General features: G+C 47.9%; 1 long non-coding RNA gene across 1 annotated transcript; it reads left to right on the top strand.

Annotated features, from left to right (window-relative positions):
* Positions 1-36959: 36959 nt before the first annotated feature.
* Positions 36960-69267, top strand: LOC129384943 (uncharacterized). The gene is made up of 2 exons (XR_008612491.1): positions 36960-37286; positions 69094-69267. It is a non-coding gene; the product is annotated as an uncharacterized lncRNA (long non-coding RNA).
* The last annotated feature ends 1071 nt before the right edge of the window (positions 69268-70338 follow it).

Here is a 70338-nt window from a genome sequence, read left to right as displayed (position 1 = left end):
TGTTTCTACATATTTACCACACACAGTACATGTGTCTTCTTCTTCGTTAAATTTCTTCTTATAGCTCCGCGTTCTAAGACATCCTGACCTAGCTTCAAAGTGTAGGGCACTGCCTCTTGAGTTATCATAAAAACGCTTCCTTCCTGATCTGCTGTTTGCAGTATCGATATAGTTCCACACTATGCTTCTTTTCCATTGAATTTATCCAATTTTTACCTTCCGCGTTTTTAACCTGTCGTTTAATGCTCTGTCTTTCTTCGTCCTCGTGTCTGGCATACTTGCTGGTTAGCTTCCTAGTTCTTTTCCGCCATTGTGAGTCAACGCTCTTTCTGTATAGGTATTTAAATACCTTAGCGGCCCACCTGTTATCGTACAATTTCCTCAGACGTTTTCCGTATAGGATTTTACTCTGAGCTTCCCGTGCTTCGAACGATGCCCAGCCCATGTCCCCCTGTACTGCTTCGTTTGTGGTTTTCCCATGGCCACCTAGTGCTAATCTTCCCGCAGCTCTCTGATTTACTTCTAGTCTCGACTGAACCTCTGCCCTTAAATACAGGACCGCATTCCCGAAAGTAAGCCTCAGCACCATTACTCCCTTCCAAATACCTCTCACTAACTCATACCTGTTGTACCCCCACAATGCCGTATGTTTCATTATCCCGGCATCTCTTCGCCCTTTTGCTATGAGAGACTGTTCGTGCTTTTCCGTGTACATCTGCCCTTTGTTTATCCATACCCCGAGATATTTGTACTCGGCCACTCGGGGTATTTCATGGCCTTGTATTGTAATCTCCTGATCAGTTGTATCGTTGAAAAAACATCCCACCGGACTTAGCTGCACTAAACCTAAACTGTCTCCTTCGTCTCCACAGTAATTAACCAGAGTTTGCAAATCTTCCTGGCTATCTGGTAACAGTACAATATCGTCCGCATACATTAAACTCGGTAGTCATTGCTCAACAACCTTTCTGCCTAATCTGTACGACAGATTATACCCTATATTGTTTCGTTGTAACCTTCTTTCCATACTTATCATATATAGCATAACAGCAGCGGTGATAGAGGACAACCTTGCCTTAATCGTTTGTGTACCTCGACAGTTGTCGTACTCTTAATTCCTTCCCATGTTATTTCAACATTGTTTTCTCGATATATTTCCTGTAGAAAATCAATTACCTCATGACTGATACCTTCACCTTTTAATATGTTCCACAGGAGTTCCTTGTTCACGTTGTTGTATGCACCGCTTATGTCCAGGAAGACTAAATACAGAGGTCCATTTTCCGCTTCAGCTATTTCTATGCACTGGGTAAGCACGAACAAGCTATCATCTAAGCGCCTACCACTTCTGAACCCGTTCTGAAGTTCTCCGAGTATTCTATTACTTTCTGCCCATGACTGCATCTTTAATTTCACCGCCTGCATCGCCAGCCTATATATAACTGATGTTATCGTAATTGGTCGGAAGGATTTTATGTTCTTTTTATCACCTTTCCCTTTATAAATCAAATTCATTTTACTCTGTTTCCAGCTGTGCGGAATTTGCTTATTTGTTATGACTGCCTCCAATGCTTTTATCGGCGTTTCCTTGCTTCTTGGACCAAGTTAATTAATTAACTTGATTGGAATTTCGTCTATCCCCGCGGATGTGTATTTTGGAACATTTGCTTCCGCCTTTTTCCAGTTAAGATTGGTCAGTTCTAAGCTGTTTTCTATTATGCTATCCTGTGTTGCTCCCTCATTTTGGGCGATTACCCTATCGTCTTTCCTAAATGACTCTGCTATAACTGAACCAATGTAGTTCACAGCGTCATCTCCCTCTAAACAATTTCCTTCGGCATCGTGAATCTGTTCCTGCTTTCTGTGATTCGCTTTACCCAGCCAGCTTATATGGTTCCAGAATTTTCTAGACCCCCCTTTAGTTGCGTCGCGAACTTCAACCAGCCAGCGATCAGAGGACTACTTTATTTTAGGCTGGACGAGGACCTGCACTTGTTTCTTTTGTCGATAAGATTCCTATTTTTGGCCTATTTCTTCTTCAAGCATAAACTTATGTCGCCACCTGCCGTCATCTGCAGAAAGCAGCGTTTCAGGGAGGGCTGCTGCGTGTTGCCCGCTCCTAAAACAGGCGACTTCCCTTCCTGAAACGCTGCTTTCTGCATATGACGAAAGGCGGTGATACAAGTTTATGTTGGCGCCGTCGCGGCAGCAGCTCGCATCCTCTTAATCGCAGGCAAATTTGAAATTTTTTTTTTTTAAGAACCAGGCAGTTAACTGTTCCAAGTGTTATACTATACGAAGTCGACGGCAAAATGCTATCGCTCTGCAAAATTTGAACAAGACCACTGCAGCGTGGAGCGCAAAACCTTTTTTTCGAACACGTGCAGCGAAATATTCAGGGCCCTGTATTTCTGGATTGTTGGGAATAATTATGCTATTAAAATCAATTCGCGGTTTTATGTGCCCAAACCACGATGTGATTATGAGGCACACCGTTGCGGGGGATTCCGGTTTATTTTCGACCACGTGTGGTTCGAAAAATAACGTGCACCCAATGCACGGCAAAGGGGCGTTCTTGCGTGTCGCCTCCACCGAAATGCGGCCGGAATTTTATTCCGTGCCTCCGGGCTTAGCAACGCAACGCCGAAGCCACTAATCCACCATGACCGGTCATTTTTCTTTCCGGATATCTTACAAAGTCCTCTTAAAAAGACTTATGTCTTGACGCTTTTGGCATAAGAGTTTTGCCAGTTGGAAATGAAGGGGGTCTTCCCTTTGACTTGATTACACTCTTGGGCCTTCATAGCCCTCGGCGATCTAGCATGGCATTTCTGAACACTGACGTAGACGTGAAACCGACGAGGAAAGCATCAGCACAATTGTAGCGGTGTACCAGTTTTAAACCCCGAAGTGGAGTTCAGCGTTGTTCGTGCGGGCGGCATGCATGTAAGAGTCACGCGGGGCGGGGGGGGGGGGGGTCAAAAGAGACGCGTGGTTCGACACAAAGACGGCGGCGGAGAGTTAAAGCCAGCCATCGGGGGTGGGGGAGCCGCGGTTTACGGAGAGCCCGTAAGCGCGTCGACTGTGAGCCGGGGCTTCCGCCAGTCGGTTCGCAGAAGCAGTGCCGTGGCTTTGAAGTCAACCCCTCGCCGCTGAACCGCACCGTGCCGAGACATTCCGCGAACGGACCAGAGGCCCCAATGTGCATGGAAGTGGTTCGGGGAAGTATGTCTTGCGAGGTTGTGAGACCAGAGACTCGTTGCACTGCAAAGGATGCGTGGCAATGGCCTTGACGCATTGGAACTTCGGATAGCGTCAGGTCACCCTAGAGCGCCGTTGTGTGCACAATGCGCGCACTGCAGTGTGATTGGAGGAACGATGGGGCGAGGGGGATGTTGTGGGTACATTTAGTTACGTGCAGGACCATTGGAAGAGGATTAGGTGGAGATTCGGCTAAGAGAAAGAAAACCAAAATTGTAACATGATTGTAACTTTTGACTCGTAGTGTGATGTCTGTGTAAATAGTTTACATTCTATCGCTTGCCTATTATATATTAATAAACAGTTAACCCCTTGCAATCAGCGTCACAGTCTTGCCTACTGTAATGTGACTTCGCGACATCCACAACAACTTCAAGTTGTCGCTCGCCGACATCGAGGCGATCAGTAACTCGCGGGGTCTTGAAAATCCGGTTCATAGAGGCTGGTGCCTCAATGTACTTTTTGCTGTATTGTATTGATCAATGTGGTAATGAAAAAAAATGCGATTGTGGCCTATGGTTAGAGCATCGGGCTCCTGTGGGGAGGAGGTGGGGGCTAAAGGTCAATGTTCGATTTCAGCATAGGGAATATATCTTCTTTTTTTTTTTTTAACGTGAACTTTTCGATACGAGACCAGCACAGCAGCCACGGTCAAGACAGTCCGGGATAGTTCGCAAAGAAAGCTTCGCTTTAAAAGGCTAGTCGCACGCTTCTGGGGGTCATTTTTATTACTCCGTGTACAGTTAGCCACCAAAAAGGAGCGATTAAAGATGCAAAAAAGTGAGTGCGATTTGCGCTGAGGATAAATGTCTTACAGATGCTAGAACCACGCAGTGCGAGCTCTACACGCGGTTGGCAAAGTAGAATACTGAAAAAACATGAAGGACAAACGAAACTGGCTATACACAACAAAATAAATGGGAGACATCAACATCACAGGACGAAACGCTGCGTGGTATTGAAACCAAATTATTGTAATATTATCGTACAATAGGGGCTTACGCAAACAAGTAAATACATTTGCAAGCGTCAGGTATACGTGACAAGGAATTCGCAGCCTATATATATATATATATATATATATATATATGGAGATACTGTATACGTTCAAGTTTAGGAAGGACCAACAAGATGGTCGAGGAAACTGAACTTTGCGGGCTTTTACAGAAACAAAGTCTTTCAGTCTCAGGAAAGTCTATCTCAGCTAGAAGCTCTTCTTCTATTGACAGTATTGCAAGGCCTAGTCATATATCTTGCAACTTCGTGAATTGGAGGTGTTCTGTGAATTTCAACTGTTCTTAGCTTCTTTCTCTATATGCGAGTGTGATTGGTAAAGTTAAAAAATGCGGATTGCCACGGCGACATTGGGAGCAAAGTCACATTGCGGGAGGTACTCAAGTATATACTTCCGTCACGGGCGGACCATGTTTAAGGATTATAGAAAGAGCTCTGAGGTCGTCGCAAAGTTCCGACCCATTGACATCACTTCCGATGAGCCTACAGGCTCATCGTGTTCTTCAAACGCAAACAGCATCCGCCTTTTTCATAAGATGAACTGAGAATGCGTTAGGAAAAACAAGTTCAACTTCCAGCTTTCATGCCAGTTCGTTCGCTTCTGACAGCGCATCCTGGGACCCTATAACATAAAAACTATTCCGATCTGTTTTTACTCCAATCTCCTGACGTCGAAATTACGTAACCGCCTACGAAAGCATCGGGCGGTGGCCCCTAGCGTTTGAAGAGGCCACTGAAACACTCTCCTCGTGTAGAGGAAGTCACTTTCCTTTGCTTTCAAAGCAAACAGCATTGCCTACCCTGACAAGCGGACACCGACCACTTTCCGCTTTCAACTGTTGGCATACTTATCTAGTTGGCTGACCAGAGGCCAGGAGCACGCAGAAGGGAAAACGGTTTCAGAGGCGCCGAGTTAGCGCAGTGAAAGCACGTAACCAGGCGAGGAGGGCAGTGGCAGCCATTGGCCAGCTTCCCCTTAGCTTTCGGTGTCTGATCTGTAGAGAACCGATGATGATGATGAAAAACGTTTATTTGCTCTATTTTGCAGTGATTTTTGCGGCTTCAGATGGAGTCTTCCATCTTCTCTCCAGGGTCGGTTCCCCTAGTCCAGGGCTCCGCTGAGGGTAGCTGCCCTGCGTGCACGCCTTACTAGTCCTTGTTGGAGTTTCAGGATGTCGCTGGATAGCATCCTCTCCCACTGTTCCGCACTCGGGTTTTTTATTATGGCTAGCCCATCTATTTTCTGGCAAGCCCATGTGGTATGGTATAGGGTTGGTTTGTCTCCACACCATGGGCACTTGCTCTCGTACTGCGTGGGGTAGATCTTGCTTAGCATGTTTAGGCACGGGAATGTTCCCGTTTGTAGCTGCCGCCATGCTACGGCGTCTTCTCTATTTAGTTGTTTGTGAGGGGGCGGGTATTTTCGTCTGATGCCTCTGTAGTAGTTTAGTATCTCTGAATAGCTTTGGGCTACCGGCTCGGGTTCCTCAGCGGGGTCGGGATTGTTGGATGCTCGGTTTGTTGCGTGCCCTCGAGCTATCCTATCCGCCTCCTGATTTCCCGTAATGTCGGTATGTCCCGGCACCCAAACTATCGTGTGTTTGGCCTGGTTGTTGACGGTGTTGCCACTTGAGCGGAGGATGCGGAGCGCGCTGTGGCTGATTCTGCCGTTTAGGTAGTTGCGGCATGCTGCTTGGGAGTCTGTGAGTATGGTTAAGGACCTGTTGGATCGGTAGCCCTCCGCTGCCGCTAGAGCCACGGCTGCCTCTTCGGCCTCAACTACCGTACAGTTCCGAATTGATGCGCTGGTGATTTCTTTTAGGTCCGAGTTGATCACCGTTGCGACTTTGCTTTTCTTGTGGTTTCTGTTCTGAGTGTAGGTAGCGGCGTCTACGTACACTGTGTCGTGTCTAGTTGCCAGTGTTCTTTGTACATACTCTGCTCTTGCTTGTCTTCGTGCCATGTGTAGGTTCGGGTCCATATTGCTGGGTATCGGTGCTACTTTGATGGTGTTTCTGTATTCGTCCGGTATCGTCTCCGTGCTTTGTGTCTCCTTTATGGTAGCTTCACCGCCGTATCTGCTCAGGAGTCTTCTGCCCGTTGTCGATAGCTTTAGTCTTTGCATTTGCGCGATTATCTGCGCTTCTTGGAGCTCCTCGAGACTGTTGTGTAGCCCCAGGGCCAGGAGTTTGTTGGTCGATGTTGACTGCGGTAGGTGGAGCGCCGTCTTGAGGGCTTTCCTCAGGATTGCGTCCGCTTGTTGCATTTCGTGCTTCGTACAGTGGTAGTACGGGAGGCTGTACGTCACTCTACTGACCACCAGGCTTCTGACCAGTTTGAGTGTGTCTGCTTCCTTCATGCCGTGTCTTTTCCGCGAGACCCGCGTTATCATGCGGGCCACTTGGTTGGCTGCAGTTTTAAGTAGTGTTAGGGTGTGGGTACATCGTTGGTTCGATTGTACATTCCTAATATCCTGATGAGCGTCTTCTCCGGGATTGGCTGTCCCTCGAGGTGGATGTTCAATTTCATGTTTACTTCCTCTGGGACGGTGCGATTCCTCTTGCCTCGCCATACTCTTAGGAGCTCGGACTTCTCCGTTGAGCAGGCTAGACCTCTTGCCTTGACATATTCCTCTACGCATGTCGCAGCTTCTTGTAATATTTCTTCCTTTTCCCTGAGTGAGCCTTTGGTGACCCATACAGTGATATCGTCGGCGTACATGGCGTGGCGTACGCCGTCGATTTGGTCCAGCTGTTGGGCCAGTCCAATCATGGCAACATTGAACAGGATGGGTGAGATGACCGATCCCTGCGGTGTGCCTTTGTTTGGGGTGTTGAACTTTTCGGATCTCAGCTCGCCCAGGCCGATTGTTGCTGTTCTGTTGGACAAAAATGCCTTGACGTAGCTGTGTATTTTCATGCCGCAATTTAGGTTGTCTAGTCCTGTCAGGATGGCTTCGTGGCTTACGTTGTCAAAGGCGCCTTTGACGTCCAGTGCCATGATGATGTGCTCTCCGTTGAGCGGGATATTGCTCAGTACCTCTTCTCTGATTTGCAGGAGTACATCTTGGGTCGAGAGCCTGGCTCTGAAACCAAACATGCTGTGGGGGTACAGCTCGTTTTCTTCCATATGATTTTGTAGCCTCCTCATAACCACTCTCTCATAGATCTTGCCTAGGCATGATGTAAGGGAGATTGGCCTGAGGTTTTCCACTTCAAGTTTCTTGTCTGGTTTCGGGATCATGATGACTTCCGCGTGTTTCCATGCTTCTGGTACTGTTCCCGCTTGCCAGTGTCCATTGAGGTATTCGGTTAGCTTTGCGACTAGCTCGTCTCCGAGGTTGCGGATGAGCGCGTTTTTGATCTTGTCCGCACCTGCGGCTGTGTTCTTTGTTGCGCTTCTTATCGCCGCGTACACCTCTTCCCGGGTGACGGGTCTATCCAGCCTTCCATTTTCTTCTCCTTTGTAGCGCTCTGTGTAGGCTGCTGGGTCGCCGTCGCCGTAGCACTTTTTGCGTACTTTGTCCAATAGTTCCGAGTCTGTTCCCTCGTACTGGTGCACCACTCGGTATATGACTTTGTTGTTTTCAGTCTTTGATTTTGCCGGATCTAGGAGTGCCTTGAGTAGGCGCCATGTTTTTGCAGTGCTCAAGGTTCCGTTTAGAGAGTCACTAAATTGTTGCCAATTTTGCTTCGATAGCTGCGCCGCGTACTCTTCTGCCTTTTTCGTGATTTCCGCGATCTTTAGCTTGAGCTTTCTGTTGTATTTCTGTCTTTTCCACCTTTTTGTGAGCCCCCTTCTGGCTTCCCATAGTCTGAGAAGTCTAGAGTCCACGTCCGGCGTCGGCGGCGTACGCTCAATTTGTTTGGTGAATTTGCGTTGTGTTTCTTTGAGCATGTTCCCCCAGTCTGTTATAGATTCGATGCTTTTTATTGTATCACCACATGCTTCTCTGAACGCTTTCCAATCCGTTATGTTTGCTTTCCCTATCTGTCGTCTAATTTTGTCTGCTATTGTGATTTGCGTCTTTAGGATATAGTGGTCGCTACTTAGGTTTTCCATTAGGTTGTCCCACTCCGCTTGCCTTGTTCTTTTGACGAACGTCAGATCGGGGCAGGTGTCCTTGTTCACGCTGTTCCCGATTCTCGTAGGGGTATCGGCTTCCGTGATGAGTTCACACTCGATATTGTCAGCTGCCTCGGTTACCGCTCTTCCCTTTTGATCCGTTCTCGTGTATGCCCAGCTCTCCTCTCTGGCGTTGAAATCTCCCAGTATGACTAGTGCATTTCCTTTAGCCAGCTTGTCTGCTCCTTTGAACAGCGCGTCGAATTTCGCCCTGCTTTGTCTTGGGGGGCTGCATATATGTACGATGAATATGCTTCCTCCCTTCCTTTTCTTTTTTTGTATGATCTCGACTATTACGTGCTCTACGTCTGTGTCGGCTATCCTGTCATGGCTTATGGCGATGAGGGTTTTGTTGACTAGGATTGCCGTTCTTCTCCCTTCCTCCGGATTCTCGTAGCACGTGTAGCCCTGTAGTGTTGGGGTAATCCCTGTTTCTTGTAGAGCTATTACGTCGGGTGGAGTTAGTTGTGTGCTGATGTACTGTTGTAGTAAGGCTTGTTTTCTTCTATATCCTCTGCAGTTCCACTGCCATATTTCTAGTTTTTCTTCATTTTTAGTTCTTTTGGCTGTACTGTCCATGTTTAAATTTCGGGGTCGTCGTCTCTAGTACTGTAGTTTTCTAACGCCGGGCGTCTCTGGTTGAACTTGTCTTTGACGCCTTCGGTAATTTTCTGTTTTCGTAGGGTGCGGATTTCTGTTCCCTGCATGGTTATCTGCTGTTCCATTCTTTGCATAGCTTGCTGTATTTCTGCTATAAACTTGGTGAGGTTGGCCTGAGTCAGGCCTGAGGCGGCGTTCAACGGAAGAATACACATGCCGTTAAAACAGATCCTCAACGAAGAAAATTTGGCAGAGTGATGTCGCGTACGTGCTAAATAGTCTCGACAACGTTATCTGCCACCCAAATATGTTTATTATACGGTGCTTTTCCGGCAGCCAGTGCCAGAGCCATCGCCGGACAGCCATCATCTATTCATTGCGGAACGGGGTAGTCGGCATTCTGAAAAAAAGAAAGAGAAAAACATAGTGCTCTTCAGTCTGTGAAGAAGGATAACCAGCGAAGCTGTATTGGGATGACCATATATTGACAACTATAATTATTGCTACGTTGTTGTGCTATAGTTATTGCTATGTTGATTAAATAAAGACACATACACGTAACTTCGTAATTGTTATCGTGTTCACTTTGTTTCATTCGTTCAGTGACCATATCTTTGTGGTCGATGTGGTACACCGCGGTCGGTTATACTGCTATGCTATACACGCTCTTGCCCAAGATTATATCTACACACCACCGGTGACGTGTGGTCGGCACATTGACGTCCGTGTAGCACTCAATTCCGAAGCATTCCAACAGGAAAGATACAATCCACTTGCCGTGGGGGCGCACTAGGTTGACGACGAAGTCGGCGATTGGTGGGTACACTATTGCGTTTTATTGTACTTTTCGACCCTCCTCCAATGGGGCGAAGGAGCTCCGCCACCCCGTGTTTTATATATGGCCATGAAGGTCATGCGTCATAACATGGACGATAAGATGACAACATTCAGAGCGGCCGCAGCGACTGATAACATCACGCGGAAACAGTTGGACGCATTTTTTTCCCATCCTACATGGCTCTTGGCCACGGACACATTTTACAGCGAAGCTGTATACACGTACCCTCCGGCGGTGGTGGATGTATATCCGTCTACGCGCCGCGTCTGCACGAAAAAATGTTCGTCTCCAGTTTCTCGCGAATGCTCCGTATCTCTCAACCTAATGTAGGTATCTTGGAAAAAATCCTACTGAAATTGACCGCTAAGACGACTCTATCATTACGCTGAGTTTCACTTACTTGTCCTAATTGGTTCGTAGCAGTGTTGCGGAATGGGCGCCCCTATTACATTCTAATTCCATTCAGGTGAATTGGAACTTGCCGGAATTCCATTCCTTCCAATTCCTCGCACTCCGGGAATGGCCGGGCAGTTAAGTTCCATTCCTGTAATTCTTCAACGTAGGAAAGGCATCCTGGTAGTTTTATCGAGTTACCGATGAACGCACCATCACGCTAATGTCATCAAACGCGCCAAAATCTGCAAAAATACGCAATATACGTTACCAAGGTCTACGCATAGTAGCTTGGAGACATATCTCGTGCAGTCCAACCATCCTACCTATTCCCATAGGGGCAGTTCCCCCGCTTATAGTATTTGCATGGTCAGCATGTTTTAACGGCTTGTAATGTTTTAATATTATTTAAGCTTAAATGAGTTAATGCTAAAATGACGACATAGCGTGTTTTCGCTTAGTTGTCATCGTGATGTTTATATGCGGCAATAAAGGTCGCAAGCAGCAAGAAGGTTTATTGTGGTTTTATTTATCGAAATTTTGCAACAAAATGTCATGAACTAAATGGGCGCTTCGCTGTTTAGTTTTGAAAACCCGAAGTGTAAATGACGGCTGCTTCAACGGTTAGTTCTAAAAACAAACAAAAAAGATAGTGAGGTAAAACAACAGCCTTCTACCTAAGTATCTGTTGAGCTTCACGTACGTGAGGTGCCTGAAAGAGGTGCTTGACAGCCGATTTTGATTCGCTGTCATCAAGGATGCTGTAGAAAACACGTGTTCCACGTCAGCTGACGTCGCATTCGCAGTGAAAACTGCCCTTGCGAGGCGGGAAAGCAAGGGGAAAGCGACATATTTTCATGACGTTTATTTTTAAGAAATAGCAGCAATGTACTGCACCGTACCTTGAACTTAAGCTTATCCTGTTTCCCCGCAACCGCTGTCGTATAGTGGGGTCGTTGCCTTGCCTTCTCACGTCACCGCGCCCCCTCTCTTGTATGGGAACTGCCTCTTCTCTTCTCCTCTCTACAGTTCTATCTGCGTCCCCTGTGGCCTCGCACGTTAGTATAAAGGGAAGCGCTGTAGTTTCTGCAATGCTTCTGAGGGGAGTCACGGATAATTACAGCTATCAAGCGGCTAATGTGGTGACGTCCAGGGAGCTCCAGAGGGCATTGTGCACATTCGACGCGGTGGGGTGAAAATGAGTTTCTCCCGTCGCCTCTCCTCTCTTACTCACGCCTGTCATCTGAACCACCCTTCGACGCGGTGTGCGCGACAGCAGCAGCCCACAGCAGCAGCAGCAGTGGGAAAGTCGAAGGAAGAGCCAAAGAAAGCTTCACTTTGAAAATCACCGCCCAAGCACTCCGTATATAGATGGTTAACCAGCGAAGCTGAAACGTGCGGCCCCGGTGTTTATCACTGGGTTAATCCCGACGGTTCATTAATCGACGGCGTGGTAGGCTGCCGGATCTTCGGTACGCAGTTGCTGCTTGCGCTCGGTTGCACGAGCCTGTTCTTGTGCCCGGGCTGCGGCAGCGGCACGGCGTATACGACCTCGAAAGCTGCCTGCTCCTCAGGAGCACGTATGACGCGTGGCCTACTCATTTCAGAGCCGGAGAGAAGCTGCTGCGCGCACGCTCGGCTGCGACGGAGATCAAGGACGTCACTACTGTCGCAGCTAATCATGCACCACCTAGATAGCACAAGGCCTTTTCATTCCGATCCATGGCGTCATGTCATCTGGTCCGACTGCCACAGAATTTAATGGGATGCTCCCAAGTGGGCAACAGTGATTTTGACGTCGCCGCTTTCATCACACCAGTTTTGTCAATAAGAATTTCGGGCCAGGTAGTCTGACGTCATGGATCGGAGTAAACATGCTTTGTGCTATCTAGGTGGTGTTGGCTAATCGCGCGCCTCTCTCTCTCTCTTTCTTTTAGCGTATCCGCATGAAGTTGCGCCGGAGGAGTTTTCGGAGTACAGGTGACCGAAAGACGGACGAACGAATGGGCTAGCCATTTACAGCTTCGCTGTAAAGGTTTATCAGCCCTTCCACTCTGTGAAGAAGGACGAGCAGCGAAGTTGTGTGTTTTACCTCAATCGACGCATCTTATATATAGGTATTACGCTCAACACGCGTCCGGCCCATACCAGGACTCCGTGAAAACTACCGATAAGGTCGCCTAGGCGACTATGACGTAATCACAACACACAACTCCCACTGGTAGTAACAGCCTGTATAGGACGCACGTGGCCGTTAAAGGGCCCCTCACCAGGCCCCATAGCAAATTTTGGTTATACGCTGAAATTTGTGACATGTCCTCTAGGGAGCGTTCTGCCGCAAAAATTTTTCAAATCAGCTCATTAATAACCGAGATAGAAATATTTCAGTGCTACGAACCCATGATTTCAGGAGGCGAGCCCCACTGCATAGCGAGACACTCCCTCCACTCGCCCCGTCTATTGGGGGCGAGCTCCACCACTGGGAAAGCTGGCGCCACTCTCGGCATGACGTGGCATGAAGGATCAGGTGGGCGCAGCGGCCGCCTCGGAAGCGCCGAAGTGAGATGAAAACGAAAGTTTAAAGTCCCACCTGCGCTGCGGTTCTGATTAAGTGGCGAGGCTTTCCTGCCTTGGGGGGGGGGGGGGGGACGTTGTCTGCTTGACAACATTTGAAATCACTATAATAGGTAGTGGCTGCCTTTGGAGGCGTGCAGCATGGTAGGCTTCTGCTCAGTGCCTCAATGCCGGACGTACGCAACGGAGCCCGGTGTCAGCCTTATTCACACGCCGCCGCAGGGCAAGGAGCTGCGTGAAGGTTGGCCCGCGAAACTTAGAACCGGTAAACAGCCATCGGCTACAACTCGGGTATTCAGCTAGCACAGACGCGAGGAAGATTTCTGCTACGGCGCTGGGACTGCGATGTTCGGTGACTAGCACAAAACGCGCACTGAGACGCTCGCCCGCGCTCGCTGCCCGGCTAATGCCGCGAAGCTCTGGTCTATGAACTTGTTGATGCTAGGTACTGGCAAGTTCACTAGAATGGAAAGGGAGCGGTAAGTACCACATTTAAAAAAAGGCATGGCATATGATCACGTTTGTGTTATGAATTAATCTACTGGATTACGAAAACGAAGCAGCGGGAAATCGCACGCTAAGGCGGATAAACATACACTGCGACGCAACTTGAGAAATAATATTGAAACGTCCAAGAACTTAGAAGAAACAGAAAGATTGAATCGTCGCGACGGCACATCACAGTCGCCTTAGGCGCCGAAGTCCCTGTATGGTATTATGGTGTAAAGAACTTTATTGGGTCCTGAAGGTCAACCCTAGGTTGACGCGGGCCGCTCCCACGTTGGGACTGTCAGGCCGAGCCCTTCAGACACATCGCGGGCCTTCTGGACTGCCCGTAATTGGTCAGAGAGTGATTCACTGTGTAGCATTTGCCGCCACCATTCTTGTTCTTTGTCACAGTCTGTGAAGACCGCGGGGCACTGCCAAAGCATGTGGTCAAGAGTAATGATGTCATTGCACTTATTACAATTGGTTTGAGTTTCCCTCTCCGGATAGATCCTGTTAAATGGAAGCTGAAACACTTTTCGAAAAAAATGAGTTCTCTGCGGCATTCTACAGTTTTGAGTCCCCTGAACACGAATATCTGGTTCAAAAAGGGCGGAAACAAACGCAAGCGGCTGTTTTTCCAAGAAAACGCGCACCAGCGCCTCAGGGCATCGCACGAACGCCGCTGTTGCCCGTGATTGGTCGGGGCCGCTGTGACGTCATTCGCGGCAGTCGCCGGTCGGCGCTGCCGTTTCAGAGCGTAGCACGTTGTTCTGTTCTGGCTTCGTAGCTGAGTTGTAAGCATTATGGAACGTTCTCGCTGTCTCGGACAGCTTGTGTTTTCGCCGTACATGTTCGAACCGACAGCCGATACGGAAAACGATGGCGGCAACGACGATGTTGAGTGTGCCAACAGCGAGAGCGATGTGTGCACCTTCTCGCGCGTTGGAAATCTTAGCTGGTACGTATGTTTTTTTTTTTTTTCATGTAGCTGCACGTTCCAATGACGGCAGAAAAAATGCGCTAAAGTGTCACTGGGAACTTGCTGCTGGAAGAATGCCGAAGCACTAACTTCTCATTAGATTGTAAACACGGGTGCAATTACGCGATGTCAAGCACCTTGCCGCTGCTTGTCAAAGTTCTGTGGTTTATTGCTTGTTGATACACGATCGCGAACATAAGTGCCGCGTTTGGCTACTTCAAGCTCTTCAACATTATCTGTCTGTGTCACACTGGCTGCTTCAAACTCTTCGATTGGTGATGGTAGTGGAACAGGTTCATCAAGGGCTCGGTTCTCTAGGTGCTCTGCTAGAACCTGAAAGAGTGCAAGGCATGGATGTGATGAATTTCAGCATATCATGCATATCAGCAAACATGACAGCAGTTGGATTACTTCCAGTAATTGAAATACTCTTTCAGTAATTTATGTGATGGATTAGTTGTCTAGTGATTTAGCAATGTGAATTATTTGGTGTTTGTAATTTCATGGCTGAAGTAATTTATTAATTGCGTTAAATATGCACCAGTAAGTTGTGTACGGTGCCAGAACATTGGTAGTGTCGTGAGGTGTCGTGGAGGAACATGGGGGGGAGGGCATGAAATGTTGGCAAGTGTATGTTACCTTGAAGAAAGGTTGGCGTCCCTTTAAACTTTGCTTTTTGCTTCTTGTATGCATGAAAAGTTTTTGGAAGCAATCGTAAAGTAATACCATTTTTGAAAGCGGTAATCGGTAATGTAATTCAAATCGATGATTGTATTAAGAAAGTAATGACTAATGTAATATAATTACTTTCAAATAATAATTTTGTCATGCCTGATACATAGCTAGTTCTCTAGGTAAAGAGGCAAGATATTATTTTTTGTGCAGCAGCGATGCCTGTATTGGGCTAGACGACGTCGAACGCTGACAAGTTCAATACCTCACAACGTTACTTCATTCTTTGAGCCCGTTCGCCTTGCCACGGGCGCGGCTGTGGCGACGCTTGTTTTTGCGGCATTTCGCTGCTGGTAGCAAGTTGTGAGTGCGAAATCTACGGAACGAAGTTTTTAGACGCCGAATTCAACTACTGTATCGCGAGGATGAAAATATTACCGTAACGCCTCATGTCGTGCGATTTGAACACGAATGCTGAACAGCTAAACCTGCGGGCACCGCGTGGTAGGACGAATAGCAAATATGACGTAATGCACAAGCGTACCCCCGGTCAGTTATTTCGCCGTATCAAAACAGCACCGAACAAACAGCCGTAGTACAGTGTTCCGTGACACAGCGGAGGGGAAAACCAGGATGAAAACGGCAAGCTGTTTGCACGCATGTGCGTATTCCCGGCTGTGCCTCCACCTCGCTTCGTCAAAGGCCGCTGTAAGGCCGTTTGTTCGACACTCAGGTAATCATCTGTTTAAAACATTGCCCGTGTGCACATTAAAGCCCTTACCTCACCCTTTCTCCGCCTGGCGAAGACCGCTCTTGGAGGTGGCGAGGTGTTTGTCTTGTGGGAGAATATAGACGGAACAACGCCGGGCTTCAGTCGCGCCGATTTAATTGGAATACCGATTGCCCGCATCGTTGTCAAGCTCCGATGATAACCACTGTCGCGGAAATGCTCCGAGCACAGCACAGTTGATTTCGTCGGCACGAAATTATCTCTCCTCACCGCACGGACCCACTGCGCTGCAAGTTTCTTGTCCTTCGGGAAGATGTGAAACACCACATCGTCTCGGCCGCCTGTGTTCGCACAGCCGAATGTGCGCAGAACGAGGGTGGTTAGGCGCCCTTGGCTGTAGGCACTCGCGCAGCACAGAAAGGAAGCACAGCTCACGAAAATCGCAAAAGAAAACAAACGTCAGCGGCGGCATATCTCTCGTAGCGTCGTTTAGTAAAGCGCAGGACGGGAAGAAACATGCCAGCACATGCCAGCACGGCGGTCAGGCAGTACGGTCCCCTCGAGTGACGTCACTCTCGCCGGTTCTCTCCTCTGGCAACCACCTAACCCGGCGCTCCGGGAAGCGACGGGGATGTGTCCGCGGGGGGGATTTAGAAAGCTATTTCTGCCCCTTATATTAACAAAACAAAGAAAAAATTTTCACAACCGTAAATGAATAGGTCTGTTCTTCCCAACCCCAGCAATTCATGGAAATTGAAAACCGCTTCATCTTCCCTTTAAAGGGCCCCTGAAACGGTTCGGACAAATTTTGTAGACTCGTAGGGTACAGCTTAAGTAGAACATTCGCACCACAATTTAAGTGAAGCATTACGTATTAATGGAGCTACAAGGGATTACAAGTTACCCTCCTTCCTAGCCATGCTTTTCCTCCTCAACTCGTTCACCGAGATATCGGGGCTAAGCTCCGCCTTCACTGGTTCTTCGTGACGATGTGACGTCGCATCGTCCATTTCCGGTTGTTTTGGAGCCCGCCCCTGCCCGCGAGATACCTCTCCGCTAGCCGCTTGGCCGTCGACCCCAAGCGAGAGCTATCGAAGCAGCGTGCGTTGCGAGCATTGTGTCGTAGCGCCGAACGTGTCTGGTATTCCGGTAATCACACACTAGCTGAATATTTCGACGGAACGATGGAGGCATAAACTCAAGTTGATGAAGGAACTTTAGCGTAGACGTACGTGAGCTGCCTGATCGGTCTCCACGGTCCAGCCACCCGTAGGCGCAGAGCTTAACCAGCCAAAGAAAGAGCTAATATTGGTCTAACCAAGTGTAAAACATTCTAAACATTTATAAAAACGACATGTTAACGATTACACTCCTGCGAAAAATTTACACCAGCAGCAAAGAAGATTACATTTTGTTACTGCTACTGTGTCTGGTTGAGCTCTATGCCACCAGGTGGCTGCACCGTGCAGACCATTCACATTTGCGCTTCTATTCATCCCCTGAAACCACACGCAAGGGGACACGGCCAGGCCCTGTCCCCTTGCACCTGCGTTTACCCTAATACCGGACTCGCGAAAGCTATTGCGTTAGTAATCTTCCGGTGTAAAGTGACGGCCGCAATCGCACAAATCCTGGCGCCGATCGGATAGCGGCAGTCCGATCTGCTCGTCTACTGGCTGCGACACGATGTCGCTGCGACACGATGTCGCTGCGACACGATGTCGCAGCTTGACATATTGCCAGTCGCTACGTTCACAGTCCACAACGCAACAAAGTCGAATCATAGCGCTCGCGAAAAGACAAACCGACACTGCCGGCAGAGCTCTCGTCAAAGACGGAGCACGTTGTAACACAAGCAGACGACACTTGCTGTGTGCCGGAAATGCTTAAGTGTACTGAAAAATCGTCCTTGTGCATTCTTTTTATGTGTTACTTTCTTTTTATAATAACAAATTAACTAACATACCAACTATTACAAACATCATTTGTTTACCATAAAGTTGGAAAATTTATCGATCACGCGTCCTGGTCAGCCAATCGGATAGCTCGCCCCACTGACGTCATATGGGTGATTGCGATCATATGGGTAGGGGCGGCTTAAAATTCCGCCGAGCAGTGTGCTGCGATCGGCAGCGATGTGCATTTTTAAAGCCTTATAATAAATTACACGCTTTACGCGGAGCACTTAGATGCATCAATTAATGATCAGAAGGACCTACTGTAACGACTCGGTACATTTGTAGAAAATCGCCAAAATCGTTTCAGGGTCCCTTTAATAAAATCTGGACTTGGGTATGTCCTTGTCTGTAGCAAATGTAATGTGACCGCTTGGGCTTTGCAAAGCTTACCGTGTGGCAATGTGTATTCCCTTCTGCTTAAATAATAGTGCTTTGTGATTTCATTATATGTTAATAATCGATCCCTGTGTCTCCGGGTGACGCGTAAGTTGCTCGGTCTTGAAGAGTACGGATAGAAAACCCTCATGCTGCTTCATTTGCCCCCTCATTGAGGTTTCTCCGAGTTCCGTACACCACCCCCAGATGTGCAGGAAACCAGTGGATTTCGATTCTCACTGTTGACCTTCTCTAGTAACCTTGTTGCTATCCGTGTCACATATCCGTTAGTAAAGGTGCGTATGGCTGTTCTAGAGTCGCTGTAAATATATGTTTCCACCGATTAGCCCGGATGGCTAAGGCGATTGCTACTTGTTCTGCTACTGTTGCGTCCTTGGTATAGACGGTGATGACATCCCGTATGTTACCTTGAGTGTCTACAACAGCGGGGATATACGCATCCTTATTTTTAACCCATGCAGCATCAACGAACACCGCCTGCTGCTTATGTTCTATGTCTTGAAGGAGTGCCTTGGCCCTTGCCTTCCGTCTCTCGAGGTTGTGTGTCGCGTGCATGTTCCTAGGGAACGGGGTCGTCTTAATTGTTTCTCGTAGTCACGCTTGCAATTCTCTGAATAATTCCCCTTTGTTGGTGTGGTTGCTAATTTCTACGCCTATTTCTTTAAGTAGCGCCCTCCCAGGTCGTGTCCCCATTAGTCTCTCCTGGTGGGCCACCTGTTGAGCCTCCATTATCTCTTCTAGTGTGTTATGCAGCCCTAGGTGCAATAAGCTATCATTGGTCGTGCTGGTGGGAAGTCCTAGTGCAGTATTTATAAGTCGTCTGATTAAAACGTTTAGTTTGTTCTTATCAGCCTGTGTCCATTGTAGCATGCCTGCCACGTACGAGAAGTGGCAAAAGGCGAATGCATGTACCAATCTTATGACACTGTCTTCTCCTAGCCCCTTATGCTTGTTGGTAATTCTACGCAGAAGCCTAATGACTTCTTCTGACTTGTTAGAGATATGTTGTGTCATCCTGCAATTAGATCCATTCGCTTGCAGGAGAAGTCCTAACACTCTAATAGTCTCCACCTGCCTGATTGGTTTTCCATTCTTGGCGTATATGTCAATGCGGGGTTCTTCCTCTGGGATATATCCGTTCGGCCTGCGCCCACGCTTACTGCTCCGTAATACCAATAGTTCTGATTTTTTAGCAGAGCAGTTCAGTCCCATACCCTCAGGTGTTGTTTCTACCACATAAATGCTTTCCTGTAGTTTGATCTCTGTTTGTCCCATATTACCTTCGGCACTCCAGATTGTTACATCATCTGCATATATAGCAAAGTGGATACCCTCAATCTGCGCGAGACCTCGAGCCACTTTTGACATTGCCAAATTAAATAACATGGGAGATAGGACAGACCCTTGTGGTGTCCCACGATTCCCAAGTTCCAGGGTTGTCGATTGGAGTTCGCCTAACCTGAGACAAGCAGAACGGCCACCGAGAAAGGCTTTGACTATATTGTGCGATCGCTTACCCAATCCCATCTCCGAGAGGATATCCAATATGGCCCTGTGCTTGATGCGATCAAAGGCCTTTCCTACATGTAGGCCTAGGAGAGTTCTCGTATGTAGCGGGCTAGCAAGAATAAGGCGATGTTTGACTAAAAGCATTGCATCTTGAGTCGAAAGTCCAGGACGGAAACCGATCAAGTTATGTGGAAGAACATCTGTGTTTTCTACATACTTAGTCAGTCTATTAAGTATGACATGCTCCATGGTCTTGCCCAGACATGATGTTAACGATATGGGCCTTAGGCTACCTAGATTGAGTTTCTTGCCTGGTTTGGGAATAAGAACTGTGTTAGCAATTCTCCATTCCTTCGGATAATCACCGTTTCCCAGAGTTCGTTGAAATACTCCGTTAAATATTTGATAGAATCATCGTCCAGATTTTTCAACAGCCTATTGGAAATACCATCTGGACCGGCAGCGGATCTACTGTTGAGGTCGTAAAGGGCTGCGCGAACTTCGCTTTCTGTGAAGTCTTGATTCATAGGTCTTCCCCTGTATATTCAGGCTGGTCTGTACTCTCATTGCTATCCTTAACCCTTTGAGGGTCGAATTATTTTGAAGAAAACTTTCCCGGGTGGTCAAATTATTTTATTGCGGATATTGAATGTACAAGATGTATAAAGTCGGGAATAAATAGTAAAAAAAATTAGGGAACAGTATTTTGGTGTCGGCATCACTCAGAACTGCAATATGTTCAATAGTATTTTAGAGTGTGGTACTCCTTGAAACACGAGTCTCCGCGCAGCCGCAGAGAGCGAGAATACCTCATGAGCGGCGGTGATAAACGAGCTAAGAGCCGTGCCAATCAAGATAGAAATCAACTTCCGCCGCCCCCGCGATAGCGTGCCGACAAAGATAAAAATCACGTTTCGCGCGCCTCCGTTGCGGCGGAACCGAAACCGCGAAAGCGCGTTGCCGCTGAGAGCGAGAATACCTCGCGAGCGGCGGTTATAAACAAGCTAAGAGCAGCGCCAATCAAGATAGAAATCAACTTCCACAGCATTTGCAAGAGAGTGCCGACAAAGAGAAAAATTACGTTTCGCGCGCCTCCGTTGCGATCACGCGGCGAAACCGAAACCGCGAAAGGGGTGTGGCCGCAGTCTGCGCGACGCGCTGAAGCTTGAAGTCAGTTCTGTTTATCTCCCCAAGAAGGTAGCACAAATTTCAAACGCTTCTTGTAAGACCTAAGAGGTGGCAGCACCTCCCAGTAAGCGTGCATCGTCATTATGGCGCGAAATTTCAAACGGAGGGTCGAAACCGTACCCGTACGGCAAAGACCTTGCGGGACAGAAAACCGCCGCCGTACATGTACGGCGAAAACCGTCAAAGGGTTAAGTCGTAAATACTTAGCTTCGAGCCGATCCAGAATGGCCTCCTCCGTTGTGTCCTGACTCTCGCGATGGACGAGTCGTGCTACTGCTGTTCTCCTGTTAGATTTCGTGTCGTTCTCATGAAGCAAATGTCTAAGTAAGTTCCAATTTCCACCACGTTTGATTCGACCATCTATGAAATTACAAAGCTCATCCCATTGTTGTTTCCGTAAATTTCTGGAGTGTTCTTCAATCTCCCTATTCAACAATGCTATGCGCTTCCTGAGTCTCCTGTTCAGCCGTTGCGTTTTCCATCTTTTTAACATAGATTGTTTGGCTTCAATCAAGTGCACCAGCCCACTGTCCATGATTTCGATATCCTCCTCTGTGGCAATATCCTTCGTTGCCTCCTTTACATATTCCCTCAGCTGAGTGGTCTGTAGTGGTCTGTAGTGTTTTTTTTGTCCTGTCTCCGTCTCAGCTCTGCTTTTGCTTGCTTTCCGAAAAAGATCCCAGTCAATGTAGGTAAATTGCTTTATCTCATTACTGGGTGTTTCCAATAGTATTTGTAATATGTAATGATCACTATCCAGGTCAATATTGGAGTTATTCCAGCCAGCGTTCGCTAAATTTGATACAAAAGTAAGGTCTGGGGTGGAGACCCTGCATGTAAATGTACACCTAGTGGGATAAGCTGGGTCAGTGATGAGGGAGAGGTTAAGATCTGTAGCTAGGTGCCAGAGTCCATCCCCTTTCTTAGTATTCCAGCGATATCCCCAGGTTCGATGCGGGGCGTTGAAATCCCCTCCAATAATGAGTGGAGCGTGCTTAGTAAGAGCCATATTCTTATTAAGAAGTGCCCTGAAACTCTGTTTCATGTCGTTAGGGCTGCTATAAACATTGAGACAAAAGAGGCTTTGCGGTTTGCTTCTATTCCTTTTCAAAATGATTTCCACAAGTGAGTATTCTAATTTGTTTAGTCCAAGGCGCAAATCATGTTCTATGTGTGGTATTTTCTTATCTACGAGCGTTGCTAGCCCCCTACCCGTCTCTTTGCCCCTGCATGTCGCTTTGTATCCGGATAGGTTGATCTCATCCGCCAAGGTTTCCGGCAGCATAATTATTTTCGATTTATCTGGAGATGTTTTTATTAACTGCATGAGAGGTGCTTTTTTGTGATAAAATCCTCGACAGTTCCATTGCCACATGGTAAAGCTCCACCTGCTAGCCATTGCTTATAGAACCCGCCTTACTGCTACCCGCTAGAGTACGCTTCGTAGAACTCCCCGACGCGCCAGGGAGCGATCTGACGCTTTCTGCTTCTGAGGGTAGGTATTGGTCGTCCTCGCCTTGCGCTTCTACTTTGGTAAGCTTCTTTTCAGTCGTCAGTCTCCATTTCCATAACTTATAAACTGTGAAGCTAGTTTTATCTGTGGCACCTCTAAGTTGTTTAACCGCCTCCTTGATCTCTTCCAAAGCAGAGCGCACTGTCGTTTCTACTGGGCTTATTGCCCGCTTCTTCGGAGCTGGTGTGTTTTCTTCTTCCTGACTGTTGCCATCATTCACCGGTTTGGCTATTGCTACTTTTGTAGAGCTAGTCTGCGAGTTCTTGGGAAGTTCTACAACCTGCTTAGTAAGTTCTTCATTTGCCTTTCTCAGATACGTCACCTCTTTACGTTACTAAATACGTTAATGCGTTTAATACGTTAATTCTTTAAGTCCATGTAACGAAATTATTTTTGAACAGCTCTGATAGCGTCCATGCGGCAATGGTTGCTTGTGTACTGTCAAGTAGTCGTATTCCGCGGCATAAAGCTCACGGCACGGTGCGACAACGCACTTGCAGCGACAGCGAAACATTGTGCGCGTACATGCATGCAGATGCACAGTCGGTCGCCGCGAACCCGTGCGATCGCTGATGTGAGGCTTCATTCTGTTATGCTACATTCGGTTATACAGACAGCCCACTATAAGGACATATTTAACGTAGTTTACGCTCAGTGATTGCCTGCCTTTCACGCAAGAAGCCGGTTCGGGAGACTCCATCGCGGCGACCGCGTGCAGTGGCTTTCACTGTACGTATTCGGTAAAGAGATAGCGTCTGTAAGCAATTCTGTGCTTTCAGTTTGCCCGAGATTATTATTTCGACAGTAAGAAAGGTAGGCCGTTTTGAGAGTACTTACAAAAATGTCCATGAGGGCTGCCGTGTGTTGTTTGTCTTGAACGCCGTAAGCCAAACGTATGAGGCGCGCGTCGCGTGATCGCTCATACTACGCAAGGGAGCCTCTTCCGACAGATGGCGACTCCGTAAGTCCTCGCCCCCATATATACAACTTTAGAAAAAAGGGTCGTTTACTCATCGAAGTCGGATGCATAGGAGCCTCCACCAATGGGGGCGCACTCCAGACTGACGTCAGGAGCCGGACGAACGGTAACCCCGCCGATGGAGAAGATGGCCGCCCCTGCTTCGAACTGGGCCGAGTCGCGACAGTCGTTTGCGTCTTCCCCTCGTCAGAGTAAATTCCCAAACTGTTTGTAGTGGCCTACCACGCCGGAAATATTATTGCGAGCTTATGATGCACCATTTGTGCTACATGCGTTTTTCCTGAGCCGTGATCCGGCGACAAAAGATTGCAGCGAGCATCGCTCACGCTGCGCTACGCTTCGTCTGAAAACGGGATCTGAACACACCGCCACAAACAAACATCCTCCGTGTTTGTTCCATGCTGTTTTGTTTTGCTCCAAAGTCAAGTTACGACGGGGAAAGTTTGCCAAAGTCTGGTACCTACTGCTAGCGGCGGGCGTGTTCGTGTCCTGTGTCGCGGTACAAAAAAATAAATGAAATAACGTGAAAAGGAAAGAAAGAAAACCTAACACATCCTTGGAAATAAGTGTGTGAAACCACAAGAACAAAAGGAAATATAAATGTTATCCTATTTAAAAACTAGAGTATTTATTTAAGTATGCTCCATGACTCACCTCATAGGGATGTTCAGTCCGGTGTTCCACAAGGCTCCGTCCTGAGACCTCTATTATTCCTTATTTATATTAATTACTTACCTTAAGCAATAACTTCTGACGTACATTTATTTGCAGACGACTGTGTAATCCTCATAGAAATGACTAACGAACACATCAGCCTGCTTGAGGCCGATGTTAATAACCTTAGCAAATGGTGTCGATTGCGGTGAATGTAACTTAACAATAACAAGTGCAAATTTCTAAGGGTATCCCGATCTAACGATAACCTGCCTGTGTACTACTTGAGTAACGTTGCTTTAGAATCAACAAGTTCATATAAGTACTTAGGCCTGCATATAATATCTAAATTAACGTGGAATCAGCACGTCGGATATATAATTAACCAAGCCAACCTCTTGCTGGGATACTTACGCCGTAACTTTTCTCGTGCTCCCTTTCCTTTAAAATTACTATATAAAACTCTACTACGGCCAAAATTAGAATACGCTGCAGCTATATGGGACCCTTTCCACGAAAACCTAATACGTGCCCTTGAACTAATCCAAAGCAACGCCACTCGTTTTATTCTTTGGAACTACAACCGTGGTGCGAGCGTATCTTCAGTGAAATCGAATCTGGGTCTTCAACCGCTAGCAACACGGCGAAGAATTTCCCGCCTTTCATTCTTTCATAAGCTCTATCACCACCCTACACTTCATGCAAAATTCATGTCGCGACCATATTACTTATCTCACCGTACTGATCACCAGCATAAAGTTAGAATTGGTGCATGTAACACGGCATATTTTTACACTCATTTTCGCCACATACGTCGAAACATTGGAATGAACTTTCTTCTGACATTGTTTCCATTAATAACAATGATAATTTTCTAAAAGCACTAGCTACATTGTATAGTAGTGAACATTTGTACGAACTACTGTTGGCGTTTTCTTTTTTTTTCTTTTGTCTAATGTTCCTTTTATATGTCATGCTCTATTACTGTATCTATCATACTTTCAGCTAAAATTGCATAATTAGCAAATATTGTGTATAAGCTCGTAATCTATTTCCTTCTTATTTGCTGTATAACCCACTCCCCTCTCTAATTGCGGAAGGCCCTGAGGGTAAATAAATAAATAAATAAAATAAAAATAAATATAAATAAAACGATGAATGAAGCATTTTTTACACCTTTCCTCGCCCCAGGTTTCTAATGGTCTCGATAAATGCATTTTTTAATGTACTTGTTAAATAGTAACTGATTCATTTTAAGTTCGGTAAACGAGTAGTGAATGTGCCGTGTACATGTAAACCAGCGCGAAAGCCACGCGGAGCAGCTCTTACTATTTTTTGTCCCTTGCAATGAAGCTAAAAAGCAGACGACGCGCAGCGCTGTAGAATGCAGGGGGTTATTTTCCTCTCGCGCTCCGGCATGCACGCTGTAGCATTCCAATCACGAGAGCTCTACCAAACCAGTCATCAGATTACAAAAATATTTCTACCGAGAATTACGCGTTTCAGAAACGGTTTTTTGAACGGGACTATTTTAGTTGCGGAGGCTATCGGCTGCCGCGCTTCGGTCATCTGGGCGGGGCCTCCCCTTTTTTCTAAAGTTGTACCTGACTATAGAGCTTAAGTTTATCCACTTTCCCTTCAACCGCTGTCGTGTCTTCTCACATCACATTTTCCCTATACCCCACCCCATTGTATGCGAAGAGTGGCAAAGCTGTTATTCAGTCGTTTCGCCACTGCATTGGTTCTAGCCATTCTCTGCCTCCTCTCCCCCATCCTCTCTACCATTCTATCTAGCTTTCCTCTGGACATAGTAGAAAGGTAAGCGCTATTTTAAGAGGGATCACGGATAATTACTGCTGTCAAGAGGCTAATGCGGCGATCGATGCTCAGGGATCTCCAGAGGGCATTGTGCATATTCGACGCGGTGCGGAGGTCCAAACGAGTTTCTAGCGTCTTACCACTGTGCCACGCTCCTTCCATGTATATTCGAGTGACTACGTTTCACCGCCTAACAAATGCTATCGCACAGCGCAGGACCGTCGCCACCGAGATTAACTCAAGGCCTCCGCGCGCCGCCGTGACGTCATGCGCGCGCGATGGGCCGTCAGACGGGCCTGGATGTCAGCTTCACCTCGCGTGGTGTTCCTCGACGGATCTTCAGCGCGCTCCTTATCCCGAGGTCGTCGGTACTACCGTTTCGGTCGTGTAAGGACCAGTATTAATAAGAGCTACCATTACAAAATACTTTCCCGAAAGAGACAGGGATACTTCTAGTTCTGTGGTTTTATTTAGCGCATGCGCAATTGATGATGCCTTGCGCTGAATGTTGGGATATTACTTAGGCAACTAAATTTCGCTGTGGTGTCCGCATGAAAATCTGGTCAGATCATTTATCACAGAATGCGAATTCAGTCGCCAAAGAAGCCATACACGGCATTTAAAGCAATGTAAATACACAACTATGTGACAGCGCATAAGGAAATATCAGCTAGGAATGAATGGCTACAGTTTTTTAAGAAACGAGTGGTTTATTACATTAAACAACACAAAATTCAGGAAAAGAATTGTAATGCAACATAATCGCAGCATGATGAAACAATACAGTTGTCATACATTTTTAACAGCATGACAGAAATAAATTTACAAAATCGGAATGGTTTCAAACTATAGAAAAGCATAATGACGGTATTTTTGCATACACTCACTTCATTTCTGCACAGTTTGCAGCTTTCGCTTTCCTTTCAGAATAGCGAGTTTGTCATTTACTGTTGTGCACAGATTGTTGAGCAGTGTATTGGCTGCCGCACTCAGAATGTGATGCAGTAGTCAGGCACCTCGAAACTATTAAGAGCTCGAGATACAAGTGCCACAAGTGCCTCCTTTTGATTAGCCAGAGCAAGAAACTGCGAAGCATACTGCTGACTTCTCAGCTTGTCAAGGACAATCTCAGTGAACAGCACTGCATTAACGACCACTGGTTGGGGAAATTTCAATCCCCCCTTGCCATACCTGCAATGAGTACGTTTTCATCTTTGTCCAAATCTGTGTTTTCTAAAACAAGCATTTTTTTACAAGATGCACACTGTGGGGGTTCCACTCTGCGTGCGGCTAGGGCTGAAGGCGAGCTCCGGATCTAGCCCCACGCAGTCGCTTCGTGGTACTCCCAACCCGTAGCGCGGGAATCGCGGCTACGCCGGGTTCGGACGAATAAGGCAACCAGCGGTGTCAACGGTAACAACGTTTATTGCTATTAGCAATAGCGAACACTCGCAGAGGGACGTCCTCTCCGTAATAGTAATAAATAGTCTGGCCTCGTTGCCCGGGATAGTCAGGCAACGTGGTCACTCACGGGTAGCAGCAGGTACTCCAGTCCGGCAGGTTATGGGTCCGGCCTCAGAGAGAGAGGGTCTCCCCCGGTCGCGCTGTTTTGTACCTTTTTAGCTGGGCGAGGGGAATGTCCTCCTCGCCCGTCAGCTGCCTGCCCGCGAGTCGCGGAGGAAGGGCGCGTGCGCGTCGCGAGAGCGAGGGAGAATCGGGAGAGGGCATAGTGCGCCTCTCCCCCGTCTATGCCGGCTCTCGACGATCCGGCGCGGGGGAAGATGGGCGCGTGTGCTCCCCACAACACATGAGCTTCTTAAGCGCAACGCGTGCACAATACCCAGCAATGTAGGTCACAGCTGGCTTCCTTAAGTTTTTTTCTCCATGCCTCCGGTGGAAACTTCCACTCGAAACTGCTCGTGAATTGAACTGACAGATGTGTTCGATACTGGTTGTGCTATGACATCTAAGTCGGGAAGATCTAGGACTTTTTGGAGCCGCAGTTTGGTCTCGGACTCATAAATCTGCTGAACCGAGACATGGTACTGAGAACCACTCAGCTGGCGAGATTTTCCAAACCTCTCTTCTAGAGAGTCTGTCTAGAACTTTCCAAGTAGGGAATATTTCAATCCTAGCTTCTGCAAACAATACATTGAAACTTCATGCAAAGCATGGCTTGTGTGTCCGAGAGCCATATGTGTTTCTGGCGTGAAACGCCCTGCATCATGTCTAAGGCTGGCCCAATAATCAAGCCACTCGGGTATCCTCTTCGAGAATTCCAGTGGAGGGCGTGATATAGAACTCACTGGGTACTGCATCTCATCCCGCAGGTGCTTACCTTTTCATGGGGTTTTTACATTTACTATCCGCCACCAAGTTAGAATAGTGGCATTGAACTCTGCGGTTCTTTTTGCATGCTGTATGCTGGTAGATTTTAGTGCAGCCACTGTAGGCTCATTGAAAATTCAAATTTTGCCGCTCCATATTGGATGGGTACAGTGCCTGTAACCACAGGGTTGGTGCAATATTTAACAGCTCATTTTGCTCTGCGTCGTGCAGCTCGCGCAAAGCTTTAGATGACGCTGTCAGAATAGGTGGATTTGGTTCAGCGCTGTTCAAGTCGGGAAAATGCATACATTTACCAGTGTTACGCTGGTCCAGCCAATGATCTCGCACCGACTTTAACACATGAACTGGGTCTAAAATGAAAAACAATGGCCGAGAAGAATCAGCTGGATGTTGATAAACAATGCTGGCCTTTGGCGGATTTGCGAAAAATTTCATAGGCTTTCGATTTATTGAGTTGTTATCTGAGACAACTGCTATAATCTTCAGTCCAAGTGATCCAAGATCAGTAATTCGTTTCCGTAAGAATTCATGCAGAATGTTCGCATCAATCGTAGCTACGGGGAGAATGTGAACATTTTTGTGGGTTTAAAGAAGGCTTTGAATCATAAAAACATGAGCGGTTTCGGCTAGACTTGAGCTGTTGACTGCAGCACCTGTGATAAAGCCATCTTTGTAATCAAAGTAGGCTTGGATATAAATCTCATCCATCATCAGAGTAACAGTCCGCTCATGTTCTTTCATCACGCTCAACACTGTCTTCGTATAGCTAAGGAAGGAAGAGTCGTGCTGCTCTAGGGCAAGGTTTACTAGATATGAAGAGCAGATACCCCTTATGGTTAAAGGGCGGAGCAGCTTTACTTTCATAGAACTTCGGATAAACTTATATGCATGCGGCGATATTGTGTACAGCAATCCTGCGAAAGCAAGCACGTCTGAAGAATAACGTAAAGCACTTTTCAAAACAAGCTCTACCTGATTTCTTACAAATTTGAGTGCTTCCAAGTGCCATGCCTGAAATTATTGTTGCTGGTATTCATCGCACGTATCACGAAGCAGCACCAACACAGTTTCCAGAAGACGGTGAGCCTTTTGTTTTCCATCCGCAGAGCTGCTACTTTCTAGCTGCTCAACGGACTGCAATACATTATTCAGCTGCCTGAGGTTTCGCAACTGTGAAGGTTCTCGATGCGGGATTCTCCTATAAACACTTCAACGCACAGTTCTGCTGACACTGTCACCGAACTACGCACAGCGGGAGCATGTTGCAGCGCCAGGTCCAAGAATATGACCTTTGACTCTTTGACAAACACGGTCCAGAAGTCGGAAACTGAGAAGTTTGAAAGAGCATCGCAAAATTCCCCGAAACTGCCCACTTAGTTCTTCCAGTTTTCTTCTGCTTGTGCGGCGACAGAAAGCTCAATAGCTTTTCGCAACGATGCAGCTTCTAAACGAGCCTTCTTTTCTTCTCGTGCCTCCCGGAGGGACGCTGTTGGGCGAGATATATACTTCGGACGGTCGGTGAACATACTGAGCACTGCTGTTTGCTTTAGGCGAACCCGCTACACAGGCACTTCAATCACCTTGCCGGTCTGCGCATCCAAGAACGTTGCCGTTCGGACGAAGTCTGTCGGAACAAACTGTTTCTCGCACATCTGAAAAAAAAAGGAATATATAGTTCTATGGACGCATACGTGGAACGGTCGAAGAGAACATGAACACAGACTGTACACAAATACCTACAGGAGAAAGAGCTAATGTGCCGCAGTAAACGCAACAAACATAACGAAAAGCGCTTATTTTAAAAAGCGATGCTTACCACAGTGTGCTTAGTTAGCGTGAAATTTTAACGAGAAACGGCCTTTGTCCACTCAGCTCGCTGCTGCGGGTCACTCGGAAACCTGTAGACGCGGACACTTGAGCACTTCACATCGTAGTTAGACTTGCACTTCGGGGCGCAACATGAGCCAGGCATTCTGATGTGTGCCTGCACACGGCTCCTATTTCCAAGAGCACCGTTTCACCACCATTGACAACCAACACGAAGAAATTCGATGACAAGTTTGCACCAACACAGCCACCTCCAGAGGGAATGCGGGAACGGCGTCGCCACACCACCCGGCCGTCACCCTCCATCCCGTGGTCGTGACGTAGGCGGCTGGGAGAGGAGGTGGCGCGCCGGCCTTGCAAAGTTCTCGGTGGTGACGGCTGGACGTGCCTACATGTATCGGAAGTTTCTCTAATGTTATCGATGGTTTCATCCGCTGTCTGTTGTCACCGAACCTGGTGTAATCTGATTTCATGTATGCGAATGGTGTAGAACTTCCTGGAATACACGCGGACACCAGCGATTACTCTGGAACCTTCCATTACTGATGTATAAAAGGCGACGCGCTTTACCCGCTGATCAGATTTTCGACGATCGCCGACTTTGTCCGCCGCTGTCACCGTTCTTTGAGTGTAGCCTGTTTTTGAGGGCACAAGTTCGCCCAATAAAACGATAGTTTGGTCTTTCCCAGTTTGGCTGCTTTCTTCACCGTCACTACAACGTGAAATCTGGTGGAGGTGCTAGTGCGTTCATGTACCGAACGCCCCCTCAAAGCCGCGATCCAAGCCCGAAGCCCGAAGACAAAACTAACATCGCCCAAGACCAGTGTGCTAGCCGCAGACTGCAAGGACTGCCCCCAGAGCACCGACTTCTGCCTGATACGACCAGGAAGACCGTGGCCAGCTCAAAAACCACAATGGCTGCCCCAGTGTCACCCATCGTGCTTCAACAACCCAGAGAGCCCCCTAATTTCCGTGGAGCTACGTCGGAGGATCCGGAAACCTGGCTCCAAACCTTTGAAAGGATCTCCACCTTCAATAAACGGATCTCTGAGGATAAGCTACGCCATGTGTACTTCTCCTTGGAAGATGTCGCGAGGACTTGGTTCGAGAACCGGGAGTCCACCCTTACAACGTGGGACCTGTTCCGCAGTAACTTCTTGAGGACGTTCATGAGCGTTGTCCGTAAAGAAAGGGCCGAAGTTCTGCTGAACACCCGAGGGCAACCACCCAATGAGAGCATCGCCATCTTCACGGAAGAGATGACCCGTCTCTTCCGGCACGCCGACCCTGAAATGCCCGAAGAGAAAAAAAGTGCGTTTCTTAATGCGATGCGTAAAGCAATAACTTTTCACCGGACAGATCCGCAACCCACCGAAGACCGTAGCTGAGTTCTTGACAGAGGCAACGACGATTGAGAAAACTCTATAAATGCGCACTAGGCAATATAAGCACCAAGTGCTCACACCGCAGTGCGTCATCCAAGCACTGGGCTCCGGTGATCTCCAAGAGACCATCAGGGCCATTGTGCGCGAAGAGCTGCGCAAGATGTTTCCGTCGTCGTAACCTCAGGTGTCCTCAGTCACTGACATCGTCAAGGACGAAATTCGACGGCCATTGGGCGTTTACGAAGTGCAGGCCGAATCGCCGCTTCCCGTGTCGTAAGCGATGACCTACACCGCCGTCGCCCATCGTCAAGGTCCCCCTACCCGACCGCGCCAGAGCCCTGTAATGCCGCAATTCCGTCGTCCACCGCCGCCGCCGCCGGCACGCCCGCCCGTCGCCCAGCGCAGCCACACTGGGAAGACGGACATTTGGCGCGCCTCCGACCACCGCCCGCTCTATCACTGTGGGGAAGCCGGACATGTCTACCGCCGATGCCCATACCGCGAAATGGGACTACGAGGGTTCGCCGTCAACGCTCTGCGCCCGCATCAAGGTGAACGTCCTCGCGATATCTCCGACTACCTCGCCGCTACTCAGTGGAGCTCTCGACGACCGTCGCGTTCACCATCACCAGGGCGCTACCAGTCGCCGCAGCGCCGTCCATGCAGTGGCCCAGCTCAGCGCCGCTCTGCAAGCCCATATCCGGAAAACTAAAAGCAGAAAACGATGGAGGTGGGGTTGCTGTTCGTCGAACTGACGAAGATCCTCCGCCGCCGACGAAGACGCCGAAAATTCTGTCTAGACGACATGTCAACGAGACGTCGCCATCGCGAGGAAGTCTGGAAGCAAAGAATCCGCTGACGAAAGACCAGCTGATGACGCCACGTACCAGCCACAGGAGAACGCGACGCAGCCGCGATCCCACGCCAATACCTAGCTGTAACACAAGACAAAGAACCACCGTCCTCGACGAGCTTCTCTACGCAGTCACCGCCTTAGTGGACAAAGGTGCCGATTATTCCGTCATGAATGAACGGATAGCCGCCCAGTTGAAAGTTAAAAGTGCATGGGAAGGCCCTCAAATTTGGACCGCAGGAGGACACCTCATTACGCGTGGTGGAATCTGCACGGCAAGAATTACCGTTCATGACTGGACTTACCCTGCCACTTTCGTTATCCTCCAACAGTGTTCACGAGACGTCATTCTCGGCATGGACTTCATGAACCAACACGGCGCAACCATCGACCTGCATTTGAAGTCGATAACGCTGTCGGAAGATCAAGCGATACCCCCAGAGAGCTCTCGTGGGCACCGCGCCTTGAGTGGGCTCGAATATCAAGTCAGCATACCGCCCCGCTCCAGCACTGTCATTACTGTCGGCACCGGAACACCTGCCGACGTAGAAGGCGTCATCAATGGTGACCAACGCCTACTGCTCGACTGTGAAATTTGCGTTGCAAGAGGGATCGCTCGACTCCACGAAGGGAAAGCGGAAGTGATGTTAACCAACTTCAGCCAGGAGTTCAAGCACATCAACAAAGGCACGTCAATCGCGTACACCGAGGGTAATGTGGAAACCAGCAATGCGTTTGTCCTCTCGAATTCTGCCGCATCTACCTCGACGATCATAGTTCCCGAACCAGACTTCGATATAGATCCAGGTCTCTCCATGAGTAAGCAGCAACAGCTCAGAACTCTTCTCCGCCGATACAAAGACTGCTTTTCACGTCATCGAGGATTCGACAAACACCAGTCGCAAAGCATCGCATAATAACCGAAGAGTGCGCTCGACCACTCCGCCAGAGTCCTTACCGAATTTCGACGCGAGCACGTGAAGCTAAGGCAACAAGTCGGCGAAATGCTGCGCGACAACATCATCCAGCCGTCGAAAAGCCCGTGGGCATCTCCTGTAGTCTTGGTGAAGAAAAAGGACGGAACATTACGTTTCTGCGTCGATTATCGTCGACTGAAGAAGATCACGAAGAAGGACGTATACCCTCCCACGGATAGACGACGCATTGGATCGGCTCTGCAACGTTAAATACTTCTCGTCGATGAACCTCAAGTCTGGCTACTGGCAAATAGAAATCGACGAGAGAGATCGCCAAAAAACCGCCTTCATCACGCCAGACGGCCTCTACGAGTTCAAGGTCATGCCATTCGGGCTGTACTCGGCGCCAGCAACGCCAGTACGTCATGGACACAGTTTTGGCAGGATAGAAGTGTCAGACTTGTCTTGTTTACTTGGATGACGTCGTCGTCTTCGCCAGAAATTTTGACGATCACCTTAGGCGGCTTGCGACAGTACTAGAGGTCATCAAGTCATCAGGGCTCACTCTGAAGCCGGAAAAGTGCCGCTTTGCTTACAACGAGCTCCTGTTCCTAGGCCAAGTCATCAGCAAATCTGGACTCCCGCCTGACCTGCAGAAGACAGCTGCAATCGCAAAGTTCCCGCAGCCCATCGACAAGAAGGCAGTGCGTAGATTCCTTGGCATGCGTGCCTACTACAGACGCTTTGCAAGAACTTATCACGCATCGCTAAGCCGCTGACACATCTAACAAAATGTGACGTCGAGTTCAAATGGGAAACGCCGCAGGGCGACGCATTTCAAGAACTGAAACGACGCATGCAGTCGCCGCTGGTACTTGTGCACTTCGACGAGGGCGCCGATACCGAAATCCGCACTGACGCCAGCAGCCTCGGTGCCGTCCTAGTCCAGAGGAAAGACGGACTGAAACGGGGGATAGCTTACGCTAGCCGGTCACTGTCAAAAGCGGAAGACAATTATTCTACGGCCGAAAAGGAATGCCCCGCCGTCATTTGGGCTACATCATAATTCTGCCCTTAGCTATATGGCAGGCCATTCAAAGTCATCAGCGACCATCACGTGTTGTGTTGGCTAGCTAATTTAATGGACCCATTAGGACGGCTAGCGCGGCGGCGCCTCAGACTGGAAGAATATGACATCACTGTAATCTACAAGTCCGACAAAAACACTCTGATGCCGATTGCCTATCACGCGCCCCCATTGACCCGTCGTCGCAAGACGACGATGATGATGACGCGTTCCTTGGAATAATAAGCGCGGAAGACTTCGTTGAACAGCAACGAGCAGACCCGGAGCTATAAGGCCTTGTCGAGTATTTAGAAGGGAATACCGACGTTATCCCTAGGTCATTTAGGAGCGGATTGTCTTTGTTCACGCTTCGAAACAACGGACTCGTAAAGAAGAACTTCTCATCAGTCCGCGCCAGCTACCTTCTTATTGTTCCGTCAGCGCCGCGTCCAGAAGTACTGCACGACCTTCATGACAATCCGACCACTGGGCACCTCGAATTCTCCCGGACGCTATCGAGGATATAAGAAAGGTATTAGTGGCCGCGCCTGATCGCCGACGTCACCTGTTACGTCAAGACATGCCGAAACTGTCAGCGACGCAAGACACCTTCGACAAGGCCACCGGGATTGTTACAGCTGATCAAGCCTCTTTGCCGATCTTTTCAGCAGATCGGCATGGATTTGTTGGGACCGTTTCCGACGTCAACATCCGGAAATAAGTGGATCGTCGTGGCGACGGATTACCTCACCAGCTTCGCTGAAACTAAAGCTCTGCAGAAACGAAGCGCAGACGAAGTGGCGAAATTTTTCGTCGAGAACACCCTGCTGCGACATGGCGCCCCAGAAGTCCTCACCAGCGACAGAGGAACGGCCTTTACAGCGGAGCTCACCCAAGCCATTCTGCAGTACAGTCAGACAAGCGACAGGACGACAACTGCCTACCACCCACAGACGAATGGTCTTACGGAGCTACTGAACAAGACCCTCGCCGGCATGCTAGCAATGTACGTACGTCGACGTCGATCACAATACCTGGGATGCCAGGGAAGCTAAGAAACCGCCACTGCTATCAGATGGGGGGGGGGGGGGGGGGCAGGTAGGAGAATGGCCGGAAGTCCACACAGAAACAGCAATGTAGGAATATTAGCGGCCGCCGCGCCGTTCAACAAACCGGTGATCATAGGCGTATCTACTGGGGGAGGGGGGGGGGGGTTGGCAAGGGAGCGTTTGCCATCCTCCCCCCCCCCGCCTGTCAAAAGCGGGGGGCAAAGTATGTCATTTGACCCCCTCCCCCACCTTTGAAAGCGGCCACTTTCGGCTGGGCGCGGGAAAGTCCAACAAAACTATAGCTTAAGCTAAAATTTATTCCTTAGTATTAGAATGACCGCGTAACGAATGCCTTCCTTTACTACGCATCCCCTGCTTGGACAGCGAGGATTGTCTTGAGTGCCTTCTCGGGACGCGCTGTAGCGGACGACGCGCGGGATTCGCCATGCACGCTTGCGTTGCGGAGAACGCCAGGACCAGGGCAGTCCTACCTGTCAGCTTGCGCAACTTGCATCATGGCCAGTTTTTTGAGTAGCGCTATATCCGTATTCGAAAACACAATCAGTTCACTAGATTTGACCTACGGGCGTGGGGGAAGCCTGGATAAAGTATTATAATCAGCCGCGCCCAACGACTGGGGTGCTTTACGGCATGAAATAGTTGCGTTATCAAATGCTGAAACTACTTAATTTCTGTGCCGAGATAGCCTACATAGCGTTGCAGTCTCAGTATCTTAATTATCACCATCAAAAAATATAATCAAACCTCTCACAGGTATAACTGTCGGATTTCATTGTGTAATCACGACTTATTGTAGATACGGTCGTAAAAATGACTTTGGTCGAGCGTGCGGAGTCATTTCAATACGAATAGAACACTGACTTGATCTTTTTTTCTAAATGAATGCGTCGCTTCTGACTTTGACGATTGCATTTTCAGGCTGTTTCTAAATAAGAGCTACACTATTACTTGTTTCCCGGCAGGAACAAAAACAGCAGATATTCCGTATATTGAAAAAAAAAAGAGCTACATTTTTGGTGACATGTACGGAAAGTATGCACTAAGTTGCTTATGTGCTCTGCGAACAGTGCAACTAATTTATGTTGATTGTACTTCGCTGCGTATAACCTCGGCAGATACTATTACCTAAACTAGCGATACGTTTATGCTCTAGAATCAACCACCAAGTACAAGTATTTGTTTAATTATTAAAATTGTTCGTAGCAAATGTGCATTATTTATGTGCGCTGTACTGCTGCTACCGGGCGTGATCAGGGACCTCTGTCAGGTACTCATCTCCTATCGTTGCTGCATCATCTCGCCATTTTATGCAGTTCTAAGAAATAAATACAAATTGAAATAATGTGTTGGGCCCAGGGTTTCACAACGTGTGACAGATAAATAGGTCTATGTCTGTTAATTATAAATATAACTGACTAAAGCATTTCCACCCAATTTCACTTATCGTAATAGCCATTCGCAATATATATATATATATATATATATATATATATATATATAGAGAGAGAGAGAGAGAGAGAGAGAGAGAGAGAAAGCAGACAGATCGTTTGCGGTTTGCCTCCTCCTCCGCCCCTCGATAAATAGTTGTTACGCCACTGCCGGTGAATGTTGAAGAATGTGACAGTGACTAATGGACAAGAATGTTAAGAAAGGGCGTGGAGTGATGGATACGAGGAGGGGAGAGGGGCTCTTAAAAGGGGTCAAGAAGGAAGTTGGCGGATAATTTTGGACACAGCGAGAGCGTCTCGTTATTGCCCGGTAGCTCCCCACCAGACAGCTGTGACCAGGCGCCTAGCTGAGGCTCACCCACCACGTCGTAGCACGTGCTGCTTGCTGCGGAGAGCCCATCCTAACTAAACCTTTCGGCAATTTTCAGAATAGACGGGTGTCAGGAGACTCTGCACTTTCAAGTCGCTCGAAACTACAGGCCCTTGTTTTACTGCGAACTATGGATGCCGTAATTTTCCCAAACACTTCTAAACAGGAAGCAGCCCTGCTTCGGACTGTCTGCCTCATCAGTTCCCGAGTGTAATTAAATAACAATATGCGTAGTGTGATGACTACAATACCGTGATCGCAAGTTACTTCCGAACATCTCTTCAAACATGTCGGACAGCAGGCCAACGAAAGTGAGCGAAACCTGCATCATAATATGCTATCGAAGTTCTAGCGCAAAGCTTCATTCCTTCATATTGAAATATAGAATAATATAGCATGCCCACGACGTCGAAAGTGCGATTGAGTGACAGGAAACTTGCAAAATACCGATAATGCAAGAGAGACGATAATGCGCTGTCTTGATTTTGTATGCACTCGTTTTTAGCGCTGTTCGTTGTTCCAAGTCATGCACCAGCTAGACCATCGACATACATTATATAGATGCATCAAGTCGTAAACGAAATGTTAGTTTTTTTTATTGTCATCATTTTTAAAAATAGCATAAGCATAATTTGACGCGAAGCTGCAAAACGTGCATCCTCGTTGTTAAAGCATTCTTGTCCACACACACACACACACACACACGCACACGCACGCGCACGCGCACACGCACACGCACGCACTCACGCACGCATATATATATATATATATATATATATATATATATATATATATATATATATATATATATCTGAACCTGGCAACATTTAACGCTAGAACGTTATCTACTGAGGCGAGTCTAGCAGTGCTATTGGAGGAATTAGAGGGCGGTAAATGGGATATAATAAGGCTCAGTGAAGATAGGAGGTCAAAAGAAGCATATACCGTGCTAAAAAGCGGGCACGTCCTGTGCTACCGGGGCTTAGCGGGGAGACGACAACTAGGTGTCCGATTCCTGATTAATAAGGATATAGCTGGTAACGTAGACGAATTCTACAGCATTAACGAGTGGGTGGCAGGTCTGGTTGTGAAACTTAATAAGAGGTACAAACTGAAGGTCGTACAGGTCTACGCCCCTACATCCAGTCATGATTACCAGGAAGTCGAAAGCTTCTATGAAGACGTGAAATCGGCGATGGGTAAAGTCAAAACAAAATACACTATACTGATGGGCGACCTCAATGCCAGGCTAGGCAAGAAGCAGGCTGGAGACAAGTCAGCGGGGGAATATGGCATAGGCTCTAGGAATAGCAGGGGAGAGTTATTAGTAGAGTTTGCAGAACAGAATAATATGCGGATAATGCATGACATGCATTCTTCCCCAAGCGGCATAGCCGAAAGTGGACGTGGAGGAGCCCGAATGGCGAGACTAGAAATGAAATAGATTTTATACTCGGCGCTAGCCCTGGCATCATACAAGATGTGGACGTGCTCAGCAAGGTGCGCTGCAGTGACCATAGGATGGTAAAAACTCAAATTAGCCTAGACTTGAGGAGCGAACGGAACAAACTGGTACATAAGAAGCCGATCAATGAGTTAGCAGTAAGAGGGAAAATAGAGGAATTCTGGATCAAGCTACAGAACAGGTATTCGCCTTTAACTCAGGAAGAGGACCTTAGGGTTGAAGATATTGTTATATGTTACGTAGGAAGACGCAGACGAAAAGCTATGTACAAGTATATTTACAAGAAAATACGCTGCGCTTGGCCAAGAGGCAACAGCCCGCGCTAGCTCGCCTTTTCGTGATCGCGCATATTGTTCCGTAGCACTACCCCCGGCTGCAAAAGCGCCGTCCCGGAGCGACTTAAGGCCGGACTCGGAAGCAGTGTAGTGGAGCCTTGAGCCTACTGACATGCACGACATCACTAGATGCCAGAGGAGAGGACGAGGTTGAACCCACAGGAGTGATTTCGTAAGTCACAGGCGCCACCTGGCGCAGCCCGCGGTAGGGCCCTGTGTATCGCGAAAGGAGCTTCTCTGAAAGTCCGACGTGACGAGAGGGCGACCACAGGAGCATGAGCGCACCAGGCGAAAATTGTACGTCACGATGGCGGGCGTTGTACTGACACTGCTGAGTGGTTTGTGAGGCCGTCAGTCGAGCAGGGGCAAGCTGGCGTGCATGGTCGGCGAGGGCGATGGCGTCGCGCGCATACTCGCTTGTTGAGATCGCAGCAGGAGGAAGTACCGTGTCAAGGGGCAAGGTCGGTTCGCGACCGTAGAGTAGATAAAATGGAGAAAATCCGGCGGTGTCGTGCTGGGAAGAATTGTACGTAAAATTTAACGTAAGCAAGGGCAATGTCCCAGTCGTGGTGGTCTTTGGAAACGTACTTGGACAGCATATCGGTAAGAGTACGGTGTAACCGCTCTGTCAGGCCATTGGTTTGAGGATGGCATGAGGTAGTCAGTTTGCGTTGAATCGAGCAGGAACGCACAATGTCAGCGATAACTTTCGAGAGGAAGTTCACGGTCAGTAAGCAGCTGTCGCGGGGCGCCATGAAGCAAGATAATGTCACGCAAGAGAAAGTCCGCGACGTCAGTGGCGCAACTGGTAGGGAGAGGCCGAGTGATAGCGTATCGGGTGGCGTAATCAGTCGTGACGGCTACACATTTGTTACCAGAGGATGACGTGGGAAAGGGACCGAGCAGGTCTAATCCTACACGAAAGAATGAACGTTCCACCGGGACGGTGATCGGCTGGAGATGACCGGCAGGTAGTACCTGAGGTGTTTTCCGACGCTGGCAGGGATCCAAGGCAGCAACATAGCGTCGAACGGAGCGAGCGAGACCAGGCCAATAGAAGCGGCGGCGGACGCGGTCGTACGTGCGGGTTACCCCAAGATGTCCTGCAGTGGGTGCGTAATGCATCTCAAAGAGCACAGTGTGTCGTAGCTGTTTTGGCACGACAAGAAGAAGAGCAGAGCCGTCAGGGAGGAAGTTCCTTCGATAGAGAATGCCGCCCTGGAGGACATATCTGCGAACGGATGCGTCGGTAGGTGTAGAGCGCCCACGCTCGATAAGTGCTCGCAGCGATAGGTCTCGGTACTGCTCATCGGCGATGTTAGCGAAGGCAGACACAGAGAAAATGCCGTTGGCGCTACTACTGTCGGCGTCGTCAGGCTCGTCGACCGGGTAGCGAGACAGGCAGTCAGCGTCCTTGTGTAATCGGCCAGATTTATAGGTGACAGTATACGAATATTCTTGGAGGCGTAAGGCCCAGCGACCAAGTCTTCCTGTAGGATCTTTCAGTGAGCATAACCAGCAAAGCGCGTGATGGTCTGTGACAACGGGAAAGGGTCGGCCATATAAGTATGCGCGGAATTTCTCAACCGCCCAAACCAGGGCCAGACACACGCTCAGTGATGGAATAGTTGCGCTCCGCGGGTGAGAGGAGCCTGCTGGCGTAAGCGATAACACGGTCGTGGCCACGCTGGCGTTGTGCCAGTACTGCGCAATTCCGTGACCGCTGGCATCAGTACAGACTTCGGTAGGCGCAGAAGGATCGAAATGGGCCAGAACGGGAGGCGTTGTGAGAATGTCGATTAGATGTGAGAATGCAGAGGCCTCGTTATCGCCCCACTGGAAAGGGGCGTCTTTTTTCAAAAGCTCGGTTAGTGGTCGTGCTATGGCGGCGAAATTTCTCACGAAACGGCGGAAGTACGAACAAAGGCCGATGAAGCTGCGCACATCCTTGACACACTTCGGAACAGGGAAGTGCGCAACAGCATGGATCTTGCCTGGGTCCGGTTGCACTCCGTTCGCGTCAACGAGATGTCCAAGGACGGTAATCTGGCGACGGCCGAATTGACACTTCAATGCGTTGAGTTGCAGACCGGCTCGACGAAAAACGTCCAGGACTGCTGAGAGGCGCTCGAGGTGCGTAGCGAACGTTGGGTAGAATACGATAGCGTCGTCCAAGTAGCACAGGCACGTGGACCATTTGAAACCGTGAAGAAGGGAGTCCATCATGCGTTCAAAAGTGGCAGGGGCGTTACATAGACCGAACGGGATCACTTTGAATTGATAAAGACCGTCGGGTGTTACAAAAGCAGTCTTCTCGCGGTCGAGATCGTCCACGGCAATCTGCCAGTAGCCGGAGCGAAGGTCAATAGAGGAGAAATAGCGAGCTCCGTGGAGGCAGTCAAGGGCGTCATCAATCCGAGGTAAGGGATACACGTCCTTTTTGGTAACCCTGTTAAGGTGCCGACAGTCCACGCAAAAGCGCCATGAGCCATCCTTCTTTTTGACCAGTACAACAGGTGACGCCCATGGACTATATGATGGTTCAATAATGTTCTTGGCAAGCATTTTGCGAACTTCTGCGTGAATAACTTGACGCTCAGCTGGTGACACTCGATACGGGCGGCGATGAATAGGAGGGGCATCGCCGGTATTAATGCGATGTTTGACAGCTGTAGTTTGGGCCAAAGGACGATCGTTAAAGTCAAAAATATCGTGGTAGGAAAACAGAACGCGGCAGAGTTCACGAGCGTGCTCGGACGGCAAGTCGGGCCCAATCATTTTCTGTAAGTCAGTGATGGTACAATTTGCCGACTGCGATGGTAGAGGAGTATCGGATGAAGTGTCGTCTACTTCAATGGATGCTACTGAGTGATCCTCGAATGAGCAAAGCTGGGCCAGAGACATCCCGCGTGGCAGCACTTGTGTCGTCAAGCCAAAGTTGACCACTGGCAGGCAGATAAAACTGATAGATAAAACTGTATGAGGTACTGTGATCCCGTGTGGAAGGAGGACGTCTTGCATAGGAGCCGCGATGTAGTGACCATCGGGGACTGGTGGGGATGACACTAGGTCAACGTAGGTCAGTGCCGAAAGTGGCAAGCGAACGAAGTCGACGGAACTGAGGCGACTGGGGTGTGGTTCAGCAGGATCCAGAACAGGCAGGTCAAGGCGGAGAGTACTGGCGGAACAATCGATGAGAGCAGAATGTGCGGAGAGGAAGTTTAAGCCGAGGATGATGTCGTGGGGACAGTGGGCGATGACTGTGAATAGCACGATTGTTGAGCGATCGGCGAAGGAGACGCGGGTGGTACACATACCAATTACGGGGGCTGTTCCGCCATCGGCGACACGGACAACAGGCGTCGTGGCGGGCGTGATAATTTTCTTGAGCCAGTTACGAACGTCAGCGCTCATTACGGACAAATGCGCCCCAGTGTCTATGAGTGCAGACACAGAAACACAGTCGACTTGCACGTAAAGAAGGTTCAGATGAGTGGGCAACGTCAGGAGAGGATTTGGCGGCGTAGGGAGCAATGCAGTGTCACCTCGAGGCGCTGCATCGTCTAGTTTTCCGGCTGGGAGCGGCGTCCGAAGGGAGTCGGCGAATAGGAGCGACGGGGCTGGGGAGAGCGAGATTGTCGTCGTTGGGGCGAAGGCGAACGAGAATAGGAGCGGTTCGGTGCAGGAGAATCAGCGGCGGCGTTATCGGAGCGTGCGGCATAGGGACGAGAAATGCCACCTGGGGGGCGAGAGTAGGCAGTATAAGTAGACCGGGTCGGGGAACTCCAGCGACTGCGACAGTGCCGAGAAATGTGCCCGATTCGATGGCAGTGGAAACAAATGGGCTTGTCGTCAGCAGTGCGCCATTCAGATGGGTTGCGGAAACGTGGGGGGTAAGAAGAGGCGGGACGGGGCGGAATCGAAGAAGCCGCGCGGGTATCAGGACGATGGGCCGAGCAGATGGTGTGAAGACCCATGTTTTCGAACTCTTGGTGGACAGCTGCCTGGATTAGTGAGACCGTGACTGCAGGTGTGTTGGTGGGACTGGAGTCGAAGGCAGCCTGATAGGCAGCCTCGATCTCACGCCGGACAATCCTGGTAACATCGGCAGTGTTGTTGGGACGAGGAGTGTCGGCACAGGAAGATGTCGCTGGGGTGTTGGGCAGACGGGCAAACTGCTGGTCAATACGTCGTCTTCTAGCGAGTTCCAGGCGGCGGCACTCTTCTATAAGAGCATCCACCGTCGCTACGTTGTTGCAAACGAGCAAGTTGAAGGCGTCATCAGCAATGCCTTTGAGGATGTGGGCAACCTTGTCTGAGTCAGTCATGTCGGTGTCAACTTTGCGGCACAGAGCCAAGACGTCCTGAATGTACGTGACATAGGGTTCTGTTGACGTCTGCACACGGCCGGAAAGCGGCTTCTGCGCGGCAAGTTGGTGACCGTAGGGGTTGCCGAACAAGTCTCGCTGTGTCTTAAGTGAATCCCAACTGGTGAGCTCATCTTCGTGCGTGCGATACCGAACTCTAGGTGTGCCCCCGAGGTAAAAGACTATGTTGGCGAGCATAATAGTAGGGTCCCACCGGTTATTGCGGCTGACGTGTTCATACAGGCTGATCCAGTCATCGACGTCTTCCCCATCTTTGCCCTAGATTACGCCAGGATCACGGGGAGCGGGGAGAGTGATGTAGGTTGTCGAAGTGGCAGCAGGTGTCGGAGCCGGCGGAGTCGGGTTGTCGTCGCCGGGAGCCATGAAGGAAGGCTCGACGTACTGTCCACTGCGAAGCTCCGTGACGAGGTACAGGGAACGTCCACCTCCACCAGATATGTTACGTAGGAAGACGCAGACGAAAAGCTATGTACAAGTATATTTACAAGAAAATACGCTGCGCTTGGCCAAGAGGCAACAGCCCGCGCTAGCTTCTAATCGTCGTCGTCTTCTTCACACTGCTCGCCTTTTCGTGATCGCACATATTGTTCCGTAGCAATATGAACGACAATCTTATGGGCATCATTAAGGAGTGTGCAATAGAAGTCGGTGGTAACTCCGTTAGACAGGATGCCAGTAAGCTATCGCAGTGGACTAAAGATCGGATCAAGAAAGGGCAATGTATAAAATTCTCTAACACTACAGCTAGAATAGAACTGGCAGGATTTTCCAAGTTAATCAACAAGCGTAAGACAGCTGACATAAGGAAGTATAAGATGAATAGAATTGAACATGCTCTCAGGAACGGAGGAAGCCTAAAAGCAGTGAAGAAGAAACTAGGAATAGGCAATAATTTGCCTATTCCGGCAATATCATTACTAATATGGATGAGATAGTTCAAGTGGCTGAGGAGTTCTATGGAGATTTATACAGTACCAGTGGCACCCATAACGATGATGGAAAAGAGAATCGTTTAGAAGGACTCGAAATCCCACAAGTAACGCCAGAAGAAGTAAAAAAACCCTTACAGCTATGCAAAGGGGAAGGCAGCTGGGGAAGATCAGGTAACAACAGATTTGTTGAAGGATGGTAGGCAGATTGTTCTAGAAATACTGGCCACCCTGTATACGCAATGCCACCTTGAAAAATTAGAGCCCGATTAGTTTACTGTCCGCTGCCTACAAAGCATTTACTAAGGTAATCGCAAATAGAATCAGGAACGCCTTAGACTTCTGTCAACCAAAGGACCAGGCAGGATTCCGTAACGGCTATATATACTCAACAATAGACCATTTTCACACTATCAATCAGGTGATAGAGAAATGTGCGGAATATAACCAACTATTATATATATATATATATATATATATAGCTTTCATTGATTACGAGAAAGGGTTTGATTCAGTCGATACCTCAGCACTCATGGAGGCATTACGGAATCAGGGTGTAGACGAGCCGTATGTAAAAATACTGAAATACATTTATAGCGGCTCCACAGCCACCGTCGTCCTTCATAAAGAAAGCAACAAAATCCCAATAAAGAAAGGCGTCAGACAGGGAGATACGATCTCTCCAATGTTATTCACAGCGTGCTTACAGGAGGTATTCAGAGACCTGGATTGGGAAGAATTGGGGATAAGAGTTAATGGAGAATACCTTAATAACTTGCGATTCGCTGATGATATTGCCTTGCTTAGTAACTCAGGGGACCAATTGCAATGCATGCTCACTGACCTGGAGAAGCAAAGCAGAAGGGTGGGTCTAAAAAGTAATCTGCAGAAAACTATATTAATGTTTAACAGTCTCGGAAGAGAACAGCAGTTTGCGATAGGTAGGGAAGCACTGGAAGTGGTAAGGGAATAATACATCTACTTAGGGCAAGTAGTGACCGCGGATGCGGATCATGAGACGGAAATAATCAGAAGAATAAGAATGGGCTGGGGTGCGTTTGGTAGGAATTCTTAGATCATGAACAGCAGGTTGCCATTATCCCTCAAGAGAAAAATGTATAACAGCTGTGTCTTACTTGTACTCACGTACGGGGCAGAAACCTGGAGGCTTACGAAATGGGTTGTATTTAAGTTGAGGACAACGCAACGAGCTATGGAAAGAAGAATGATAGGTGTAACATTAAGCGGTAACAAAAGAGCAGATTGTGTGAGGGAACAAACGCGGGTTAATGACATCTTAGTTGAAATCAAGAAAAAGTCATGGGCATGGGCAGGACATGTAATGAGGAGGGAAGATAAGCTATGGTCATTAAGTGTTACGGACTGGATTCCAAGGGAAGGGAAGCGTAGCAGGGGGCGGCAGAAAGTTAGGTGGGCAGATGAGATTTAGAAGTTTGCAGGTACAAGATGGCCATAATTAGTACGTGACCGGGGTAGTTGGAGAAGTATGGGAGAGGCCTTTGCCCTGCTGTGGGCGTAATACCAGGCTGATGATGATGATGGTATATATATATATATATATATATATATATATATATATATGCGGAGAGAGAGACGTGGAGGAGTGGTAGTTGTCGACGGAAACAGCTCCCCCGCCCCGAAATAAATTCCTGGCTACACCACTGGCGACTAGTGACTGAGATCGGCCATGACTAAGCTGTAGCACACTCCTTGACACAAAAAAATTCCTTGCGTTAGTAGATACGATAAGTTACCTTCTGGGACCACTTCCACTTCGCGCATTCCACCGCACATCACTGCGACTAGGGCCCTGGATCGTGGAGGAAGCGTCGGAAAGAAGAAGCGCTGTCGTCGCGTTGCTTGCCGTCGTGTCCGTCGATTGCTCAGTCGGCTGAAAAGGCGGCTACTCCTAGCGTAGGTCCATAACAGCGCCAGAATCCTTGCAAAAATTCAAGCTCGAGTATGACCTCGCGTGGCCTTTCGCATATAGGACAAGGCAGCTCGCCACAAATATCGATCCTCCAATTCGAACTCTCGTCATGCAGATTCCTAGTGGAGTGACGACGCCAGCGCCAGCCGTCCAAACCTGCGAGCCATGCCAGCGTGTTATTACTTTCTTTAGGAACTTCGCCATCATCACGCTCAAGGTAGAATACTCTGCTCCGGTATGCACTAAAGCGCTAACCGCGTAACCGTCGTTCACCACCGGTATGTCGAGCGAAAGTTGGTCATTTTGTTCAGTTCCAGTTGACGTCGGATCGGCAACCTTCATTGTTCGCGTCAATCGGAGGTCTTCAGCGCGTCTACTGCAAGCGGCCTCGTCGCCAGACGTGGCTGTTGTTATAGTTTTTCCCGGCGGGGACTTGGCGATCGTGCGTTCAAATAGCGCTGAGGCGGTAGCGAAAATCGCCTTGGTGACGGCGAGCGCGAAAGCCGCCTGGTAGGCGGTGGCGTGTGCTGCTCAGTATCGTTGGCCAAGTGGGGGTAGCGGCAAGTAGGCAGAAAATCCACGCAACCCGGGACGTCGGTATGGGCACTGGTGGTACAAACGATCTGCTTCACCGCAGTGGAAGCACTGTGGACGGCGGTCCGGCGTGCGCCAAACTTCCGGCTTCCGAGGGGACATGCCTCGGTAGTCGGCGTGATGTACCGGTTGCTCCGGCTGAAGCAGAACCAGAAGATGGTGAAACGCTGGAGGCGTGCGTCGTTCTTCGACGTACTGTACCGGTCGGGCTGGCGGAAGTGAACAAACATCGAGGAATATATGAAGCATGGTGCCTCAGGGCTTATGCGTATAGGACGCACGGCGGTGTTCAGTCGGTGCAGGCGCGGTGTTAGCAATAAAAAAGGTGGAGCAAAGTGCTCGGTACACTTTATCTTTTATAACACTCGGAATGGAGCTCACCGTAGTTTGTGGCGTGCCGTAAACCTTCTGCATCTCTTCGCGCACAACTGTGTGGATTAGTTCTCGAAGGTTGTCATTGGTGCTTCCGATGCCCGTGAAAATGTCGGCAGTGGATGCCGCGTTCACTTGCCGCTCGTGAAAGTTCGACCGATGCTGAAGCATCCTCTCCATATTTACAGTCGCGAATAAAAATTCAGCGACAGTATTCGGAGGGCTCCGCACAAGACCAGCGAATAGCAGCTCCTCCACTCCTCGCATCCGGTGACGCAACTTCTTGTCCTCGGTTATTCCTGTGTCTGCTCGTCTGAAGATTTGCTTCATGTTTTCGACGAACGCGGTAACACTTTAAGTGAGAAGCTGGACGTTCGGAGTCTGGAAGATCAGCAGAGGTGTAGGTGTCCAGCAGCTGACGGTGGAAACCACGCCCCGACGTCAGTCACTCCTCACGGTTTTGGAAACGGGTACGCGCACCGTCCTCCAGGCAAAAGCAGACATTTGTCTATTTAGTCACCTTGTACGGCTACGCACTCAAAGTCGGCCATCCAGTCTTCGGCGTCTTCGAACATGTCGCCATGGAAGGACTTCGGAACCTGTGGATTCTGAAGTGTGCACCGGTTCGTTACTGCGCTTTCCGTACCGGTTGAAGTGGTGCAGGTCCTTCCGTTGCCTTCTGGAGGCAGTCCCCGGATACTGCGGCTGGAAGTATCAATTGGCACTGGGCTGGTGGTTCCACTCTCGCGAGGGGTCCGCGGCATCAGTGAGAGTTACACAGCGCCTGCACCAGTTTGTCACTTATCTTGGAAAGGAATTGGCGGCGTTTATTGAGAGCAGCTGGCTCCTGAAAAACGCGACGGTGGGACCTGATGATGATGATGCCTTATTTATTGGCACAAATTCACTCTAGGGTATAGGCCACGGACTGGGCGGTAATATGATAAAAAGTAAAAGGGAAAATAAATAAATAGTCGGATAGAAGAAAGAAACCGATAACAGATGAAATAAAACAGTGTATAATAAGGTAGTTTGCCTTGCATAGACATGAATAATAACATGAGCGTAATATTAAAAATACGTGAAGTAAAGGGTCGGCGTAAGGAATGAGTAATTGAAATATTGAATAATAATATTATTAATATTAGTAGTGCGAATTTGTCTTCTTGCTATATGAAGTTTATGCTCTAATAATTTATTGATGGAGAAATAAAGTTGTCATGAAAAATTTGAAATAATAATAAGGTAATGTTCTTGTGTCCCAGATGTAGTTATAAATGGCTCGGCAAACGTTCCTGTGGCTGTACACTACAATGCCGATGCTTCAAGCGAGAGTAAAACTGTAATGAATTAAGGAAGTCTTATATTATAAAGCGAAATTTCCAGACATCGTTTTCGTTTAGCAGAAAACCGCCGACATGATAGCCAATGTAATTGATGGATTCCGGCACACTGCAGACGTAGCATAAAAGGAATACTGCCAGACCACATATGTGCAAGTAAAAATTAAGTGGTGGAGTACGGCGACGCAGCCTTGTAAAAGACAATACGACTCGTCGTCGTTAGGACATCATTGTTGGTTCCAGGAATAATTTACATGCACAAAGCCCGTGGATTTTTCCAATCAGAGGCTTTTTCTGTCTTCGCGGACAATGAAAACTGCCCTTATCTAGCCGCAGCGATATGCCCAGTTGCCGGCAGCACAGATATCACCGGACCATTTAATGTAGCCGGTGCTATTTCATTTAGATAAATATCTTGGTGGCCTGGTACGCGGACTAAATGAATTAAACGCAAGTGGGGTGGAGCTAATGCATAAAATGTGTTCAAAGCTGCCGACTTTGAACATGCGTTAAGCGCTGCATACAGAAAGAGTCTCTGGGACAATAAGTACTCTTGTAGCATGAAGGGGTAACTTTCGCAAAGCAAGAACTATTGCCAGGAGTTCGGCCGCGTAAACCGGTGTGTATTCTGGTAGGCGAAGTGAAAAAGACCAATCGAGGGATGGTGAGCAGATTAATTAACACATATTAATGTCGATATATGGCATACCCGCCCTCTTGTCATAATCTAGTTCTGTGTGGTATTCGTATAGAATAGAGAGTGAAAGGGAGGAAAATAAGAGGAGACAAAGAAATTTGTAATAAAATAATAATAAACTGAAGAGGAGATAAATGACTCGCGCAAAAGCTTGCTCTGCAAGCGGCTGGCATTGTTCTTTGACCTAGAGCTGGTAGAACATCTGTGCTGTGCAATGAATGCTATGGTTCGCGGCAGCTTTCCTGAAATTTACCGTCGGCGAAACGCTCGGGACAAGCGATTTGTTCGAGATAAGAGCGTTTATTTTGGTGCATTGCTTCGAACGCTAGTGTTCTGTTTTTTGTTTTTTGTCTTTCAAGCTCTTTGTTTTAAATCATCGTTGTAATCTAAGTTGGTGGCGAATTATTGGCGGAGTGCTACTAAAATGTTTAAAGAATTATGTTCGTAAACTGTTGGAACTAATTTTTTTAAAGGTTTTACTGGACTAAGTAAGCGTGCGGTGACGTCAGCACACTTCAATAAGATTAGCTTGCGCTGCACCAACTGACCGGTGTTATGATAGTGGAGTACTGCGCAGGCCGCGCACCAGTTTCAAAGCATTATCCCGGCCTTAGGACTGGTAAATAAAGGCCGACTTACGCTCGAGCCACACCGCCCGCTTGCTGCACGCGTGCGGTCGTGCGGAAAACTGCATATTTCGCACACTGGTGCACAAATTTCGACATACACTGCGGCTCGCACATGCAGTGTGAACAGAAATATGTGTACCAGCCTGCGAAATCTGCAAATTTTCGCCCGGGCACATGCGTGCTAGCAGGAGGGTGGTGTGGGGTGCGGCTCGAGCGTAAATCGACTCTTACCACGCACTGCTATTGCGACGCCACCAATTAGCTTTGGAACGAGATAATAAAGTCAGTGCACTCCGCAATATAAATAGTACGCCCTAAGCTGGGACGTGTCAGCACAGTAGCCCCATGGTATATGTTTAAAAGAGGAAAAAGAGTAGAAACTCCGAGTAACACGGGGCTGCAACGTTGCCGCTACAGCTGCTGGTGCGTGAGAGCGAGTGTTGACCTGAGAAAGCGCACAGTTCGAAGACAAAGAAAAGCGGAACTCTTTGCAAGTGTCACATTTCTGTGAAAGAAGTATAAAATCATCCTTACTCTATAAAAAAAAAATGTAGCTTTGTTCGCGTCCCCATTCGTACACTTTCGTCCCTGCCTCCTACCGACGGCTCCTCCACATTAAAGGAAACTAACAGGACGTTGCATCAAAACGAAAGCAAGACGAAGAAGATAGAATTTATTGAGAGGATATACGGAGGGGTCGACCTGAGCTAGTGCGCTCTAGTCTGCTACTCTGCACTGGGGAAGAGCGAAGGGCAGTGAAAGTATTGGGATGGGTGACGATGACAAGAGAAGTGGTGAGTGCTTATGTATAATAGGCAGTAGCCCTCCTAGAGCAGCTCGTCTAGGTTGGTGGCCTGTAAAAACTTCAACAGCGCTTTAGTTTCCCGCATTGAAGTTGCAGTGTCAGGCCATGGGCCAAGGATAGCGTCCTCCGACAGTAATTGCCTGCCAACGCTGGCTAAGAAAGTTTCGAATGTCCTGCGCTCCAGCAATATGCTGGACAATCGCACAGTATGTGTTCCAGCGTTACAAGCGTGTGGCAGTGTTCACGATCGGGGCTGTTCGACTGGCCGATGAGGTGTTCGTAACAACGGGTGAAAGCAACGCCCAGCCGAATCCTTTGTAGCAATGACGTTTTCCTCCGCGTAAGCTTCGGGGGCAACAGGATTCGCCGTGTGGGTCGATCATATATAAGCGTCTGTTGATGTTGTCATCACGGGCTCTGTCTGCCTCTGTACGATCCTGCATGAGTGCCTTGATCATGGAGTTGGTGTCAGGTCGTGAGTAGGCAATCCGTACTTCAGAGGAAGAGACGGCCGATCTTGCCTCACTGTCAGCGAGTTCATTGCCAATCACAGCAAAATGACTAGGCAGCCATTGAAAAGTGATCACGTGGCCACCTAACTCGGCACTCTGATGAAGTTCGGCGATTTCCAGCAGGAGTAGGAAATATGGCCCTTTCTTCAAAACGCATTTTAGCGCCTGTAGTGCTGCTTTGCCATCGCAGAACTCCGTCCATTTATGGGGTGTCTGCGTTCTCATAAAATGGACAGTTTCCCGTATTCCCGAAAGTTCCACAGCCATAGATGTCTATTTGTTGTCTAATTGAAATCGCCGAGCAAGTACACGTTGTGGGATGGCAAATGCTGCCGTTATGGCAGACGGCGTGACCGAACCATCGGTGTATACTTGTACAGTGCCACTACTGTTTTAAGCCAATGGCTGTTTCAAGCCAATGGAAGGAACGTGGGAATTCTTCATGATTCCGGGTATCTGAAGCCTCACTAGTGGTCTCGGCAATGTTCAAGGATGTGTCTCGGGGATGCTGCTGGCCTGGAACCTTGCAGGTAGAATGCTTGCGTGACATGCAATTGCTTTAGGAGAAGCACATTCAAGGTTGGTTCTTGGAAGTGTTGACAAAGGATGGCGTGAGTGGCTGGTCTGCAGGCGAAGATAGGTTCGCACATGTTCACAAGACCTGTATATGTTGATTGGACAAGCCCTTGCTTCCGCTATTGTGTCCTTAGTTGACGTGCAGCACGGCAAACCAAGGCAAGACCGGAAGGCTCTCCAGCGTGCGCATACAAGATAATCTCATGTTAGATAGCACAGGCATGCTGTAGCGTATATAGCCCACAAAAAGTGCCTGGTACACTTGCATCAAACTTCGTTCAGAGGGGCCCCATATCAGTTCAGATATTACACGAAGAGCGAGCATGGAGTTGGTCAGTTTAGCCCTAAGTGCAGTAAGATGTTTGGTCAAAAAAAGATTGCGGTCTATTATCACACCAAGAAATCTGTGGTGGGTGACTAAAGGGAACGCCGTTCCGTCGACAACTATTGGATATTGTGACATTGATTTGAGTGTGAATGTCAACACTGCACACTTAGCTACTGAGAGTTGCAGGCCTCTACGGCGCAACTACTTCACCGTGACGGTAGCCGCACGTTGAAGCCTTGCACGCACTTGTGAACGTGTGACCCCAGATGACCAGATACAGATATAATTCGCGTACATGCTGATATGCGTTGTTTCAGGTAGCTCGTCTGCAAGGCCTACCAGTATGACATTGAACAATATTGGGCTAAGGACACCACCCTACGGAATACCCCTGCGAACGTCATGTCTATCAGTCTCGCCATCCGAAGTGGACATGAAAATGGTGCAGCCACTGGGGTAACTGTACAGCCACGCGTACATCCGGCCATCAACTCCTACATCCCCAAGAGCCGAAGAATCGAATGATGGAAGACGTTGTCGTAGGCACCTTTATTATCCAAAAATATTGCGAATTCCAGATGATGGCGCCTCTTTTCCTGTAGAGCAGAAGATACGAAGATACACACCGTCAATGGACGATCGGCCTCTTCGGAATCCATTGATAAAATCAGGAAATCCACCACTTTTCTCGAGTAGCCAATCCAGTATGCTCAGTACCACCCGCTCCATTACTTTACCGACACAGCTTGCCAAGGCTATTGGCCGATAATGCGGAAGATTACGTGAGCATTTCCCGGGTTTTAGCAAAGTCACAAGGCGATTGCACTTCCGGTGGCCAGACACAGTTGCTGTGTTCCATGGCGAGTTGTAGAGCGTCAGTAAAATTTCTCGAGCGTCTACTCCAAGATGACAAATCGCGGAGTATGTAATTACATCTGGTTCTGGACAAGATGATCGGCGGCAAGTAGATATCACAGCGTCGAGTTCGTGCATAGCAAAAGGCGAATCCAGACGGTAATCACTAGATGGTGGAAAAGTCACTCGTGATAGCGTTGGTATACCGGTAGAGGTACTCACAAGTAATTTACAGTAGTCATAGGCGACCTCTACTTCATGCCGGCCTTGCCGTGTGACCACAGAGCTGAACGGGTGCGGCTGTTGGGGAGGCGATCGAAGGCTTCGCACTATTTTCCAAATTATAGAGAGAGGTTTTCTCGGATTCAAAGAGCCACAGAATGATCTCCAGCGTTGCTTGTCGAGCTCGTCAAGGTGGCGCAGGACATGACGCTGAGCTCAGCGAGATGCAGTGACGTTTAATGGTAATTTGGTGCTTCTGTATTTCCGTTCTGCTCGACGCCGCATCGCGCAATGTCGCTCGTACTAGCCATCAATAGGTTATTTAGGTGCAGGTGCGCTGAGGTATTTTGCTGTGTCGGGTAATGTTGACTCGATGACATGTTCGGTGTTGGATGGTGATTGGATGGCTTGACAGGCGGTGTTCACAGATTATCGAAATGTTGGCCAATCGATGGAATGCAGTGTGCGGAGTTGGGGAGTGTAACAATTTCAACTGAATTTATGTTGGTGGATGGTCACTTCCATGGCTGTCGAGACCAGTACACCATCGTGTAGCAGACAGCAGGCTGCTTGAAACAAACGCAGTGTCAAGACAACTGCTGTAGTGAGAGCCTCGCAGGTATGTTGGCGTGTCCTCCTTGATCACCTCAAGCCTTGACTAAGCATGAAGTCAGCCAAGTTCTACCGCGGGTGTTCGTCGAAGCAGAGCCCCACATGGGATGGTGGGCATTAATGTTGCCGAAAACTATGCGGCGACCTGGACAAGTTTGCAGTATGGACAGCAAACATGAACAGTCTATGCTCGATATTGGGGGTATATATTCTCCGATTACCAAGAATGTGCGCCGCTTGTACTTTGGCGTTATGCAAACGTACTCGTCGGAAGCATGTGGAGGAATGTCTTTATGAAGCCGCGTTAAATTACGAACAAAAGTCAGCACTTTGCTTAAATTGTGGTCATTCCGTGACAACAGTGGCACATATCCAAATATGCGTAGTAAAGACGCCATGTTTGGTTCACATAGCACAGCCACGGGAAATGGTACTTGAACATCCATTGTCGAAAGTCTGCGAAGCGTCCTCGTTGGCCTGTGGCAATCCACTGCATTATTACGGACCTTTGTAATAGGTTTTCAAAAGGTAGCGCCATGATGCCTTACTGCAGAGCCGCGAGGAGCGGTTCCAAAGCATCTAGAACATGTGGCGCGGTCTTAGCAACCGGCGTCTGTAGTCCGCAGAGAAGTGAACGCATCGCAGTTATGAGGTGTTTCAGTATACTTCGTACATTTTCATTTTCTTTCTTATCATTCTCAACCACCTTTGCAGCCACATCACCCGAAGCGTTCATGCTTGAATGTTTGGATGTGAGCGACGGTCATTCAATGTCAGAGTCGGTCGGCGGGAGTGTCGTTTTATGCTGCGCATGTGTTCCACGTACTGCTGCCGAAGAAGGTGATGATGAAGAAGGTGAAGAAGAGTGATGAAGAAGAAAATGATCTTGGAAGGATATTTTGTCAGTCGGAACAGGACTTGTTTCCGATAATAACGCTGATTAGCTAGCACATCATTGATTCTTCTATGAAGTACCAAGAATTCATTCTTCCTAAAAATGTTGAACCTCCTGCAAAATCTTGCGAATCTGTTCTGCATATTAATGCACGGTCTGTGAGTGGGAAAGAAGATGTTCTTACCTCATTTCTGGATGAATTTCGGTTTAAATTTAGTATCGTGATGCTGTCAGAGACGTGGTATCACGACGGATGTAATATGTTAAGATTACCAGGTTGTTATGTAATCGCTAGCGCCCCCTACGTTTCTCTCTGATAGTTACGCAATAAACGCCACTCCCAACTGGGGACAGTGTTGCCAGGTTTGGCTATATGTAGCCAAGTTGCGCTACAAAAAAAAAAATTTGGCGTCAACTTGGGCGAGTTGGCTACGTGGCTATATTCGGGCTACTGAAAATCTGCGACTTGGCTTTGTTTGGGCCAATGCGTGGCGCCTTAATCCACGCTCTAGAGCTGACTCTCATAGAGTAGAAACAAATCTCGAAGGCTATGTTTTAGCTGGCTGAGCTGGCAGCGCGGCTGTGCGTGTGTGCGCGAAATGGCCCCTCCCCCTCCCCCTCAGTGCATCGTTCTCTGAGCCGATGAGCTTATCCTTGACGCACCTAAATTTACACCGCGCTTCACCATGCTAACATTTACGCCAGCAATGTCGTCTCATCTTCATCTTATCCCGACACCCAATCACCGCGCACCGGGGTGATCCTGGGAATGGAGGCTGTTTCACAGTACACTGTAGTAACATGGTTATGCTCAGAAACGGAGAGCAATAAGGGTGGGCAATCGTGGCGCCGGCATGAAAGAAGGGAAGCAGGGGTAGATGACACGCTCTAGTGTGTCCATGGCGAAGGCACCTGGTTGCACTATCGCGCTGGGCACAGCTTCGACCTAGTCCGCGTTTCTCACGGTAAGCTTTTTGCTTCCTTTGCGTGCGAAATGAACTTTAACGCGATAGCCTTAAGGGCCCCGTGTCGCAGAAAATCCGGCGTCGGCGCCGTTGCCAGTGTGAGAAAAATGATACCGAACCATGTAGGCCCTTCGTCTGGCGCATATGCATTAATGAAATAATTTATTTTCTCAAAGTAAAACGCGTCAGAAAGTTCGTAAAGTACGACTTACACTCAACCTACAGACATGGTAGCGTCGAACTGTAATTTGAATATACGAGAAAACACATTTTTGTTATGCGGAACCTCGGTCACAAACCCCTTTTCCAGCTGCCGTTCGACGTCTTAGTAGTGGGGCGATGGTTGGGCTAGTTGGTTTTCCTTGAGACTGTCGTGCAGCGCGAAGCGGCACAGGGGACTATGGAAAAAATGAGGACAAGCGGTTACTGCCAAGTAGCAGCGGCGTGCCCCGCTCAGTTCCAATGCAACACCATCCAGGTGGCACTCGCCTCCGTGGCAGCGGTGACGCCTGCCATGCGAGTGGAATGAAAAAAAAAAGAACCAGAAAGCTCGGCTTCGTGCGTATTGTTCGCCTCCAGTGATTTGCAGGTAAACATTATGGTAGCATACGCTGCAGTTGCCGGGAAGCGTGAGAATCAGTCAGGGAACTTTGAATGCTATCACGTTCCACTCTTAAATCTGAATATGAAAGAGCTGAGAACCAATTTTCAAGGCACCTATTTTTTAATGCAATGGAAAGTTTACCGGTCAGAGTGTGTAAGCAAGAAGTGGTAACGCGGAAAACGCCGTGGAACATTTTTTATCAGATTTTTTTAATCTGCAGTGAGGATGTAGTCTTTCACTGGCAGCTTGCTGAAAGCGGTGATAGGTGAGCACGATAGTGATTATATAACGGAATTAGTGGGAGGCAGACGACAAGTGCGGTCGTAATTGTGACAAAGTATTTTGTCTAGCAATTCGACGTTCCTGCGATTCATGTTCTCCGAAGCGTTAAGTACTTCTGCCGTAATTGCTACGTCTTTTCATTGTTTTCTGTCCAACAGCTTTCGTATTTAAACAGTCAAAACGAAACCAATCGGAATGAAAACGAAACGACGATCTTGCACGTGATACGCAGTTCAGCGTGTTGCCGTAGTTTTCATTGTCAGGCTTCGCCACATGGCCTTTCAGATTTTCTTTGCCAATTAAAATCATAATCCCTACTTCAATCCCCAACAGCGTGCCTATTTCTATCCCCATAAATCATGATCAGTTCGTTTCCATCAACGTCTCACAACATTTTCTGGCCAGTTGTCCTCCAAGCGTCCTCCAAGTTTTTTTTTTTCGTGCGTACATTCGGCATTCATTTCGATTGCTTCTCCCTCAGCAGCGATTCGCTGGAACTTGAGTTTCCGGGGCCAACAAAAAAGTGTTCTGTGTGCAAGCATCATGTAGCTGTTGTAGACTTGTAGATGTCAAGGGTCGACTGTCACGGCATCATGGACATTTTTTTTACGACGGTTTGTACAAAAACGGATTACAGTAATCCAATGTGAAAATATATATACACATAAAACTGAACATACCAATGGCTACATTTGGCTACAAATTTGTTTTGCTCTTGTTTGTGTTTGGCTACATTTGGGCTACGCCGCGTTGTGCGACCTGGCAACACTGACTGGGGATAGGCCAGTGCTGATTCAACCGCTCACCATGGCGTCCGTTGTCCTTTCTCTTGTCAGTCGTAATCCACAGTAATCGAGATATAACAAATATAACATGGTGTCAGAAGTCAACTAACCCAACGCAGCAGCTCTTAGGCCCTTCAGTGACGCGCCATCAACGTTATTAAGCATGGCACTCCCGCTCATTCAACCACCCAAACATTTCGAGCCGGGCAGCAATCCCGCCGAAGCGTGGTCGGACTGGAAAGCGGCCTATCAGCTTTACGAAGCAGCATGCGAGTACAGCGCGAAGCCAGAAGCAATAAGGCGAGCACTGCTACTTCACGTCATGGGTCCAACAGCGCGGAAGGTCGTGGAGACATTCCGTTTTTCTCCGCCAGCTGAAGGTGAGAAAAGAAGCGACACAGTGGCAGCCATTTTTGCGAAGTTCGACGAGAGATACCTTCCGTACAAAAACGTGACGCAAGCGACAGCCGTCTTCAACAGCATGTGTCAGAAAGAAAACCAGCCCATTGACGAGTTCATTGCTGAACTCCAGCAGCAAGCAGCAAGATGCGACTTCGGTGACAAGCATGACCGCCTCCTGGGCGACAGGATCATCGTCGGCATTCGTGATGCAGCACTTCGAGAAAGGCTGTTTCGCGAGAGAGACCTAACACTGGAGAAAATTGTCGCAACGTGCAGAGTTGCGGAAATATCCAAGCAGCATGTGTCTTCGCTAGCAACGACAGCGGATGGACAAGAAGTGAATGTGGACAACTTGAACAGAAAACACAAGCAAGCTCGACAACAAGCACCCGACAAGCAACAGCCGAGAGGACAACCATGGTTGTATCGAAGAAGCAGTCAGCCTAGAGAAACAGTACCTTAACGCACATGCGGCAGGTGTGGAACCTTGCACCAACCCCGACATTGCCCCGCCTACGGCTCTACCTGCTACGCGTGTGGGAAGTTTGGACACTACGCGAGTGTTTGCCGTCAGAAGCAACGAACAATACAGAGGCGCCGACCGCATGCTTGGCGCCGACCAGGGTGACGACCCCGACCAGGAACTTTTCTTGGGAAGCCTCACCGTGGACATTGTGGAAAATGCATCATCAGACTGGTTCGAATGCGTCGAAGTGAATGGCCGCGACGTGAACTTTAAGTTGGACACGGGGTCCGACGTGAACATTCTCCCTGAGCAGCTAGTGTTGAAATGGAAGCCCCAGCCGACTGTGACAACAACAAAAGCAAAGGTCACAACTTACCTCGGTGAGCAACTCAACATTGATTATGAATGCGAGCTCTCTTGCTCAGTGAAAAACAAGCAGAACATTCTAAATTTTTTGCTAGTCAAAGAAAGCCTCAAGCATATATTTGGAGCAGCTGCATGCACAGCGCTAGACTTCTCAACAGCTTGAAGCCGTGCTCCAAGAATTTCCTGATGTGTTCAGAGGCACTGGCAGGCTACCTGGAGAATACAGCATACACCTTCAGCCAGATGCTAAGCCTACAGTTACTGCCCCTCGCCGTGTATCTATTGCACTACAAAAGGCTGTGAAAGCTGAACTCGAACGAATGGAACAGAATGGCATAATCAAGCGTGTGACGGAACCAACACACTGGGTGCATCCTATCGTCATAATCACAAAGAAAGATGGAAGTGTGCGAATCTGTCTTGACCCAAGGAACTTAAACGCAGCCGTGAAGCGACATCACTATCGCATTCCAGTTCCAGAAGAACTGTTCGCGCGGCTAAGTGTGTGTACAGTGTTCTCAATTTTGGGTGCTAAGAGTGCATTTTGGCAGTTAGCTCTTGACGAAAGCAGCTCGTATTTGTGCGCATTTGCCACACCTTGGGGACGCTATAGGTTCCTTCGGATACCATTTGGCCTCAATACAGCCCCTGAACTTTTTCAGCAAGAAATTGACAGTATCTTTGAACGTCAAGGCCTTGTCACGCCATACTTTGACGACATCTTGATCGCATCGAGAACACTTGAAGAGCATGTGGCACACTTGCGTAAAGTGCTCAGCACAGCACGAGCTAACAACCTCAAACTGAACTATGACAAACTGAAACTGGGTTTGCCCTCAGTCACCTACCTAGGACATCAGCTGACACAGCAATGCATCACCCCTGATCCCAGTAAAGTCAAGGCGATCAATGCAATATCAGCACCAACTAGCAAAGCTGAGCTTCTTCGCTTTCTGGGAATGGCAACATACCTCATGAAGTTCGTCCCGAATTTCTCAGCAAAGACACAGCCCCTTCGAGAACTTCTTAAGTCTGACATCGCATGGCATTTGACTCCTAAGATGACGGATGCATTCAATGAGATCAAGAACAAGCTGACAAGAGCCCCAGTGTTGCACTATTTCGACCCAGTACAGGCTATAGCCATATCCACAGATGCAAGTTCCTATGGAATCGGCAGCGTCCTACTTCAGAATGGGCATCCAGTAGCCTATGCGTCTGCAGCACTCACACCAGCCCAGCAGCGCTATGCGCAAATTGAGAAGGAATTGTTAGCTGTGGTGTTTGCCTGTGAACAGTTTCACTATTGTCATGTGGTAGTGACGGTGAAGAAAGCAGCAATACGGTGGAATACAAAACTAGCTTTTATTGGGCGAACTTGTGCCCACAAAAACAGGCTACACTTATAGCACAACGACAGTGGCGAACACAGTCGGCGATCGTCGGAAATCTGATCAACGGGTCAAGCGCGTCGGCTTTTATACGTCAGTCGTCGAATGTTCCAGATTAACCGTTGGGACCCGCGTGCCTTCCACAAAGTTGTACACCATTCGTGTCAGGCGATGAAATCAGATAACATAAGGTTCGGCGACAACAGAAAGCGGATAGAAGCATCGATAACTTTCCAGAAACTTCGGATACATGCAGGCGCGTCCCGCGCTGTGCGATAACATTTGTTAGGCGGCGAAACGTGGTTGCCCGATAAAGATAAGTACACGTGTCACTATTATGTCTGTGGTCGCAGCATTGTGGTTGAGACTGATCACAAGCCTCTCATCGGTCTTCAGTGTAAGGATTTCCACAAAGTTTCCCCCAGGCTACAACGCCTACTACTTCGACTGCAGCGCTACAGTGTGAAGTTGGTGTACATACCTGGTAAACACTTAAGAGTTGCAGACACGCTCGAGCCCTTGATCCAGCAGCAACCATTAAGACGTCAGACCAAGAATATCAGGTTCTGACCTGTACATTGGTACAGGCCTCGACCCCAAAGCTAGCTGAGATAAGAAGCTGCACAGCTACTGATAGCACACTTCAACGTGTAGCCTGGTACATCCAGAAAGGCTGGCCTGACAAAATCTCAAAAGTTCCGCCATCAGTGAAGCCCTACTATTCAATCAGGAGTTAACTGTACACAACTGATGGATTTCTCTGTTACGGTGAACGACTTGTGCCCCAGGCATGCCAAAAGGACGTACTCTCAAGGATCCACACGACCCATCGTGGCATAGTCTCGTGTAAGAATACAGCTCGTCAGAGTGTCTATTGGCCTCGAATAAGCCAGGACATTCAGGAGATGGTGTCTGGTTGTGAGCTCTGCCAACGCCATCAGCGAGCTAATCAGCGAGAACCGTTCCTTGACAGAGAACTGCCGACACGTCCGTGGGAAAAAGTGGCAATGGATTTTTTTCCACCAGCATGGTGCCACATGTTTGCTTTTAGTAGACTACTACTCCAAGTTTGTAGAGGTCAAGAAAATGTCAACAACTGCAGCCTCACCTGTCATCTCAGTGCTCAAGGACATCTATGCATGGTTTGGCATACCTTCAGAAGTCGTGACTGATCAAGGACCTCCATTTGACTCCACTGAGTTTAGAAACTTCAACAAGGAATGGGACATCGTCCACAAACCCACATCACCTCTTTTCCCTCGCTCAAATGGACAAGTTGAGAGAACGGTCCAGACCATAAAAGCAACAATGACTAAAGCGCTTTCTGAGGGCAAGGAACTCTCAATGGTGCTCATGAACCACAGAGCAACTCCGATGAATGGCCTCCTATCCCCAGCAGAGATGCTTATGGGAAGAAGGATAAGAACGTTTATTCCAGCCCATCCCAGAACCTTGTTACCACACTACCACCATAAGGTGCTCCAGAAGAAGCTTCAAACAAGGCAGCAGGCACAGCACAAGTACGCAGACCAGCATGCTCGAGACCTGCCTCCATTGGGCAAGAACCTGTCAGTGTGGTTCTGGCATGGAAAGAAATGGGAAAAAGCACTCATAACCCAAGTAGGCCCAGAGCCACGGAGGTACACAGTCACAGCAGCCAATGGTCAAGCGTACATGCGTAACCGACGCCGCCTACGAGTGCGACGCCACTCAAGGGATCCCCAGGAAACGCCTGAAGACTACTGTCCGGTTGAGTCAACAGGAGAAAGTGAGCCACACCATTCCTCACGTCAAAGTCTTCCACCTGACCGATCCTCAGACCCGAGAACAGTGCCAACGCAAGCATTCCCGAAAAAGACGCGCTCGGGAAGACCAGTGAGAATTCCTTCAAGATTTCTCCTGTGAACGTCTTGTGTGTGTGTTTTTTGTCTTTTGTTGTCAGTTCTTCTGTGGCGGCGTGTTATGTAATCGCTAGCACCCCCTACGTTTCTCTCTTCTAGTTACGCAATAAACGCCACTCTCAACTGGGGATAAGCCAGTGCTGATTCAACCGCTCACCATGGCGTCCGTTGTTCTTTCTCTTATCAGTCGTAATCCACAGTAATTAAGATATAACAGATATAACACAGGTTATAAAAATTTCTTTTTAAATCGTACTGGCAGACGAGGCGGTGGTGTTGCAGTCCATGTTAAGGTGCACAAGAATTGTGAAATCGTGCCTGACTTGAGCAAAGTAACCTCCGACTTCGAAATACTCACCGTACTATGCAAAAATGAAACCATCTGTGTTGTAAATCGTCCTCCAGCAGGTAACATAAAACCTCTCAGAGAGTGTTTTGAGTCATTGCTGGACTATGTATGCAGCAACAACTTCCGCCTTGTCTGCGGTGGTGATTTTAACATAAATATACTTGACGATACCAACACTACTCGACAATTTAGCACTGTGTTGCATTCCTCTGATTTTCTGAACCTAATCAAAACATCTAGACGAGTTATAGTCACTTCTCAATCCGCACTCGACTTTATTTTGACAAATATTAATACCAAAGTTCATACCTGTGGCACTCCACCTTCTGACATAAGTGACCATTGCCCTGTGTTTATGACCTATCAGACGAACTGCTCTCAAACAAGGGAGCTCAAAGAAACCTTTATAATTCAATCCATCACGCAGGACACCTTGGAAATGTTCAAACAAGATTTATCGGCCTGTGATTGGTCAATGGTTCTGAACAAAACAAATCCGAATGATGCATATGGGGAATTTAATAAAATCTTTACGGACAAGTACGCAAAGCACTTCCCATTGATCACACTTAAGTCATCAAAGCAAACGAGAAAACCATGGATAAACCGGGAACACCTCAAATTGATTAGAACGAAAAACCGCCTTTATCATGATTTTCTTCGTTCACGTTCCGAAGCCGCACTGAAGGAATTTAAGAAAACAAGGAATCAAGTAAACGCGGAGATTAAACGTGCGAAGACTGCATATTACCAGAAACTGTTTGCAGATATAAATAGGCAACGACCTGGTGCTGCATGGAAAGTTATAAACAATGTCCTTGGACGGGATGACTCGCGTTCAATTCCGAGAAAAATAACTATTAATGGCCGTGAACTTGGAGATCGCGACATAGCTGAATACTTCAATCATTATTTTGTAAACGCTGCAAGACCGATTAGTACTCCCTTGGATACAGTTACCCTAGCTTATAGCTGTGCTGAAAGCATATATTTTGCTCCTACAACTGAAAATGAAATATACAGCACATTCATGAGCCTAAAAAACAGTACATCATTGGATACAAACGATATTCAAATTAAACCTGTTAAGTGTGTATTAGAATTGTTAACGTCGGCCCTTGCTCATATTTTTAATCTTGTCCTTGAGACAGGTATATTTCCAACTTCCATGAAATGTGCAAGGGTATCTGCATTTTACAAAGGCGGTGATCACAACCTTGCGTCCAATTACCGTCTCATTTCCGTCCTCCCAGTTTTTTCGAAGGGATTGGAGAAAATTATTCTTTCTCGCATCACAAACTTTTATGATAAGCACAGTATTTTGACAAACTCACAGTATGGTTTTAGGAAGAGGTGGTCGACTGAAGCCGCCTTGTTAGCCCTGAAGGAAACAATTTTGGAAAATATTAATAATAATTTACTGACAGCCATGATTTTTCTCGATTTTAGTAAAGAATTTGACTCCATTGATCACAGTATTTTCATTAGTAAGCTTTCATCATATGGAATTCGTGGTACAGCTTTGGCTTTAGTTAAATCCTACTTAGAAAATAGGTACCAGTGCGTGTGTATTAACAACCAAAGATCATCATCCTTACCAATTGCATGTGGCGTGCCACAAGGAAGTATATTGTTGCCCCTTTTATTTAATACTTTTATCAATAATATCGTAAATATCGACATCACAGTAAAATTAGTAATCTATGTTGATAATAGCACCTTACTTATTTCTGGGACACTAGAGCACACTAGAGCCAAAATGCAATGACATCCTTACTAAAATATCGGCATGGACTAGAGTAAATAAAATCAAAGTAAACCCAACTAAATCGAAAGTAGTTATTTTTTGTGCTCAGAATAAAGCAGTTCCTCCGGTGAATTCATTCATTTTTGAAGACCAGCATATAGAAATAGTCACCGAGCATAAGGTTCTCGGTGTGTATTTTTCTGCCCATCTAAAATAAGACGCTCATGCTGTTTACATCTCCAGAAAACTGTCTGCAGCTACAGGTGTAATCTCACGTTGCCGCACATTTCTTCCCACAAGCGCTAAACTACAAATATATTACGCCCTATTTCTTTCTCACATTAACTATTGTGCACTGGTATGGGCAACAACAACTAAAAGAAATATGAACAAGCTTCTTGTATTGCAGCGGAACATTATTCGCCTTATCATTAACATTGAACCAACATCGAGTGTTAATCCTACAATAGCATCATTCAATTTGATCCGTGTAGATAATATATATGAATTTCGTTTGTTACAAATAACATACTTTTCTTACACAGGTATGAGTAATTTCCTGACACAACTTGCTTCCCTTGAATATCGTACACCAATAGTAAACACTCGTTGTACTGGCACTTGGTCCTTACCACAGTTTAGAACCGATTACAAACTGCAATCCTTGGCTCACAATCTGCCATTTTTTCTCAATAAACATAAAAATAATGGTGGATTTAGTCAAAAACAACTGCTAACATACTTTTTGCACATGTATTTCTTTCATATGTCGTTTAAGAAAACTTCTTTGTTATTGCTGTACTTTTTTTCTCTTTCAGTTCATTATTGATACATTCTGTTAGCTTATTTCTGTTGTGTTTCTTCTCTCATGCATACGCTCTATAATTTCTTTTCTATTCTTTTCTTTTTATTTTTATTGATGACTACTGCTGTATTGCTATTGTTATTTCGTTCTGTCTGCTGCTGCCATGTAATGGTTTCCTGGGCCTTCGTCAAGCTGTTCGTGCAGCTTTTAGCCCAGGTGACCATCCAGATACTTGCTGGAGAATAAAATATGATTTGATTTGATTTGATTTGACATCGGGCTCGCAACTTGTTCGCAGAAGCAAACTTGGCAAGCGAGGAGTTCGGCATGCGGCCGATGGTCCATCTGTTCGGGAAATACTCTTGTCTTGCTGTCGTCTGTGTCGCGATCGGCGCCCGCGGCGCCGTATCGATGTATAGCAGCCTGTCTGTGAGTGGAATTGTGCCGCACCATCTTTCGAAGCACTGACATTTCGTCCTTGATTTTCTGGCAGTCTTTTGATGTCGCTTCATGTGGGCGGGTGCAATTTGGACATGTTAGGTCAGTGGCATCGCAGCTATCATTTTGGTGAGCTCCTCCACACCGTTTCCATGTTACATCGCCCTTGCAAGCCGCGCTTACGTGTCCTATTTTGAAACAGTTGCGACAGTGCACCAGTTTTGGCACGTAGGGGCGCACACGGTGTCTTACGTATCCAACTTTTACGCAGTCAGGTAATGTTTTAGAGTCAAAGACTAGTTCAACATGCCGGCATTGGCCGAAGCGGTGAAGATCTGTACTATTCGTGTGGTAGAATTCAAAAGCCTCTCGAGGTCAGTGTTTTTAATTTCTTTGTCCACGCCAGAGATAACGCCAGTCGAGGTTCCTTTTCCATGCGCAAAAAAGGAGCGCACTAGGTTGTTTCTCAGTAGCGTGGCAACCTTTAGCGTATGTAGAATTGACTTGTTGTTCACGTCAATCGGGAAGATGTTCCTCCGTGCGTTAATTCTGATCTCGCTGACTTGACTTGGAGCAATTCGTTCAGAATACTCTGTTGAGCTTTGCCTGTTCAAGGTCATAAGGTCGTTGGTTGTTCTGGTAGGGACGTAATCAACAGTGAATGATTGCTTACCAGTGTCCTGACTGGGCAACGATTCACTGTCTGTTGATGTCCTCCTGCATTTTCTCTTCAAGCGACGACCCGCGGCAAGTGTTGAAATCGTTGTCCAATTCAATTTCTTCAACCGGTGAGCTGTCAGAGGATTCAAGGGCGATAATGGAAGGGCCAGTGCGGCCCTTGTCTTCGATGCAGCCAGTGGTGGACGACCAGGGTGAAACCCTTGGTTGGGCTTCCTATCCCCCATCACGGAGGATGACGTTGTTCCCTTTGCACAACCTCTGATGTCAAGAAACGTCCGGGACACTGGAAAATCAGGAGACCGTAGGTATAGGCGTTCTTCTTCTAAGCGAAGGCAAAGGAACTATGTCAACTGATCTGCTTTATGGCGACAGTTACTTGCTGCGAGAAACCATGTCAAAGAGTGAAAATTATGCACTCTTATCATTCAGTTCTTTCGCTTCATAACAAGGCGGCAAAGTTCTGAACTCCGATAAGGTTTTGCCTGGCCTTACGACATTCGTAATTATGGCATTCCGCGGTACCAAGAGCCAGGATATCAAAGGTCATGCTGTGGCCGTGTATCGGGCGCCTGAAAACCGGTAACGTCACATTCGCCACGCTTTGGACATCTATTTAACTATAAAAGTACAACCACAGGAACTTTCAGCATTATCTTGCGCTGGACACCATGAAGCAAATTTTTGTCTTCGAAAGCAGCAAGTGCTAAAAAGTGTTGTTGTGCAAAATAGAATAACCGAAAAATTTATTCTATATCGTATTATTTTGTCCATTTTTATTACATATGGAGAAAAAGTCGGTTTTCAGAACAATAATTGCCTCGAAAGCTAAACATATACAGCCCCTAACTGTGATACAATATTAAGCCGGCTGTCTTCTCAGGTTATTTTTCAATATAGACCGTAAGGTACATTCATCCCTCTAAGCGCCATTCCCCAGTAAGGGGGTGCACACACAAAGGCCCGCCACGTACACCTGTCACCGAGAGGCGATGAATGTACTGGTCTCATTCAACCATCGCAAGGTTAGCTGTTGTGCATGGTTCGGCGTACAAAGGGACTTTAGTTCCGCAGTGGTCAAGACAAGCGGGTGGATGGGATGTCACATGCCTCTCACGCGCATGCGCACAAATTTGGCAGTGGACCGAGTTGAGGCAAAGAAGGAGACCATCGTCATCGCCATCAGTTCCTTTGCAACCCGGGCGTGGTACGGTCGGAGCGATGTCGGTGTCTGGTCGTGTGTTGTAGCAGCAATATAGCTATTTTGCTGCTGTTTATGCTTATGCTGTGTTGTGGCTGATTCAGCGCCTTGGGGAGCATACAAGGTCAAGCCCTACGGACGTGTTTAGGGCTGCCTCGGTGCACCTCAACAGCAGCAACAACTGCCATCGCGGGAGACCATATAATCCAGACACATGTAGCTGTCGACTCTCTCAGAGCGCACATTCGCCATCTGTCAAGGATTCCCGACCATCATTTGGCTTTCCTGCCAGCCGAGAGACGTCAAGCGACCTTTTCACGAATGATTAGCGCTCATCAAGAGTGCATACCGACATCTTTTACACCGGCGGCAAAGCCTTCATCTCCCCTGTGGTGCCTGCGACAGCCTCAAGTGAATTTTGCTATTCCTGGAATTACAAAAAAGTCCAATCATCCAGCGCCGGCTCTGAAGCATTTTACGCTCCTATTACTGCACCAGACGTATCATGACCACATTCATATATATATATACCGATGGTTCCACCTCACCTACCAGCTCAACTGCCGCGTTCGTCGTTCCAGCTAGGCAGGTTACAGTTAGATTCAAATTGTCACACATGACTACATCCACGTCGGCAGAACTTGCAGCTCTCCAAGCCGCTATGACGTACATCACCGAACAGCCAACAGAGGAGTGGGTCGTATTTTGTGATTCTAAGGCAGCTCTTCACAGTATAAAATCTGCGTTACATCACAGAACTTACGAGCAGATGATATCTGACATCAGGGATGTGCGCCACCAAGCTCTGGATAGAGAACACCACATTATATTTCAATGGGTTCCTGCTCACTGTGGCATCGTCGGCAACAACTTAGCTGACAAGGCTGCCCGGTGTGCCTACGAAGATACCAAGACGCGCCCAACACCTTTGGCGAGGTCGGACGCTGCCAGGGAACTTCGCCTACTTGCACACAAGAAGTCACAAGATCTCTGGATTTCAAGTGCCTTCAATTGCAGATTACGCAAACTGGACTCCACGCTACGGCTACAACTACCATCTAGCCTTTCTCGCGGCGAAACAACCTTGCTGTGCCGCTTGTGGCTGGGAGTGGCGTTCACGAACGTATACTCCTACAGTATGGGAATGGCCGAAGCCCGATGTGCGACTCCTGTGGGTGCGAGGAAATCATCGAGCACCTATTGTGTACCTGCCCTCGCTACGATGTCCAACGCCTCTCTCTGCGGGCAACTTTACACCGACTGGACTCGAGACCGTTCACCGAGCCAATGATACTCGGACCATGGCCACACCCGTCACTGGCTCGCAAGCGATTCGTGCACTAGTGCAGTACTTGAAGTGCACCGGTTTAAGAGACCGTTTATAGTGTCCTTGTGTATGGTGTCCCTCCTACACGTACTCAGTGCTTACTCTCTCCCTTTCTTCCTCTTTCTACTCCCCTTTCCCCCACCCCCAGTGTAGGGTAGCAAACCGGATGCTGTTCTGGTTGACCTCCCTGCCTTTCCTATCCCTGTTTTCTCTCTCTCTCTCTCTCATCGATACAAGCCAACGAGCACCGTGTTTGTGAAGCCCACGGCGTTTTCTTCGTTCCGGGATGTGAACGTTTCTGAAACTTCTCTGCCAGCTGCGATGCAGTGTCGTGTGAAGTGATAGGGATTTAATACTGACACTGGCCGGTGTTTTAAACTGCACACTGCACAAGTAGCGAACAGCTGTTCCTCATGACATCACTGCGCCGAAGTTTTGTCTGTCTCCAAATTATAATAAAAGTTGTTTTTTCCATCATTTTTCATAAACATATTATTTTGATACTATTTTGATTTAGGTTTCTTATGCCGCAATTTGGCAGGTTATTATAACGCGAACTGTAATGACGCGAAATGTTTTTAGAACGGTTTTCTTACATACTTGAACAATGCCACGTCATGCGGTTCGCTTGAAGGTGTTATAAAGACGAAGCGTACAAACACTGCGTTTTCACAGTGATCGTGAAGAGTTAATGCATGGTAAACATTGTCTGATCATGAACTCATTCTTTGCTGTTTCCTACTCTGGCTGTACAGGATGAGAGGTAGTGAAATCTTCAGGGTATAGTTTACGAGCTTAAATCATTTCATTATGTGCTTATTTTGTCTTACTTGTTTAAAGCACATATCTGGTTAGCGGACAGTAATACACAGCTAACTGCTACTCACTTGCTTTTTCTTTCAGGGTACAACGCCCAGAATTGCACAGCAAAAAGCTCACAAAAATAAACGTATCCATGATAGCTAAGGTGCAACCGCAACTAACGCCCAGAATGCTGAAGCAGCTTCGCATGGCTACAGTCTCATTTACGCTGTTGGCAAGTTTGGCTGATTGAATATAATAAATGATACAAACGTCGCAACGTTTCCAGTTTGTCATACCTTTGTTTACAGTAGCTCCTTTCGCAATCTGTGGCTTCAACTGCACAGTGCGTCAAGAGCTCATAATTTATCAATGCTCCAGTAAGATCGCATAAACATGCATGAGGCGCGACGTTGATGGTGCCCCAAAAAGGAAATGAATAGCTGCAGCACTAAGCATTATAGCGTGGTATACTGGGCAATTTAAAGCTATAAATTTGCAGATTGTTATACATTGATAAGCAGCGTTGAACATGTTTTTATTCAAACACTGTGACCGAGTCAGGCCAATGTTTCTGGAATGTCTGAAGGGAAAATGTTGGTAGGAGGTAATAAATAAAGGACGAAGTCACGATGAGGCCTAAGAGACTGTCTCTAGAATGCTGGTTGGATGTTGACAAAGCCTACAAACATGCTTGTATTCAGTGTATACGCTGAATACAATACTGAATACACTGAATACAATTGGCCACCGATAGGTGGCCAATTGTTGGCACAATGTTACTTGGATGTCTGGAAAAAGCGCTAGTAGATTATTAATAGGATGTTTACAGATAATGTGTGAACGTGCTTCAATTTAATGAATGTTAGTAGGAGGTCTAAAAAAGTGTTTTTAGGCCGTTAGTGCGAAGCTGACAGCCAGCCTATGAACACACTTCAACTTAATGAATGTTAATCGCTAGTGTAAAGAAAAGTGCTTCTAGACAGTTAGTACATAGTTGACGGACAGCCTATGAACAGGATTCAAAATAACGTTGGTGGCCAATTGCTTCTAGGATGTCACTACAGAGTTGTTAGGAAGCTTAAAGACCGTTGGAACAATATCTTGGAACTGCTGGTAGGTTCTAGTAACGATAATCTAAAGAGTGTTTAAACAAAGTTGGTAGAAATTTTTTATAAGGGTAGTATACTTACGGGTCGTGTCCCTTTAGTTGTAATATTTTCTATGTGAGAACACCAGTTTAGTTTTCCTTCATATGTGATACCTAGGTAGTTGAGTGACTCTAACTGGGGAACGGTTCTCTGATCACGTACTATAGTGATTGTATCGGCCCCTGGCTGCCGAGTG

Source organism: Dermacentor andersoni, chromosome 4, assembly GCF_023375885.2.
Source record: "Dermacentor andersoni chromosome 4, qqDerAnde1_hic_scaffold, whole genome shotgun sequence".
Lineage (NCBI taxonomy): Eukaryota > Metazoa > Arthropoda > Arachnida > Ixodida > Ixodidae > Dermacentor > Dermacentor andersoni.
The sequence above is the reverse complement of the archived record's forward strand: the minus strand, read 5'-3'. Positions and strand labels throughout refer to the sequence as shown.